Source organism: Anarhichas minor, unplaced genomic scaffold, assembly GCF_050575085.1.
Source record: "Anarhichas minor isolate MPS153535 unplaced genomic scaffold, ASM5057508v1 ptg000136l, whole genome shotgun sequence".
Lineage (NCBI taxonomy): Eukaryota > Metazoa > Chordata > Actinopteri > Perciformes > Anarhichadidae > Anarhichas > Anarhichas minor.
Window position 1 is genome coordinate 9,938,762 of NW_027466582.1, and position 67,786 is coordinate 10,006,547.

General features: G+C 42.5%; 8 protein-coding genes across 9 annotated transcripts in view; all 8 read left to right on the plus strand.

The window, feature by feature from the left end:
* The window catches only part of matn3a (matrilin 3a), a 6,939-nt gene extending 5,637 nt beyond the window's left edge, over nucleotides 1–1,302 (plus strand). Inside the window, exons 4-6 of one of the 2 annotated variants that reach the window (XM_076084713.1) lie at nucleotides 198–299; nucleotides 501–574; nucleotides 667–1,302. In XM_076084713.1, the coding sequence (XP_075940828.1) occupies nucleotides 198–299; nucleotides 501–556 (158 nt within the window). In that variant the 3' untranslated portion in view covers nucleotides 557–574; nucleotides 667–1,302. Of the gene's footprint in view, nucleotides 1–191; nucleotides 300–500; nucleotides 575–666 lie in introns of those variants that run through there. The other variant, XR_012951599.1, reaches the window with a different exon arrangement.
* Nucleotides 1,303–4,467: 3,165 nt separating this feature from the next.
* On the plus strand, nucleotides 4,468–6,690 carry ttc32 (tetratricopeptide repeat domain 32). Its single transcript, XM_076084597.1, has 3 exons — nucleotides 4,468–4,617; nucleotides 4,818–4,984; nucleotides 6,035–6,690. The coding sequence occupies exons 1-3, from the start codon at nucleotides 4,502–4,504 to the stop codon at nucleotides 6,160–6,162; spliced, it is 411 nt and encodes a 136-aa protein (XP_075940712.1). The 5' UTR covers nucleotides 4,468–4,501; the 3' UTR covers nucleotides 6,163–6,690.
* Nucleotides 6,691–7,436: 746 nt separating this feature from the next.
* Nucleotides 7,437–12,056, plus strand: LOC142941839 (zona pellucida sperm-binding protein 2-like). Its single transcript, XM_076083949.1, has 19 exons — nucleotides 7,437–7,497; nucleotides 7,587–7,711; nucleotides 8,163–8,306; nucleotides 8,381–8,455; nucleotides 8,551–8,715; nucleotides 8,792–8,888; nucleotides 8,973–9,190; nucleotides 9,270–9,426; nucleotides 9,506–9,714; nucleotides 9,813–9,930; nucleotides 10,091–10,290; nucleotides 10,354–10,468; nucleotides 10,563–10,732; nucleotides 10,803–10,894; nucleotides 10,976–11,106; nucleotides 11,204–11,393; nucleotides 11,530–11,671; nucleotides 11,769–11,898; nucleotides 11,977–12,056. Exons 1-19 carry the CDS (start codon nucleotides 7,437–7,439, stop codon nucleotides 12,045–12,047), a joined length of 2,610 nt encoding a protein of 869 aa, XP_075940064.1. The 3' UTR covers nucleotides 12,048–12,056.
* Nucleotides 12,057–17,176: 5,120 nt separating this feature from the next.
* LOC142941840 (zona pellucida sperm-binding protein 2-like) lies at nucleotides 17,177–21,630 on the plus strand. The gene is made up of 17 exons (XM_076083950.1): nucleotides 17,177–17,245; nucleotides 17,955–18,029; nucleotides 18,125–18,289; nucleotides 18,366–18,462; nucleotides 18,547–18,764; nucleotides 18,844–19,000; nucleotides 19,080–19,288; nucleotides 19,387–19,504; nucleotides 19,665–19,864; nucleotides 19,928–20,042; nucleotides 20,137–20,306; nucleotides 20,377–20,468; nucleotides 20,550–20,680; nucleotides 20,778–20,967; nucleotides 21,104–21,245; nucleotides 21,343–21,472; nucleotides 21,551–21,630. Exons 1-17 carry the CDS (start codon nucleotides 17,177–17,179, stop codon nucleotides 21,619–21,621), a joined length of 2,349 nt encoding a protein of 782 aa, XP_075940065.1. The 3' UTR covers nucleotides 21,622–21,630.
* Nucleotides 21,631–26,742: 5,112 nt separating this feature from the next.
* LOC142941841 (zona pellucida sperm-binding protein 2-like) lies at nucleotides 26,743–31,197 on the plus strand. The gene is made up of 17 exons (XM_076083951.1): nucleotides 26,743–26,811; nucleotides 27,522–27,596; nucleotides 27,692–27,856; nucleotides 27,933–28,029; nucleotides 28,114–28,331; nucleotides 28,411–28,567; nucleotides 28,647–28,855; nucleotides 28,954–29,071; nucleotides 29,232–29,431; nucleotides 29,495–29,609; nucleotides 29,704–29,873; nucleotides 29,944–30,035; nucleotides 30,117–30,247; nucleotides 30,345–30,534; nucleotides 30,671–30,812; nucleotides 30,910–31,039; nucleotides 31,118–31,197. The coding sequence occupies exons 1-17, from the start codon at nucleotides 26,743–26,745 to the stop codon at nucleotides 31,186–31,188; spliced, it is 2,349 nt and encodes a 782-aa protein (XP_075940066.1). The 3' UTR covers nucleotides 31,189–31,197.
* A 5,076-nt stretch (nucleotides 31,198–36,273) lies between these two features.
* On the plus strand, nucleotides 36,274–40,724 carry LOC142941842 (zona pellucida sperm-binding protein 2-like). The gene is made up of 17 exons (XM_076083952.1): nucleotides 36,274–36,342; nucleotides 37,049–37,123; nucleotides 37,219–37,383; nucleotides 37,460–37,556; nucleotides 37,641–37,858; nucleotides 37,938–38,094; nucleotides 38,174–38,382; nucleotides 38,481–38,598; nucleotides 38,759–38,958; nucleotides 39,022–39,136; nucleotides 39,231–39,400; nucleotides 39,471–39,562; nucleotides 39,644–39,774; nucleotides 39,872–40,061; nucleotides 40,198–40,339; nucleotides 40,437–40,566; nucleotides 40,645–40,724. Exons 1-17 carry the CDS (start codon nucleotides 36,274–36,276, stop codon nucleotides 40,713–40,715), a joined length of 2,349 nt encoding a protein of 782 aa, XP_075940067.1. The 3' UTR covers nucleotides 40,716–40,724.
* Nucleotides 40,725–45,317: 4,593 nt separating this feature from the next.
* On the plus strand, nucleotides 45,318–50,277 carry LOC142942023 (zona pellucida sperm-binding protein 2-like). The gene is made up of 21 exons (XM_076084179.1): nucleotides 45,318–45,337; nucleotides 45,420–45,496; nucleotides 45,582–45,677; nucleotides 45,777–45,901; nucleotides 46,393–46,536; nucleotides 46,611–46,685; nucleotides 46,781–46,945; nucleotides 47,022–47,118; nucleotides 47,203–47,420; nucleotides 47,500–47,656; nucleotides 47,736–47,944; nucleotides 48,043–48,160; nucleotides 48,321–48,520; nucleotides 48,584–48,698; nucleotides 48,793–48,962; nucleotides 49,033–49,124; nucleotides 49,206–49,336; nucleotides 49,434–49,623; nucleotides 49,760–49,901; nucleotides 49,999–50,128; nucleotides 50,207–50,277. Exons 1-21 carry the CDS (start codon nucleotides 45,318–45,320, stop codon nucleotides 50,275–50,277), a joined length of 2,742 nt encoding a protein of 913 aa, XP_075940294.1.
* Nucleotides 50,278–54,693: 4,416 nt separating this feature from the next.
* LOC142942074 (zona pellucida sperm-binding protein 2-like) lies at nucleotides 54,694–59,923 on the plus strand. Its single transcript, XM_076084246.1, has 21 exons — nucleotides 54,694–54,713; nucleotides 54,796–54,872; nucleotides 54,958–55,053; nucleotides 55,156–55,280; nucleotides 55,766–55,909; nucleotides 55,984–56,058; nucleotides 56,159–56,323; nucleotides 56,400–56,496; nucleotides 56,581–56,798; nucleotides 56,878–57,034; nucleotides 57,114–57,322; nucleotides 57,421–57,538; nucleotides 57,699–57,898; nucleotides 57,962–58,076; nucleotides 58,165–58,334; nucleotides 58,405–58,496; nucleotides 58,578–58,708; nucleotides 58,806–58,995; nucleotides 59,132–59,273; nucleotides 59,371–59,500; nucleotides 59,579–59,923. Exons 1-21 carry the CDS (start codon nucleotides 54,694–54,696, stop codon nucleotides 59,659–59,661), a joined length of 2,754 nt encoding a protein of 917 aa, XP_075940361.1. The 3' UTR covers nucleotides 59,662–59,923.
* Nucleotides 59,924–67,786: the final 7,863 nt, after the last annotated feature.

Here is a 67,786-nt window from a genome sequence, read left to right on the forward strand (position 1 = left end):
TATTCACTATTATGGCATTACTGTTTTGGCAAAGGTAATGGTAAATTAATACTGTGGAATAATTTGGGAAGTGTACTTTCAAGCATGAACTGCAGCCCAGTTGAAAAAAAAGTAGAGTGTGGGTGGTGTTTTGTGTGCTTTTTCACTCTCTACACGATCTGTTGCACTGATGTGAAATGTACTTTCTCCAGGAGAAGAGGTGAAGGCGGTGGTGGTGGTGGAGGATCCCTGTAAATGTGAAGCCAGACTGGCTTTCCAGAAGCGGACGCAGGCTGCCATCCAGCAGCTCACAGCCAAGCATATCCTTCCTGTTGATTCAGATCAAAGACTTTATGTTAGAAACATTCTCAACAGCACATTTCTGTGAAACGAAAGTTGATTATATCTACCTGCTGGCATTGTAATTGTAATATAATTTAGCAGTGTGTTTTGTGTGTGTTTTGATCATTTAATCGTACCTGTAAATGCGTTTGCAAACGAGTTTTCTTGACCGATCTCACTAGTCGTCGTGTCTGGGAGAATAGAGCGTCTGGAGAACATGCTGGCCCGTGCCTAGAGCTGGACGCAGTGGCAGGTATTGACAGCTTTTTTTTCTGGGAGAGATTTGTGGTAAAAAGCCTCCTACCCTCCACACAGTCTGACCTCTTGTTTATTTACTTTCTGCAGAGACAGCTCACTGGCTTACTTCCTGGACATGTGTTTCCTGTCATCCATCCTCCCATAACTACTGTATGGATTTCAACCACAGATCGTGTCAAGCTGTGATTCATGAACCAATATTCCTCAAGTTACCGACTGTAGTGCACTGTTGAGTTACAATGTCTACAGTTGGATGTGGACATTAAATGCAATGTTTTGAAGCTGCAGTTAAAGCTACTTAGACAGTTTTCTCTAAACACTTACATGAAAGTAGTGTGACATATAATAAACGAAGATAACAAGTATTATTTCCATTGTTTCTCCTGTACTCTATGAAGTATGCTTTGCATCGTTTTTGTACAAAGTTGCATATTGTATATAGTAGTTTTTATGAAAACATCAAATTGGATTTAATTAGTTACATATTTGAATAGATTCTTTTTTTTTTTACAACCAGTAAATTCTTTCCTACATTAGATACTTTTGCATATTTTCTTTATTGTATAATCTGTTAAAACACTTAAAGTATTGTTACAATTTGTATTATGTTTCATGCATAATGAATGTTAATCCTTTGTGTCTGTGAATCAGACGACATATAATGTTTGCTAAGAATCATAGATGTAACCAAGCAGACAAATCAGACAATTAAAAAACTTTAAAGGAGGTTGTTGTGCACAGTGTTGTCTTTTTGAGTTCTAAACTGGAGGTGATATTGAAAACTTCATGAATATTATGGCTTAACATAATATTTCGAGGCTTAACAGTGAAGCTGATAATAGTGAAATAAAATAAGGCTGGATTACATCCCAGTAAATTATAGCCAGCATGGGAATGGCGGGGTCCGCCACTAGCAGTGGCAGAATACATGGAATGGCTATTGCTTAAAAAGTGCCTACGTTTGATGAAAGTTTGAAGGATTATAACTTGAATCTTACTTTTATTATTTTTAAAAGGCAAATGATACATTTCTCTACTTACAAGCATTGTGGATTTTCATGTGAGGACAAAAACATTATTTTGACTTATGATGAGTTCTAATAATTCAAGTCAAATTCCTTTAAATGCCCTTTAAAAAAATGTTATTGATGGATTAATTGTATCTTCATGAAACCTTAATGGAGATAAAGTGTCAGTCTGTACTGCGCTATAAAGTAGTTGGCTGAATCAACACATCACTCTAAAATGCATTTCTGTGGATACGAAAGAGCCATTATATCAGTATATGTTGTATAACTGTACATTTCAGTGCCATATGTATTTCTATGTCAATATAGAAAGGTAAACATGGACAAGCTCTCACATTTCTATTAACTATGTGTTATAATATACTCTGGCTCCACAAAAACAGTCAAAGCGCTCTGAGAGCTGAGGTCAAGGAAAGACCGCTCCCTAACCCTAAAGAAACAGACATTCAGTCACTAAACATTCAAAATGAATCTGGAATAAAGTCTACAATCGTCCCGTGACTGAGTAGAGCTATTGATTCAACTAACCTGAGTTGATAAATTATTTTGGACAATAACATTTCTCTTACACCACCATCTGTTTGTGTACCCTGTTATCACCATCATGTGTTTTCTTACACCTTCGGTGTTGCCAAAACAACAGACAGAGGTCATCATGTAACCTCTGGAAGGAAGCCGACAACAGAGCTTCTCTGTCTGCTCTGTCCGTGTGAGGTAAAGAGTCAACACGCCAACGTTTACCTCTGGTCTGGTTTGGATCCTCTCCCTCCTTCCTTTAACCAGACAGCCGTTTTGTGTTTGTCCGCTATTTTAGTGGTTTTCATGGCTACCACACACATGAGCGGTCAGGGAGGTGAGCCCACCGGCGTTTCGGGGAAGAAGATGAATGGGACTCACATACCGACGAGACGTGGAAAAGACATGTAGAACTTGGTGCAAAGTTGAGAGATGGACTGAGGATGTTTAAAATAACCACATGTGGTTTTTCAGAGAAAAAATTCGTGGCATTAACATTAGTTATTCCTTCACTGTAGGATAGTCTGTATTAAAGGAATAGTTGGACATTTTGGGAAATACACTTACTGGCTTTCTTGCCAAGGGTTAGATAAGAAGATTCATACCACTCTAATATCATACCATACCACTCTACATATGAAGTTACTAAGGATGGAATACATATGATATTATGACACTAATGCTAAGGTAGAACAGGGCTATTATATTATCAAAAAGTATAATAGTATAAGAAAATTAACAAAAGGAATTAAACAAAATAACTGTGTTTACTAAAGCAGATAAATATGTGGGAGCAAACGTTGAACTGTATGTACTTATAATTATAATTATAATAATGTACTTAATATTGATTTTTTGTTTTTTTGCTGTTTCATTTTGTTTCACTTGCAAATAGAGAGACAATATTTTTTAATACATCTATATACAGAGAAATTTGAGAGCCTGAAAAAAATGTAAACATTCTAAATAATCTGTTTCAGAAAAGCTTTTTTTATTGAGCATGTACTGAGTATTGAGTCCATTCCTGGACTTGGAAATATACTGTAATCACCAACTCCACCTGTTGAAGAAAATGTGCTTGCAAGATCAGAAAAAAAAGCTGGTGAGTGGACCTTGTCAAATACGTTTTATATGGATCTTTACCATCATTTTTTTTTGTTTTGTTCTTTTGCTGCCATATTCTACCAGCCACAAATGAAGTAAGGAGGTAATCCAAGGCTTTGCTTCAGCTGTACAGGCTGCCCTTGTCAAATTAAGACTTTCTATAGATTCACGATGTCTCGCTTCATGTGATGAAATGGCCTACAGTTAACCTACATTTCCACAGGTTGCATGTTATTGCCATTTTCTCAGGAGTGTCAACAGTGCCTGCATTGTCTTCCTCTGGGTCAAACTCGTCTCCGTTTGATCTGTTTCAACTCGTCCACACAGTCTGGAGATTAATGGGCCGCAAAAGGAAAGTGCACGGCTACTGAGCGACCTTTGCTTCCTTAAGGTGGCCTTTTTTACCAGGGCAGTTGACATCCTCACCTGGGAGATGGTCTGAGAATTTCTCACCAGTTTGCTTATGTGTTCCTTCCTTGCTGTGTATTTACTGCAGCGAGTGTCCACACTGTAATGAGACTGGTGTGACAGATGTTTGTTTCTGTTAGGGTCACATCCCTGGCTTTAAAATGTAAAACACCACCATTGCTGCACTGTTAGAATAATACTGTTTCAGTTAGCCGGAGACTGGAATCTGTGTTAAAATTGCATGCATATATAATTTGAACTAGTTTTAATTGCACCTACATAACTTTCACTGAAGACTTCATTGACTGTTTTAAGGAGATCTGAGTCAAGAGTGCCACCTGCTGTTACCTGCTGATTTCAGATTGTATGGTCCCGTTGGCCTGGATTTCAATCACTACATATCCTTTCGGGTTATTTTATGAGAAATAATATTTATCCATCTCTTTTTGTGCACAATAGGTCAAACAATATACGACTAATGGGAGGTGTCACATATTGATTGCATATAATCACTAGTTATTGAGTTAAAATTTAAAATTAAAATTAAAAAATAATTATGGAGAAAGATGAATCTGTCACAATATTACAAAAAAACAGCAGGGAAAGGGACATTTTTGTTAATATTTCAAAATGAACATGAGCATATAAATATAGAGTATTGATAATATGAAATATACTATAAATTAGTAAAATCAAATTTATGAATCATATGAGATGCAAAGGGAAATACAGTATTTCTTATTAAATTTTACTCTATTCATTGCAAGCCACGCCCACTTGCGACCCGCTGAAACTGATTGGATGTTGTATTTTGTGACGTCATATCCGCAGTCGGAACAGCACGACAAAAAAAACACCTTTAACCTATGGAGGAAGACAATCCCCAAATCCTTGAATATGCTCACTCTGAGTTTAAAACACAGAATTTCAAACGGGCAGAAGAACTTTACACAAAGTTTATCTCGTCATGCGCACAGTTCAGGTATTGTTTGTTCCGTTCTGGAGAAGTAAAACGAGCTAACAGTCAAACTAGTGTTGCACCATATTCTGTTATCTGTTAATGTGGTTGACCCGGTTTTTTGCTAACTGTTGCTGACTTCAATTTGATTACACTCTATTCGCTGTCCTTTCAATGCATCAATTGTTAAATAATCCATGTTTAACGGTGTCATATTTCCACAGGGACTGTGAAGCTAGTAGTTTGGCCAGTGCTTATAACAGCCGCGGACAGATAAAGTACCTCCGGGTGGATTTTAATGAAGCAGTAGAGGACTTCACTTCCGCAATAGAGACTGACAGCCGGTATGAAATACCTTTCTACAACAGAGGACTCATCCGCTATAGACTAGGTAAGGCTCATAATAATGAAGCACGCTTTTTGTTGTTAGACAACAGCTGTGCTGCTATCATCGAGCTTGACAGAGCAACATTTGTGACTTCCGGTCTGTTTCAAAATAAATGTCAAATTTAGGATTTGTTATATTGTGTCCTTATCGTGTCCAAATTGAATTAAGAATGTATTGAAGGAGGAATCTATATCCATGGGTGCAAAGACTCACACAATCCATACCAGATTGTATACAAAAAGCAAAAAAAAAAAGAAAGTAAGAAGCAAAATGCAGATGTTTCCATACAGTTACCAGATGTCAACCCAATAGAACACCTATGGGAAATGTTTGACCAACATGTTTAACAACGTTCTCCACCTTAACCATCATCACACCATATGGGGGAACATGTTTTTAGAAGATGGTTTTCATTGGCCCAACACCTTATCAAAACACGGCCTGTTGTTTTTTCAAATTTATGGTGGCAAACATGTTTAACTTCCTCAGAAATTAGGATTTAGTAATGTTATTAAGAACAACAGTAAACTCTGGTTACACTGCTTTACCACTGTTTGAAAGGCCAGGAAAAAAATCTGTGAAACTATCAGACAGACTCTTATTCGACTGCCTTTGACACATTAGATACTGAGATTAGTAAGACAATCAATGAAGAAAACACAACACTGGCTCAGTGAGATATAGAGCTAAGCTTCCTCCATCAAATATGCCTTTCCACAAGATTCCTGTTGTCCCTTTCTGCTCAATACTTCTGCATTTTCAATAAAATTCATCATGGTGTCAGTGATTTTTTTTCTTAAACAGTCAACAAGCTGTCCTTTGATACAGATCAGACATAAGATTCATTCTGAAAATCAATAGTCATATTCACAACAATAGGTGGGTTGATGTGTCCTTTCCTTTTTGATACTCTAGATGGCGCTGTGTACTCGCTGATAGCGCTCGTGCTCATGCTGCCCACTAAATAAAAGTGATGTCTCTTAACAAGCCAGTTAGGCAGTCCATTACAAATCATGAACTTATGATGTATGTACATTTTTTACTATCTTACAGGTTTTTTCGACGATGCCAGGAGTGACTTCCAGCAAGCAATAAAGCTCAATCCAGATTTTGAAGATGCCAAAGTGAGCCTGGAACAGACACGTCTGGACCAGCAGCACAAGATAGAAAGGGGATACTGACAGCTTCATGAACTATAGAGTACATATTTTATATATCCTTAAATCTGTCAGCTAAAGAAAATGTACATTGTTGTCAACTGTACATGTATCGTTATTTGATCTGGATAGGAATAGATTGATTTTTTTGTTAAAGATATCAGCATGAATATAAACATAAAGCAACCTGTACAAGCAATGACACCACTATAAATCAAACCGTTTGCTGCAAAAACATTTGTAGTTTGACCACATTAAGAGCAAATGATAATTCCTTTTCTGATTTAACTCGAGATTCTTCCAGTTGGAAAAAATGTAATGGCCTCATAAATTAAAGCATATTATTGTTTAATTCTGTGAGTGGACCGCGCTTGCGCAGACTTATCGACCCAGAAGCACCAGGTGAAAAGATGAGCTTGGGTTTTACTGTCGGTAATAAATGTTATTGCCCCATCTTGAACACACTGGGAGGAGGTTTGTGACTATAAACAAACCTAAATCAAGTGTTTGCATGCAATAAAGATTATAAGTCTCTCAGCTGCAAAGGAAAAACATGTTTTGTGTCTTAAATTTGTTAAAAAATGTATGGTTTTAAGGAAAGATACTCGGCCTCTTTTGACACTGGATCTCTCGAATAATTAAAATTATATATTTTTGATGCCAAACTCAAATGTATATATGTTTGTAATCAGTGAACAATAGATCATTTTTTAGCACACTACCGATTATTGTGTATGCATATATTAAGATTTTCCAGTCTTCATAAAACACACATCAAGCTGTCTCACTTCATGTGAGCTGGGTGGAGAATCACCAATTGGTCTCACCTGTGTATTGTAATTTGCTGATGTATAAAACAGCTGGTGCTGGAGCAGTAAGGTAGTCAGTCACTTCTCTTCTGAGTTGGTTTGTTGTCTGATGTGCTGGGCGTGCAGTGCCAAGCGCTGACAGTGATTTGATTCCTCTAGTTCTTTTGTTAGGTTGCGCTCAGACTGCAACATGTGGAGGCTTGGGAACATGTAGGTTAATTTTGATTCTTTGTTTCAAAGACTGCTAGCTGCGCACTTAATGTATCTAAACTATGTGTTTTACTTGTTCAAGTTTGTTATGGAACTTGATGGCTGCAGTAATCCTCTTGGGTCAAGCAAGGCCAAATATGAAGCTCAATTCTCAGTCACGTAAGCCTGAATTCAAACTAAATTACTTTACCACTGTTATTGTTAAAGAACGTTTACTCTTCCTCACAAGCCTTTTCTTTAACAGGCAGTGGTTTACGGTCAGACTGTGTGGGTAATCTAATGAGGCTTTCATTGGACAAGGCCCTAGCAGTGGGGAACGAGCTTGAGGTTGAAGCCGTCGGTGAGTATAAAATCTGCTAATGAACATGATTGGTGCATCACTAGGAGAGTAAAGTCCTGTCATGGTTGTCTTTCTTTCCCCCCCCCCAGATGGCACCCAGCACATTGCGTTAACACCCAGATTGGCTGCTCAGTGTGGATACAGCATGGAGTCTGACCCGTGGGGTAACACCAGAATCTACTCGTCTCTGCTGGGCTGCTACGTGGACAACAAAGTGTGTTTGAGCTCAATTTATTAGATGACATTTATTATAATTCGCCAGTGAGAAAAACATCATGGTGTAGTTCACATATCCCTTAAATTCTCGAGACTTATTTTTGAGGCACACAGTAGTTCCTATTTCGTAGTCTCTTTTCTGGTAAAACTCTGAATCGAACCTCCCGTGTTCCTCTACATGCATTGTATAGGATACAAAGTGTTTAATGTGATGTAAAAATGTCAGGGCTGCATTCATCTGCCAATTATCTCTCTTAAATTAATTGTTTGGTCTGTACATTTTACAAAATTAAGCTTTATAATATCCCAACACTAGGCAATTTAACAATGCTAAAATGGACACAAGCGGCTGGAAATGTTTTGACCTTTTTCATTAATTACTTTCATGATTTCAGCTCTTGACTCCACTAATGCCAAAATTCTTCTCATTTCATGCATTGCATTTGTAGGACGATCAGACCTTTAATGTTGGCTTAAGGCTCCGAATGTACGGCCACACTCAATCAGACGTGGTTACCCATGATGTGATGCAGACTTGCAGCTACACTCAGTGGGCATCAAGAGAGATTCTCTGTGACAGGAACTACATGGAAGTAGGTTGCTTTACATTAATGGTTCTACCAACTAGTGTCTTAACAAACTATTAAACCACCATTTCTTGTTTTAGGTGTCAAACCACATTACTACTCCTGAAGCGAAGGGACAAGCTCAAGATGTTAAAGATATCAACACCATTTCTGATGTACGTGTTAAAATTCCACTGTTGTGGTGGACTTGCTGTTCAACCTGCAACATTTGTTATCTCAAACGGAGGAAATGACTCATTCTTCCCTTCAGGCCTCTGGGGCAGCACATGGTATTTGGAAGCTGACATTCTACACCCCAGAACCAGTGTCCATGGTGCTTAGTGAGGCTGAACAAGCCGGCTATGGTGCCATGTTGACCTCGACCCGTCTGGTTATGCGATCCCCGTACAATACAGCAGAGACTTATTCGGAGGAGGTAAGCAACAGTCTTCTGCAGTGTTTTGCATTTTACTTGACATTAAAAGCATGATGTTAAACATGACATCTTTTAGGTGGGTGGAGTCCCCATGGAGGTTTTCAGGGTGAGCGCCTACTATCAGGCACCACATGGTCTGAATGTGGTGAACCTGGCAGCTGCTTGTCCCACAGGTAAGTCTCGAGCAATCAGTGGCTGGACACAGTTAACATTTAGTTGTCACACAGTTGCGTCAACAGTTGCTTTATCATTTACAGGTGGCGTCCTCTTCATCAACAATGTAATCTCTTGGCACGTACCTCGCCGTGTGACACTGCTGTTGGATGGCAACTTTGAAGTCCTAGAAATGCACATGGGCATCAACGGGAGGAGGCTTGATGGAGCTCAGATGGCCGCACGGGGTTACACACTGTCCACCACACGCCATCACATCGTCATTGAGATCCCAGTGGGCTCGCCTGATGGTCACTTCAAGGTTGGGAAGTCTTCTACATTAGAAATGCAAGAGTCACTAGTCTTTGCATGTTTTATTAAAATGTCATGAATAATTGCAGAGCCATGCCCCAGATTACCAGTACCACATCACCTACATTGTGGAGCCCATGCTTGAGGTACTGTGGAGGACCACTGACACCCAAGATGATACCAGATACAAGGTTTTGTTCCCCATTACCACCCCTCTTATGCCTCAACCTCCCCACTTCCACGAAAGTAAGTCACATTCTCCAGTAGACAACAGAATCTCAGGCTCGAGAAGAAGGCTACAAACCTGTCTCTTTCTGTTCCTCAGATACTGTTCCAGAGGCCCGGGTGTTCAGCGTTATCTTGAGCACCTTTCTTCATGATGTGGTGCTGAGGAACATCACCTTCTCCACCGGGGTTCTCACTGTTGAGGAGAGCAATGCCAGAGGCTTCACCGTCCAGGAGCACAACCACCCCAATGGAACCAAGAGCTTCTCTCTTTCAGTACCCTTCGATTCGGCTGTAGTCCTGAAACATGTATGTGAAATTATAAATGCAAAAAGCCACTCCGTGCCAGCTTATTTGCTCTGCATGCCAGTGTTTCAAAGACATAACTGAGCTGTTTCTATCTGCAGAATCCTGACCGCTTGGTTACAACCTACTTCCTCCCTCTGATCTTTGGGTTTATCATCCTGCCTGAAGAAACTCAATTTGCGCACCCAGTCGAGTTGCAGGCATCTCATCAGGATGTTGGTGAGCTCTCATGCTTTTGCTTTTCACGGTATCTAGTTAATTGCTTTGACCCAACGGGGAATAGGAGAATGTTTCAACTAATATTGGGTGTCTTCCCTTAACACCAAAGGGAGAGAAAGTTGCTCACTCAAATGGTTAATAAATGTTTCTCTGCTTTTAGAGCTACCCACCATCACTGGCACCTGTGACCAGAATCAGTTTTACATCGGTGTAAAATACGGAAATCAAGGCCACAATTTCAAGGCCATGGTTGGCCCTCGAGAGCTGACAGCTGAGATGGCTGAGGAATACAATTTCCAAGGAAACGGCACACACTTTACCCTCATACTGCCATACACTGCCAAGGACACAGCGTTCGAGGTATGTCGAACAATAAAATCTCATAAATTTGCTGCACTGGATAACTTACCTTTTGTCTTACAGCTGATAACCTCGGATTCAGTCAGAACCCGAGTTGACTTGCTTCTGTTGGATCCCATCAACAACTGGGTGCTTTCTGATCTCTACCTGTCCTGCACCTTCCTCTTTACAACAACCAGTAAGACATAAAAAAAAAAAAAAAATGCAGTATTTCTGCTGATTGGGATTGTAGGATATATCTTTTTTTTCAACCTTACCACCTCTATCCTCAGTGTGCTACCCCAATGGAACCATGACTGCTATGGCTGTGAAGGTGGAATCTGTGCCCAATCTCAGCCCAAGTAGGCTGACCCTAAAGGACCAGTCCTGCAAACCGGCGTTCAGTGACGATCGCTCTGCATATTTCTCTTTCAGTGTCGATTCCTGTGGAACCACTAGAACAGTAAGTGTTGGTTCACCTTAAATCTACAAATTATTTTCTTAAACATTCTAATGCCTCACTTTTATTTTAGTTCTTTGACCACTACATGCTGTATGAAAATGAGATTGGCCTGTATTACAACAAAAGAGTAGCCTCCACATCGCCAGTCGATCCTGAGTACAGGTAAAGGGACTCGTCCAATCTTTTATCCGGACATACCGTCTAGTGAGAGGTCAACACCTACAGTGTATTTTTCTCCTATAGACAGACCGTTTCCTGCTACTACGTGGTCAATGAGACTCGGACTGTCGCATTCAGCTCTAAACCAAGACGCTATGAACCCACAGCAGAGATCGGCTCAGGGCAGCTGATGGTGCAAATGAGGCTAGCCCAAGGTAAGGTTGACTTCATTAAACGCCTATCTTGTTTTTGCAAGACTGTACACCGTCTGGCCGGTCCATGCCTTTTACTAATGTGACTCTACTCTTCCAGATTCATCATACAATCTCTTCTACCAAGCAGAAGATTATCCAGTTGTGAAATATCTGAGGCAGCCTCTGTATTTTGAGGTGGAGCTGATTGAGTCTACTGACCCAAATTTGGAGCTCATTGTGGAGAAGTGTTGGGCTACACTTTATGACGACCGGACGTCTCTGCCTCTCTGGGATATCATTGTGGACGGGTAAATGGCAGCATAAAACTTTGTGCACCTTCAGCTTTTCTCTTTATTGAAAGCAATTTGTGACAATCCCTAAAACATAATCCAAATGTCATGGGTTTAACAAAAAGCATTCAGAAGCTTGTTTTATTCCCTCCAGTTGTGAGAATCCTGATGATAGCCATGTGACCATTTTCCATCCTGTTGTGAGCGACGCCAGGGTTTTAGTCCCATCCCACATCAAACGCTTCTCTATAAAGATGTTCACCTTCACTAAAGACGAGGCGGTTCTGAAAGATGAGGTAAAGTGGGACGGTTGTAACCAAATGAAGTGTGTATTGGCCACATTGCATGGTACAGCTGCATGTAGCCCTGTGTAATAAACCCTTCTGTCTGCAGATCTATATCCACTGTGATGCAGCGATTTGTGACGAAAACAGCCAATTGGATGGTTTGTGCAGAGGCCAGTGTGTGCAACCTACACCCCAGATTTACTCCAGACCGCAAGAGATGAAAGGAGTAAGACGGGGTAAGTGTAATCTGGAAAAACATTTTGTCGACTAAATCTACGTGCAGTTGGTGAGCTATACTCTTCTTGTCTTTCTAGGGCAAAGAGGAACAGACTCTACTCAGCAAAGGCAAATCTCCTCTGGGCCTATTGTGTTAACATCTGAATAAACAAATTGCCTTTAAACTTTTGTGCAGTCTTTTCTTTGCTCAATTTGTATCAAAGCTTTGGGAAGTCCTCTTTTGTCTTTAGGTTAGCTTTAGGTTACTAAAGGGGCTGTCAAATTTTTAAAACTATAAAGCGGCAAATGTCTAGGTAAAGATAGTTGAGTAATGTCTAACAAAGCACTCTATTGCTGCGAATGCCCTGCTTCCCTTGGGGCAAGTCACGAAGACCTTCAGTTTTTCGTAGCAAATGCTAACGATCAGGCCGTAGTTCCTCCTGTCGCTACTCCTACGAAAAGTACATCCAAGCAGAATTGACGTCTGCCCGCCACCATCGCTCATGCTTTCGCTTCCACTGATGTTAGCACCACGGCTAAAAGAGCAAGACCCCTTCCGTACGCCGATCTTCAGGAAGAAGATCCGGTCCTGGCTGCTCTCTCAAACATCCAGTCATCCCTTAGCGAGATTGCTGTCTCCAGGTTCCGGAAAAGCCTTTCCGACTGCTTTCCCAAACTTTGATCCCAGGGTAATCTACTGCAACAGCTGCAAATCTCCGGCTTCTGCAATTTATCCTCCGCTAAGGAATCAAATTATTGCAGGTAACCATGTTAATTTAATAAAAATTCTGCTATGTTCAACAGATATGTCTGACAGACTTGTTGACTGTAGCGAGGTCTTGAAAGAAAGTGAACCCAGACTGTCAATGAATCTGACGATGGCAGTTTAACGAGGCATTTGGAGTAGTCATGAAGTTCACCCAGATCGTAGGTTCGAACTGGACACTTTCGCCATCATTTCAGACCTGGCAATGTCTTACGGCGGCACTCTTCTAGTACCACAAATCTTTCTCTGCAAAGGCGGCTCTGTACATTCAAAGAATGAATAGTCGGTTGCTGAAATTTAGGATTTGTTCTGTCCAAATTGAATTAAAAATGTATTCAAGGAGGAATCTATATCTATGGGTGCAAAGACTCTCAATTCATACCAGATTTTATACAAAAAGCTGAAAATAAGAAGCAAAATGCAGATATTTCCATACAGTTACCAGATGTCAACCCAATGGAACACCTATGGGAAATGTTTGACCATGTTTAACAACGTTCTCCACCTTAACCATCATCGCACCAAATGGGGGAATATGTTTTTAGAAGATGGTTTTCATTGGCCCAACACCTTATCAAAACACTGCCTGTTTTTTTTTCAAATTTATGGTGGCAAACATGTTTAACTTCCTCAGAAATGAGGATTTAGTCAAATAAGAACAGTGAACTCTGGTTACACTGCTTTATCACTGTTTGAAAGGCCAGGAAAAAAATCGGTGAAACTATCACAGACTCTTATTAGACTTATCAAAGTGTTACGTATAATTCTATGTCCTGCTGTGAATGTATGGGTGGGTATTCTGTCTTTGAGTTCTAGGTGCAGCTCCCTGATGAGTGATTGAGGGCACCTGGATGAAGGTGTGAGTTTCACCTACATAAGCGCCTCCTTGCTTTGCCCTCGCTCTCTCTCATCTGCCTGGCCCCAGACCCTGGTCTTCAGTTCGAGTTGCACATTACGCTTGTTCTGTGTCCTGTAATAAACTGTTACCTTTGGGTTTTTAATCTAACTTGGTGTTTCCCTCCTTATGTTGCGACTCCCGAGCCGGTCGTAACACACACTAGATACTGAGATTAGTAAGACAATCAATGAAGAAAGCTCAGTGAAATATAGAATTAAGCTTCCTTCATCAAATATGCCTTTCCACAAGCTTCCTGTCATCCCTTTCTGCTCAATACTTCTGCATTTTCAATAAAATTCATCATGGTGTCAGAGATTTTTTCTTAACAGTCAACAAGATGTCCTTTCGTACAGATCAGATGCAAGATTCAATCTGAAAATCAATAGTCATATTCACGACAATAGGTGGGTTGATGTGTCCTTTCCTTTTTGATACTCTAGATCAGGGATTCCCAAAGTGTGGTGCTGCCTCTAGGGGGTGCGCGAGAGGAAAAATGTAATGGTGGTCTAATGGTGTAATAATTAATATTAAATATAATTTAAAAAAATGTAAGTGGGATTTTTCACAAAATAAAAACATGAATTATAAAAATTCCCTTTGTAAGATTCAAATTTAAAATGTAAAACTTACAATTTAATAAATAAATGCACTTCAGCTCCTGCCGCCAGTCTTTTACGTACACACTAGCTAGCCTAGCTTGTGCAGCTAACGTCAGCTAACAGCTAACTTCATTCATTCAGCAACATTAATGCAAATATGCTAAACTGGCTGAAATCGGGGAAACTGTCAGGTGGGACATCTGAAGCTATCAGTTATAAAAGAGGAGAGGGACAGAGAGAGAGAGTGAGGAATCGGAGGCGAGAGAAACGAGGTGCGTTGGGGAGAGACCGGGAGAATAAATCGAACGGGAGTCAGAGAAAGATGAGACGGAGGAGACCGAAAAGGAGGAAGGGATAGCACAGACAAATCGGGAGCACATAGGTCCATCGCGGAGTCACGGTGAAATATGATGAAAATGATCTGGGTCTAGGCTTCACTTGGATTGGCAATGCAGATTGCCCAAAGCCACAGTGCGTGGTGTGCAGTGAGGTTCTGGCTAACAGCTGTCTGAAGCCCTCTTATTTACGTCGCCACCTGAACACCAAGCATGCCAGTGCAAGTCAAAAGCCCCTTACATTTTTTATATCCAAATTGGAGGAGTTACAAAACAGCCAAAAACAACTGCAGTCTCATCCATGTGTTGGGTCTACAAAAAACGCACTACGGGCTTCATATCTGGTCAGTTACAGAATAGCAAGAAAGGGGCTATCTCACACAATCGCCGAAGACGTGTGCTTGCCAGCTGCCAAAGAGATGGTGGAATGTATGATTGGAGAGAGAGAAGCAAAAAAGTAGGACATGATCCCGGTGTCCAACAACACTGTGTCGTGCCGCATCGATGCTTTCTCCGAAGACATCCTGGCTACATTAGTTGGTCGCGTGAAGAAGAGTGAGTTTTACTCTCTGCAAGTAGACGAGTCTACAGATGTGGCCAATCTGGCCAATCTTCTGGTGTACGTCCGTTACCTTTTCGAAGACACGGTGCAGGAAGATTTTTTGTCTTTTTTGTGTTTTTTATCTTGTAAACAAACGCCACGCGCGAGCAAACTGTTCTCTCATTGGTCCGATTTTTATGCGGCTATAAATAGGCTCTGTTGCTTTTTTTTTTGAAGGTGTGGGGGATTGGGGGTGCGTGAACCCGGTCGGGATGTAGAAGGGGGTGCGTGGCCTAAAAGGTTCGGGAACCGCTGCTCGAGATGGCGCTGTGTACTCGCTGATAGCGCTCGTGCTCATGCTGCCCACTAAATAAAAGTGATGACTCTTAACAAGCCAGTTAGGCAGTCCATTACAAATCATGAACTTATGATGTATGTACATTTTTTACTATCTTACAGGTTTTTTCGACGATGCCAAGAGTGACTTCCAGCAAGCAATAAAGCTCAATCCAGATTTTGAAGATGCCAAAGTGAGCCTGGAACAGACACGTCTGGACCAGCAGCACAAGATAGAAAGGGGATACTGACAGCTTCATAAACTATAGAGTACATATTTTATATATCCTTAAATCTGTCAGCTAAAGAAAACACACATTGTTGTCAAATGTACATGTCGTCAATTTACTTATATTTATGTACAGCTGTCATATAACAAGTTATCGTTATTTGATCTGGATAGGAATGGATTGATTTTTTTTTTTTAAGATATCAGCATGAATATAAACATAAAGCAACCTGTACAAGCAATGACACCGCTATAAATCAAACCGTTTGCTGCAAAAACATTTGTAGTTTGACCACATTAAGAGCAAATGATAATTCCTTTTCTGATCGAACTCGAGATTCTTCCAGTTGGAAAAAATGTAATGGCCTCATAAATTAAAGCATATTATTGTATAATTCTGTGAGTGGACCGCGCTTGCGCAGACTTATCGACCCAGAAGCACCAGGTGAAAAGATGAGCTTGGGTTTTACTGTCGGTAATAAATGTTATTGCCCCATCTTGAACACACTGGGAGGAGGTTTGTGACTATAAACAAACCTAAATCAAGTGTTTGCATGCAATAAAGATTATAAGTCTCTCAGCTGCAAAGGAAAAACATGTTTTGTGTCTTAAATTTATTTCTAAATTTATGGTTTTAAGGAAAGATAGTCGGCCTCTTTTGACACTGGATCTCTCGAATAATTAAAATTATATATTTTTGATGCCAAACTCAAATGTATATATGTTTGTAATCAGTGAACAATAGATCATTTTTTAGCACACTACCGATTATTGTGTATGCATATATTAAGATTTTCCAGTCTTCATAAAACACACATCAAGCTGTCTCACTTCATGTGAGCTGGGTGGAGAATCACCAATTGGTCTCACCTGTGTATTGTAATTTGCTGATGTATAAAACAGCTGGTGCTGGAGCAGTAAGGTAGTCAGTCACTTCTCTTCTGAGTTGGTTTGTGGTCTGGTGTGCTGGGTGTGCTGGGTGTGCTGGGTGTGCTGGGTGTGCTGGGTGTGCTGGGTGTGCAGTGCCATGTGCTGACAGTGATTTGATTCCTCTAGTTCTTTTGTTAGGCTGCGCTCAGACTGCAACATGTGGAGGCTTGGGAACATGTAGGTTAATTTTGATTCTTTGTTTCAAAGACTGCTAGCTGCGCACTTAATGTATCTAAACTATGTGTTTTACTTGTTCAAGTTTGTTATGGAACTTGATGGCTGTCTTGGGTCAAGCAAGGCCAAATATGAAGCTCAATTCTCAGTCACGTAAGCCTGAATTCAAACTAAATTACTTTACCACTGTTATTGTTAAAGAACGTTTACTCTTCCTCACAAGCCTTTTCTTTAACAGGCAGTGGTTTACGGTCAGACTGTGTGGGTAATCTAATGAGGCTTTCATTGGACAAGGCCCTAGCAGTGGGGAACGAGCTTGAGGTTGAAGCCGTCGGTGAGTATAAAATCTGCTAATGAACATGATTGGTGCATCACTAGGTGAGTAAAGTCCTGTCATGGTTGTCTTTCTTTCTCCCCCCCCCCCCCCCCCCCAGTTGGCACCCAGCACATTGTGTTAACACCCAGATTGGCTGCTCAGTGTGGATACAGCATGGAGTCTGACCCGTGGGGTAACACCAGAATCTACTCGTCTCTGCTGGGCTGCTACGTGGACAACAAAGTGCGTTTGAGATCACTTTATTAGATGACATTTATTATAATTCGCCAGTGAGAAAAACATCATGGTGTAGTTCACATATCCCTTACATTTAAAGACTTATTTTTGAGGCACACAGTAGTTCCTATTTTGTAGTCTCTTTTCTGGAAAAACTCTGAATCGAACCTCCCGTGTTTAACTGCAATGGTCAGTATTCCCCCCCCCCCCCCCCCCCTTCCTCTACATGCATTGTATAGGATACAAAGTGTTTAATGTGATGTAAAAATGTCAGGGCTGCATTCATCTGCCAATTATCTCTCTTAAATTAATTGTTTGGTCTGTACATTTTACAAAATTAAGCTTTATAATATCCCAACACTAGGCAATTTAACAATGCTAAAATGGACACAAGCGGCTGGAAATGTTTTGACCTTTTTCATTAATTACTTTCATGATTTCAGCTCTTGACTCCACTAATGCCAAAATTCTTCTCATTTCATGCATTGCATTTGTAGGACGATCAGACCTTTAATGTTGGCTTAAGGCTCCGAATGTACGGCCACACTCAATCAGACGTGGTTACCCATGATGTGATGCAGACTTGCAGCTACACTCAGTGGGCATCAAGAGAGATTCTCTGTGACAGGAACTACATGGAAGTAGGTTGCTTTACATTAATGGTTCTACCAACTAGTGTCTTAACAAACTATTAAACCACCATTTCTTGTTTTAGGTGTCAAACCACATTACTACTCCTGAAGCGAAGGGACAAGCTCAAGATGTTAAAGATATCAACACCATTTCTGATGTACGTGTTAAAATTCCACTGTTGTGGTGGACTTGCTGTTCAACCTGCAACATTTGTTATCTCAAACGGAGGAAATGACTCATTCTTCCCTTCAGGCCTCTGGGGCAGCACATGGTATTTGGAAGCTGACATTCTACACCCCAGAACCAGTGTCCATGGTGCTTAGTGAGGCTGAACAAGCCGGCTATGGTGCCATGTTGACCTCGACCCGTCTGGTTATGCGATCCCCGTACAATACAGCAGAGACTTATTCGGAGGAGGTAAGCAACAGTCTTCTGCAGTGTTTTGCATTTTACTTGACATTAAAAGCATGATGTTAAACATGACATCTTTTAGGTGGGTGGAGTCCCCATGGAGGTTTTCAGGGTGAGCGCCTACTATCAGGCACCACATGGTCTGAATGTGGTGAACCTGGCAGCTGCTTGTCCCACAGGTAAGTCTCGAGCAATCAGTGGCTGGACACAGTTAACATTTAGTTGTCACACAGTTGCGTCAACAGTTGCTTTATCATTTACAGGTGGCGTCCTCTTCATCAACAATGTAATCTCTTGGCACGTACCTCGCCGTGTGACACTGCTGTTGGATGGCAACTTTGAAGTCCTAGAAATGCACATGGGCATCAACGGGAGGAGGCTTGATGGAGCTCAGATGGCCGCACGGGGTTACACACTGTCCACCACACGCCATCACATCGTCATTGAGATCCCAGTGGGCTCGCCTGATGGTCACTTCAAGGTTGGGAAGTCTTCTACATTAGAAATGCAAGAGTCACTAGTCTTTGCATGTTTTATTAAAATGTCATGAATAATTGCAGAGCCATGCCCCAGATTACCAGTACCACATCACCTACATTGTGGAGCCCATGCTTGAGGTACTGTGGAGGACCACTGACACCCAAGATGATACCAGATACAAGGTTTTGTTCCCCATTACCACCCCTCTTATGCCTCAACCTCCCCACTTCCACGAAAGTAAGTCACATTCTCCAGTAGACAACAGAATCTCAGGCTCGAGAAGAAGGCTACAAACCTGTCTCTTTCTGTTCCTCAGATACTGTTCCAGAGGCCCGGGTGTTCAGCGTTATCTTGAGCACCTTTCTTCATGATGTGGTGCTGAGGAACATCACCTTCTCCACCGGGGTTCTCACTGTTGAGGAGAGCAATGCCAGAGGCTTCACCGTCCAGGAGCACAACCACCCCAATGGAACCAAGAGCTTCTCTCTTTCAGTACCCTTCGATTCGGCTGTAGTCCTGAAACATGTATGTGAAATTATAAATGCAAAAAGCCACTCCGTGCCAGCTTATTTGCTCTGCATGCCAGTGTTTCAAAGACATAACTGAGCTGTTTCTATCTGCAGAATCCTGACCGCTTGGTTACAACCTACTTCCTCCCTCTGATCTTTGGGTTTATCATCCTGCCTGAAGAAACTCAATTTGCGCACCCAGTCGAGTTGCAGGCATCTCATCAGGATGTTGGTGAGCTCTCATGCTTTTGCTTTTCACGGTATCTAGTTAATTGCTTTGACCCAACGGGGAATAGGAGAATGTTTCAACTAATATTGGGTGTCTTCCCTTAACACCAAAGGGAGAGAAAGTTGCTCACTCAAATGGTTAATAAATGTTTCTCTGCTTTTAGAGCTACCCACCATCACTGGCACCTGTGACCAGAATCAGTTTTACATCGGTGTAAAATACGGAAATCAAGGCCACAATTTCAAGGCCATGGTTGGCCCTCGAGAGCTGACAGCTGAGATGGCTGAGGAATACAATTTCCAAGGAAACGGCACACACTTTACCCTCATACTGCCATACACTGCCAAGGACACAGCGTTCGAGGTATGTCGAACAATAAAATCTCATAAATTTGCTGCACTGGATAACTTACCTTTTGTCTTACAGCTGATAACCTCGGATTCAGTCAGAACCCGAGTTGACTTGCTTCTGTTGGATCCCATCAACAACTGGGTGCTTTCTGATCTCTACCTGTCCTGCACCTTCCTCTTTACAACAACCAGTAAGACATAAAAAAAAAAAAAAAATGCAGTATTTCTGCTGATTGGGATTGTAGGATATATCTTTTTTTTCAACCTTACCACCTCTATCCTCAGTGTGCTACCCCAATGGAACCATGACTGCTATGGCTGTGAAGGTGGAATCTGTGCCCAATCTCAGCCCAAGTAGGCTGACCCTAAAGGACCAGTCCTGCAAACCGGCGTTCAGTGACGATCGCTCTGCATATTTCTCTTTCAGTGTCGATTCCTGTGGAACCACTAGAACAGTAAGTGTTGGTTCACCTTAAATCTACAAATTATTTTCTTAAACATTCTAATGCCTCACTTTTATTTTAGTTCTTTGACCACTACATGCTGTATGAAAATGAGATTGGCCTGTATTACAACAAAAGAGTAGCCTCCACATCGCCAGTCGATCCTGAGTACAGGTAAAGGGACTCGTCCAATCTTTTATCCGGACATACCGTCTAGTGAGAGGTCAACACCTACAGTGTATTTTTCTCCTATAGACAGACCGTTTCCTGCTACTACGTGGTCAATGAGACTCGGACTGTCGCATTCAGCTCTAAACCAAGACGCTATGAACCCACAGCAGAGATCGGCTCAGGGCAGCTGATGGTGCAAATGAGGCTAGCCCAAGGTAAGGTTGACTTCATTAAACGCCTATCTTGTTTTTGCAAGACTGTACACCGTCTGGCCGGTCCATGCCTTTTACTAATGTGACTCTACTCTTCCAGATTCATCATACAATCTCTTCTACCAAGCAGAAGATTATCCAGTTGTGAAATATCTGAGGCAGCCTCTGTATTTTGAGGTGGAGCTGATTGAGTCTACTGACCCAAATTTGGAGCTCATTGTGGAGAAGTGTTGGGCTACACTTTATGACGACCGGACGTCTCTGCCTCTCTGGGATATCATTGTGGACGGGTAAATGGCAGCATAAAACTTTGTGCACCTTCAGCTTTTCTCTTTATTGAAAGCAATTTGTGACAATCCCTAAAACATAATCCAAATGTCATGGGTTTAACAAAAAGCATTCAGAAGCTTGTTTTATTCCCTCCAGTTGTGAGAATCCTGATGATAGCCATGTGACCATTTTCCATCCTGTTGTGAGCGACGCCAGGGTTTTAGTCCCATCCCACATCAAACGCTTCTCTATAAAGATGTTCACCTTCACTAAAGACGAGGCGGTTCTGAAAGATGAGGTAAAGTGGGACGGTTGTAACCAAATGAAGTGTGTATTGGCCACATTGCATGGTACAGCTGCATGTAGCCCTGTGTAATAAACCCTTCTGTCTGCAGATCTATATCCACTGTGATGCAGCGATTTGTGACGAAAACAGCCAATTGGATGGTTTGTGCAGAGGCCAGTGTGTGCAACCTACACCCCAGATTTACTCCAGACCGCAAGAGATGAAAGGAGTAAGACGGGGTAAGTGTAATCTGGAAAAACATTTTGTCGACTAAATCTACGTGCAGTTGGTGAGCTATACTCTTCTTGTCTTTCTAGGGCAAAGAGGAACAGACTCTACTCAGCAAAGGCAAATCTCCTCTGGGCCTATTGTGTTAACATCTGAATAAACAAATTGCCTTTAAACTTTTGTGCAGTCTTTTCTTTGCTCAATTTGTATCAAAGCTTTGGGAAGTCCTCTTTTGTCTTTAGGTTAGCTTTAGGTTACTAAAGGGGCTGTCAAATTTTTAAAACTATAAAGCGGCAAATGTCTAGGTAAAGATAGTTGAGTAATGTCTAACAAAGCACTCTATTGCTGCGAATGCCCTGCTTCCCTTGGGGCAAGTCACGAAGACCTTCAGTTTTTCGTAGCAAATGCTAACGATCAGGCCGTAGTTCCTCCTGTCGCTACTCCTACGAAAAGTACATCCAAGCAGAATTGACGTCTGCCCGCCACCATCGCTCATGCTTTCGCTTCCACTGATGTTAGCACCACGGCTAAAAGAGCAAGACCCCTTCCGTACGCCGATCTTCAGGAAGAAGATCCGGTCCTGGCTGCTCTCTCAAACATCCAGTCATCCCTTAGCGAGATTGCTGTCTCCAGGTTCCGGAAAAGCCTTTCCGACTGCTTTCCCAAACTTTGATCCCAGGGTAATCTACTGCAACAGCTGCAAATCTCCGGCTTCTGCAATTTATCCTCCGCTAAGGAATCAAATTATTGCAGGTAACCATGTTAATTTAATAAAAATTCTGCTATGTTCAACAGATATGTCTGACAGACTTGTTGACTGTAGCGAGGTCTTGAAAGAAAGTGAACCCAGACTGTCAATGAATCTGACGATGGCAGTTTAACGAGGCATTTGGAGTAGTCATGAAGTTCACCCAGATCGTAGGTTCGAACTGGACACTTTCGCCATCATTTCAGACCTGGCAATGTCTTACGGCGGCACTCTTCTAGTACCACAAATCTTTCTCTGCAAAGGCGGCTCTGTACATTCAAAGAATGAATAGTCGGTTGCTGAAATTTAGGATTTGTTCTGTCCAAATTGAATTAAAAATGTATTCAAGGAGGAATCTATATCTATGGGTGCAAAGACTCTCAATTCATACCAGATTTTATACAAAAAGCTGAAAATAAGAAGCAAAATGCAGATATTTCCATACAGTTACCAGATGTCAACCCAATGGAACACCTATGGGAAATGTTTGACCATGTTTAACAACGTTCTCCACCTTAACCATCATCGCACCAAATGGGGGAATATGTTTTTAGAAGATGGTTTTCATTGGCCCAACACCTTATCAAAACACTGCCTGTTTTTTTTTCAAATTTATGGTGGCAAACATGTTTAACTTCCTCAGAAATGAGGATTTAGTCAAATAAGAACAGTGAACTCTGGTTACACTGCTTTATCACTGTTTGAAAGGCCAGGAAAAAAATCGGTGAAACTATCACAGACTCTTATTAGACTTATCAAAGTGTTACGTATAATTCTATGTCCTGCTGTGAATGTATGGGTGGGTATTCTGTCTTTGAGTTCTAGGTGCAGCTCCCTGATGAGTGATTGAGGGCACCTGGATGAAGGTGTGAGTTTCACCTACATAAGCGCCTCCTTGCTTTGCCCTCGCTCTCTCTCATCTGCCTGGCCCCAGACCCTGGTCTTCAGTTCGAGTTGCACATTACGCTTGTTCTGTGTCCTGTAATAAACTGTTACCTTTGGGTTTTTAATCTAACTTGGTGTTTCCCTCCTTATGTTGCGACTCCCGAGCCGGTCGTAACACACACTAGATACTGAGATTAGTAAGACAATCAATGAAGAAAGCTCAGTGAAATATAGAATTAAGCTTCCTTCATCAAATATGCCTTTCCACAAGCTTCCTGTCATCCCTTTCTGCTCAATACTTCTGCATTTTCAATAAAATTCATCATGGTGTCAGAGATTTTTTCTTAACAGTCAACAAGATGTCCTTTCGTACAGATCAGATGCAAGATTCAATCTGAAAATCAATAGTCATATTCACGACAATAGGTGGGTTGATGTGTCCTTTCCTTTTTGATACTCTAGATCAGGGATTCCCAAAGTGTGGTGCTGCCTCTAGGGGGTGCGCGAGAGGAAAAATGTAATGGTGGTCTAATGGTGTAATAATTAATATTAAATATAATTTAAAAAAATGTAAGTGGGATTTTTCACAAAATAAAAACATGAATTATAAAAATTCCCTTTGTAAGATTCAAATTTAAAATGTAAAACTTACAATTTAATAAATAAATGCACTTCAGCTCCTGCCGCCAGTCTTTTACGTACACACTAGCTAGCCTAGCTTGTGCAGCTAACGTCAGCTAACAGCTAACTTCATTCATTCAGCAACATTAATGCAAATATGCTAAACTGGCTGAAATCGGGGAAACTGTCAGGTGGGACATCTGAAGCTATCAGTTATAAAAGAGGAGAGGGACAGAGAGAGAGAGTGAGGAATCGGAGGCGAGAGAAACGAGGTGCGTTGGGGAGAGACCGGGAGAATAAATCGAACGGGAGTCAGAGAAAGATGAGACGGAGGAGACCGAAAAGGAGGAAGGGATAGCACAGACAAATCGGGAGCACATAGGTCCATCGCGGAGTCACGGTGAAATATGATGAAAATGATCTGGGTCTAGGCTTCACTTGGATTGGCAATGCAGATTGCCCAAAGCCACAGTGCGTGGTGTGCAGTGAGGTTCTGGCTAACAGCTGTCTGAAGCCCTCTTATTTACGTCGCCACCTGAACACCAAGCATGCCAGTGCAAGTCAAAAGCCCCTTACATTTTTTATATCCAAATTGGAGGAGTTACAAAACAGCCAAAAACAACTGCAGTCTCATCCATGTGTTGGGTCTACAAAAAACGCACTACGGGCTTCATATCTGGTCAGTTACAGAATAGCAAGAAAGGGGCTATCTCACACAATCGCCGAAGACGTGTGCTTGCCAGCTGCCAAAGAGATGGTGGAATGTATGATTGGAGAGAGAGAAGCAAAAAAGTAGGACATGATCCCGGTGTCCAACAACACTGTGTCGTGCCGCATCGATGCTTTCTCCGAAGACATCCTGGCTACATTAGTTGGTCGCGTGAAGAAGAGTGAGTTTTACTCTCTGCAAGTAGACGAGTCTACAGATGTGGCCAATCTGGCCAATCTTCTGGTGTACGTCCGTTACCTTTTCGAAGACACGGTGCAGGAAGATTTTTTGTCTTTTTTGTGTTTTTTATCTTGTAAACAAACGCCACGCGCGAGCAAACTGTTCTCTCATTGGTCCGATTTTTATGCGGCTATAAATAGGCTCTGTTGCTTTTTTTTTTGAAGGTGTGGGGGATTGGGGGTGCGTGAACCCGGTCGGGATGTAGAAGGGGGTGCGTGGCCTAAAAGGTTCGGGAACCGCTGCTCGAGATGGCGCTGTGTACTCGCTGATAGCGCTCGTGCTCATGCTGCCCACTAAATAAAAGTGATGACTCTTAACAAGCCAGTTAGGCAGTCCATTACAAATCATGAACTTATGATGTATGTACATTTTTTACTATCTTACAGGTTTTTTCGACGATGCCAAGAGTGACTTCCAGCAAGCAATAAAGCTCAATCCAGATTTTGAAGATGCCAAAGTGAGCCTGGAACAGACACGTCTGGACCAGCAGCACAAGATAGAAAGGGGATACTGACAGCTTCATAAACTATAGAGTACATATTTTATATATCCTTAAATCTGTCAGCTAAAGAAAACACACATTGTTGTCAAATGTACATGTCGTCAATTTACTTATATTTATGTACAGCTGTCATATAACAAGTTATCGTTATTTGATCTGGATAGGAATGGATTGATTTTTTTTTTTTAAGATATCAGCATGAATATAAACATAAAGCAACCTGTACAAGCAATGACACCGCTATAAATCAAACCGTTTGCTGCAAAAACATTTGTAGTTTGACCACATTAAGAGCAAATGATAATTCCTTTTCTGATCGAACTCGAGATTCTTCCAGTTGGAAAAAATGTAATGGCCTCATAAATTAAAGCATATTATTGTATAATTCTGTGAGTGGACCGCGCTTGCGCAGACTTATCGACCCAGAAGCACCAGGTGAAAAGATGAGCTTGGGTTTTACTGTCGGTAATAAATGTTATTGCCCCATCTTGAACACACTGGGAGGAGGTTTGTGACTATAAACAAACCTAAATCAAGTGTTTGCATGCAATAAAGATTATAAGTCTCTCAGCTGCAAAGAAAAAACATGTTTTGTGTCTTAAATTTATTTCTAAATTTATGGTTTTAAGGAAAGATAGTCGGCCTCTTTTGACACTGGATCTCTCGAATAATTAAAATTATATATTTTTGATGCCAAACTCAAATGTATATATGTTTGTAATCAGTGAACAATAGATCATTTTTTAGCACACTACCGATTATTGTGTATGCATATATTAAGATTTTCCAGTCTTCATAAAACACACATCAAGCTGTCTCACTTCATGTGAGCTGGGTGGAGAATCACCAATTGGTCTCACCTGTGTATTGTAATTTGCTGATGTATAAAACAGCTGGTGCTGGAGCAGTAAGGTAGTCAGTCACTTCTCTTCTGAGTTGGTTTGTGGTCTGGTGTGCTGGGTGTGCTGGGTGTGCTGGGTGTGCTGGGTGTGCTGGGTGTGCAGTGCCATGTGCTGACAGTGATTTGATTCCTCTAGTTCTTTTGTTAGGCTGCGCTCAGACTGCAACATGTGGAGGCTTGGGAACATGTAGGTTAATTTTGATTCTTTGTTTCAAAGACTGCTAGCTGCGCACTTAATGTATCTAAACTATGTGTTTTACTTGTTCAAGTTTGTTATGGAACTTGATGGCTGTCTTGGGTCAAGCAAGGCCAAATATGAAGCTCAATTCTCAGTCACGTAAGCCTGAATTCAAACTAAATTACTTTACCACTGTTATTGTTAAAGAACGTTTACTCTTCCTCACAAGCCTTTTCTTTAACAGGCAGTGGTTTACGGTCAGACTGTGTGGGTAATCTAATGAGGCTTTCATTGGACAAGGCCCTAGCAGTGGGGAACGAGCTTGAGGTTGAAGCCGTCGGTGAGTATAAAATCTGCTAATGAACATGATTGGTGCATCACTAGGTGAGTAAAGTCCTGTCATGGTTGTCTTTCTTTCTCCCCCCCCCCCCCCCCCCCCAGTTGGCACCCAGCACATTGTGTTAACACCCAGATTGGCTGCTCAGTGTGGATACAGCATGGAGTCTGACCCGTGGGGTAACACCAGAATCTACTCGTCTCTGCTGGGCTGCTACGTGGACAACAAAGTGCGTTTGAGATCACTTTATTAGATGACATTTATTATAATTCGCCAGTGAGAAAAACATCATGGTGTAGTTCACATATCCCTTACATTTAAAGACTTATTTTTGAGGCACACAGTAGTTCCTATTTTGTAGTCTCTTTTCTGGAAAAACTCTGAATCGAACCTCCCGTGTTTAACTGCAATGGTCAGTATTCCCCCCCCCCCCCCCCCCCCTTCCTCTACATGCATTGTATAGGATACAAAGTGTTTAATGTGATGTAAAAATGTCAGGGCTGCATTCATCTGCCAATTATCTCTCTTAAATTAATTGTTTGGTCTGTACATTTTACAAAATTAAGCTTTATAATATCCCAACACTAGGCAATTTAACAATGCTAAAATGGACACAAGCGGCTGGAAATGTTTTGACCTTTTTCATTAATTACTTTCATGATTTCAGCTCTTGACTCCACTAATGCCAAAATTCTTCTCATTTCATGCATTGCATTTGTAGGACGATCAGACCTTTAATGTTGGCTTAAGGCTCCGAATGTACGGCCACACTCAATCAGACGTGGTTACCCATGATGTGATGCAGACTTGCAGCTACACTCAGTGGGCATCAAGAGAGATTCTCTGTGACAGGAACTACATGGAAGTAGGTTGCTTTACATTAATGGTTCTACCAACTAGTGTCTTAACAAACTATTAAACCACCATTTCTTGTTTTAGGTGTCAAACCACATTACTACTCCTGAAGCGAAGGGACAAGCTCAAGATGTTAAAGATATCAACACCATTTCTGATGTACGTGTTAAAATTCCACTGTTGTGGTGGACTTGCTGTTCAACCTGCAACATTTGTTATCTCAAACGGAGGAAATGACTCATTCTTCCCTTCAGGCCTCTGGGGCAGCACATGGTATTTGGAAGCTGACATTCTACACCCCAGAACCAGTGTCCATGGTGCTTAGTGAGGCTGAACAAGCCGGCTATGGTGCCATGTTGACCTCGACCCGTCTGGTTATGCGATCCCCGTACAATACAGCAGAGACTTATTCGGAGGAGGTAAGCAACAGTCTTCTGCAGTGTTTTGCATTTTACTTGACATTAAAAGCATGATGTTAAACATGACATCTTTTAGGTGGGTGGAGTCCCCATGGAGGTTTTCAGGGTGAGCGCCTACTATCAGGCACCACATGGTCTGAATGTGGTGAACCTGGCAGCTGCTTGTCCCACAGGTAAGTCTCGAGCAATCAGTGGCTGGACACAGTTAACATTTAGTTGTCACACAGTTGCGTCAACAGTTGCTTTATCATTTACAGGTGGCGTCCTCTTCATCAACAATGTAATCTCTTGGCACGTACCTCGCCGTGTGACACTGCTGTTGGATGGCAACTTTGAAGTCCTAGAAATGCACATGGGCATCAACGGGAGGAGGCTTGATGGAGCTCAGATGGCCGCACGGGGTTACACACTGTCCACCACACGCCATCACATCGTCATTGAGATCCCAGTGGGCTCGCCTGATGGTCACTTCAAGGTTGGGAAGTCTTCTACATTAGAAATGCAAGAGTCACTAGTCTTTGCATGTTTTATTAAAATGTCATGAATAATTGCAGAGCCATGCCCCAGATTACCAGTACCACATCACCTACATTGTGGAGCCCATGCTTGAGGTACTGTGGAGGACCACTGACACCCAAGATGATACCAGATACAAGGTTTTGTTCCCCATTACCACCCCTCTTATGCCTCAACCTCCCCACTTCCACGAAAGTAAGTCACATTCTCCAGTAGACAACAGAATCTCAGGCTCGAGAAGAAGGCTACAAACCTGTCTCTTTCTGTTCCTCAGATACTGTTCCAGAGGCCCGGGTGTTCAGCGTTATCTTGAGCACCTTTCTTCATGATGTGGTGCTGAGGAACATCACCTTCTCCACCGGGGTTCTCACTGTTGAGGAGAGCAATGCCAGAGGCTTCACCGTCCAGGAGCACAACCACCCCAATGGAACCAAGAGCTTCTCTCTTTCAGTACCCTTCGATTCGGCTGTAGTCCTGAAACATGTATGTGAAATTATAAATGCAAAAAGCCACTCCGTGCCAGCTTATTTGCTCTGCATGCCAGTGTTTCAAAGACATAACTGAGCTGTTTCTATCTGCAGAATCCTGACCGCTTGGTTACAACCTACTTCCTCCCTCTGATCTTTGGGTTTATCATCCTGCCTGAAGAAACTCAATTTGCGCACCCAGTCGAGTTGCAGGCATCTCATCAGGATGTTGGTGAGCTCTCATGCTTTTGCTTTTCACGGTATCTAGTTAATTGCTTTGACCCAACGGGGAATAGGAGAATGTTTCAACTAATATTGGGTGTCTTCCCTTAACACCAAAGGGAGAGAAAGTTGCTCACTCAAATGGTTAATAAATGTTTCTCTGCTTTTAGAGCTACCCACCATCACTGGCACCTGTGACCAGAATCAGTTTTACATCGGTGTAAAATACGGAAATCAAGGCCACAATTTCAAGGCCATGGTTGGCCCTCGAGAGCTGACAGCTGAGATGGCTGAGGAATACAATTTCCAAGGAAACGGCACACACTTTACCCTCATACTGCCATACACTGCCAAGGACACAGCGTTCGAGGTATGTCGAACAATAAAATCTCATAAATTTGCTGCACTGGATAACTTACCTTTTGTCTTACAGCTGATAACCTCGGATTCAGTCAGAACCCGAGTTGACTTGCTTCTGTTGGATCCCATCAACAACTGGGTGCTTTCTGATCTCTACCTGTCCTGCACCTTCCTCTTTACAACAACCAGTAAGACATAAAAAAAAAAAAAAAATGCAGTATTTCTGCTGATTGGGATTGTAGGATATATCTTTTTTTTCAACCTTACCACCTCTATCCTCAGTGTGCTACCCCAATGGAACCATGACTGCTATGGCTGTGAAGGTGGAATCTGTGCCCAATCTCAGCCCAAGTAGGCTGACCCTAAAGGACCAGTCCTGCAAACCGGCGTTCAGTGACGATCGCTCTGCATATTTCTCTTTCAGTGTCGATTCCTGTGGAACCACTAGAACAGTAAGTGTTGGTTCACCTTAAATCTACAAATTATTTTCTTAAACATTCTAATGCCTCACTTTTATTTTAGTTCTTTGACCACTACATGCTGTATGAAAATGAGATTGGCCTGTATTACAACAAAAGAGTAGCCTCCACATCGCCAGTCGATCCTGAGTACAGGTAAAGGGACTCGTCCAATCTTTTATCCGGACATACCGTCTAGTGAGAGGTCAACACCTACAGTGTATTTTTCTCCTATAGACAGACCGTTTCCTGCTACTACGTGGTCAATGAGACTCGGACTGTCGCATTCAGCTCTAAACCAAGACGCTATGAACCCACAGCAGAGATCGGCTCAGGGCAGCTGATGGTGCAAATGAGGCTAGCCCAAGGTAAGGTTGACTTCATTAAACGCCTATCTTGTTTTTGCAAGACTGTACACCGTCTGGCCGGTCCATGCCTTTTACTAATGTGACTCTACTCTTCCAGATTCATCATACAATCTCTTCTACCAAGCAGAAGATTATCCAGTTGTGAAATATCTGAGGCAGCCTCTGTATTTTGAGGTGGAGCTGATTGAGTCTACTGACCCAAATTTGGAGCTCATTGTGGAGAAGTGTTGGGCTACACTTTATGACGACCGGACGTCTCTGCCTCTCTGGGATATCATTGTGGACGGGTAAATGGCAGCATAAAACTTTGTGCACCTTCAGCTTTTCTCTTTATTGAAAGCAATTTGTGACAATCCCTAAAACATAATCCAAATGTCATGGGTTTAACAAAAAGCATTCAGAAGCTTGTTTTATTCCCTCCAGTTGTGAGAATCCTGATGATAGCCATGTGACCATTTTCCATCCTGTTGTGAGCGACGCCAGGGTTTTAGTCCCATCCCACATCAAACGCTTCTCTATAAAGATGTTCACCTTCACTAAAGACGAGGCGGTTCTGAAAGATGAGGTAAAGTGGGACGGTTGTAACCAAATGAAGTGTGTATTGGCCACATTGCATGGTACAGCTGCATGTAGCCCTGTGTAATAAACCCTTCTGTCTGCAGATCTATATCCACTGTGATGCAGCGATTTGTGACGAAAACAGCCAATTGGATGGTTTGTGCAGAGGCCAGTGTGTGCAACCTACACCCCAGATTTACTCCAGACCGCAAGAGATGAAAGGAGTAAGACGGGGTAAGTGTAATCTGGAAAAACATTTTGTCGACTAAATCTACGTGCAGTTGGTGAGCTATACTCTTCTTGTCTTTCTAGGGCAAAGAGGAACAGACTCTACTCAGCAAAGGCAAATCTCCTCTGGGCCTATTGTGTTAACATCTGAATAAACAAATTGCCTTTAAACTTTTGTGCAGTCTTTTCTTTGCTCAATTTGTATCAAAGCTTTGGGAAGTCCTCTTTTGTCTTTAGGTTAGCTTTAGGTTACTAAAGGGGCTGTCAAATTTTTAAAACTATAAAGCGGCAAATGTCTAGGTAATGTCTAACAAAGCACTCTATTGCTGCGAATGCCCTGCTTCCCTTGGGGCAAGTCACGAAGACCTTCAGTTTTTCGTAGCAAATGCTAACGATCAGGCCGTAGTTCCTCCTGTCGCTACTCCTACGAAAAGTACATCCAAGCAGAATTGACGTCTGCCCGCCACCATCGCTCATGCTTTCGCTTCCACTGATGTTAGCACCACGGCTAAAAGAGCAAGACCCCTTCCGTACGCCGATCTTCAGGAAGAAGATCCGGTCCTGGCTGCTCTCTCAAACATCCAGTCATCCCTTAGCGAGATTGCTGTCTCCAGGTTCCGGAAAAGCCTTTCCGACTGCTTTCCCAAACTTTGATCCCAGGGTAATCTACTGCAACAGCTGCAAATCTCCGGCTTCTGCAATTTATCCTCCGCTAAGGAATCAAATTATTGCAGGTAACCATGTTAATTTAATAAAAATTCTGCTATGTTCAACAGATATGTCTGACAGACTTGTTGACTGTAGCGAGGTCTTGAAAGAAAGTGAACCCAGACTGTCAATGAATCTGACGATGGCAGTTTAACGAGGCATTTGGAGTAGTCATGAAGTTCACCCAGATCGTAGGTTCGAACTGGACACTTTCGCCATCATTTCAGACCTGGCAATGTCTTACGGCGGCACTCTTCTAGTACCACAAATCTTTCTCTGCAAAGGCGGCTCTGTACATTCAAAGAATGAATAGTCGGTTGCTGAAATTTAGGATTTGTTCTGTCCAAATTGAATTAAAAATGTATTCAAGGAGGAATCTATATCTATGGGTGCAAAGACTCTCAATTCATACCAGATTTTATACGAAAAGCTGAAAATAAGAAGCAAAATGCAGATATTTCCATACAGTTACCAGATGTCAACCCAATGAAACACCTATGGGAAATGTTTGACCATGTTTAACAACGTTCTCCACCTTAACCATCATCGCACCAAATGGGGGAATATGTTTTTAGAAGATGGTTTTCATTGGCCCAACACCTTATCAAAACACTGCCTGTTTTTTTTTCAAATTTATGGTGGCAAACATGTTTAACTTCCTCAGAAATGAGGATTTAGTCAAATAAGAACAGTGAACTCTGGTTACACTGCTTTATCACTGTTTGAAAGGCCAGGAAAAAAATCGGTGAAACTATCACAGACTCTTATTAGACTTATCAAAGTGTTACGTATAATTCTATGTCCTGCTGTGAATGTATGGGTGGGTATTCTGTCTTTGAGTTCTAGGTGCAGCTCCCTGATGAGTGATTGAGGGCACCTGGATGAAGGTGTGAGTTTCACCTACATAAGCGCCTCCTTGCTTTGCCCTCGCTCTCTCTCATCTGCCTGGCCCCAGACCCTGGTCTTCAGTTCGAGTTGCACATTACGCTTGTTCTGTGTCCTGTAATAAACTGTTTGGGTTTTTAATCTAACTTGGTGTTTCCCTCCTTATGTTGCGACTCCCGAGCCGGTCGTAACACACACTAGATACTGAGATTAGTAAGACAATCAATGAAGAAAGCTCAGTGAAATATAGAATTAAGCTTCCTTCATCAAATATGCCTTTCCACAAGCTTCCTGTCATCCCTTTCTGCTCAATACTTCTGCATTTTCAATAAAATTCATCATGGTGTCAGAGAGTTTTTCTTAACAGTCAACAAGATGTCCTTTCGTACAGATCAGATGCAAGATTCAATCTGAAAATCAATAGTCATATTCACGACAATAGGTGGGTTGATGTGTCCTTTCCTTTTTGATACTCTAGATCAGGGATTCCCAAAGTGTGGTGCTGCCTCTAGGGGGTGCGCGAGAGGAAAAATGTAATGGTGGTCTAATGGTGTAATAATTAATATTAAATATAATTTAAAAAAATGTAAGTGGGATTTTTCACAAAATAAAAACATGAATTATAAAAATTCCCTTTGTAAGATTCAAATTTAAAATGTAAAACTTACAATTTAATAAATAAATGCACTTCAGCTCCTGCCGCCAGTCTTTTACGTACACACTAGCTAGCCTAGCTTGTGCAGCTAACGTCAGCTAACAGCTAACTTCATTCATTCAGCAACATTAATGCAAATATGCTAAACTGGCTGAAATCGGGGAAACTGTCAGGTGGGACATCTGAAGCTATCAGTTATAAAAGAGGAGAGGGACAGAGAGAGAGAGTGAGGAATCGGAGGCGAGAGAAACGAGGTGCGTTGGGGAGAGACCGGGAGAATAAATCGAACGGGAGTCAGAGAAAGATGAGACGGAGGAGACCGAAAAGGAGGAAGGGATAGCACAGACAAATCGGGAGCACATAGGTCCATCGCGGAGTCACGGTGAAATATGATGAAAATGATCTGGGTCTAGGCTTCACTTGGATTGGCAATGCAGATTGCCCAAAGCCACAGTGCGTGGTGTGCAGTGAGGTTCTGGCTAACAGCTGTCTGAAGCCCTCTTATTTACGTCGCCACCTGAACACCAAGCATGCCAGTGCAAGTCAAAAGCCCCTTACATTTTTTATATCCAAATTGGAGGAGTTACAAAACAGCCAAAAACAACTGCAGTCTCATCCATGTGTTGGGTCTACAAAAAACGCACTACGGGCTTCATATCTGGTCAGTTACAGAATAGCAAGAAAGGGGCTACCTCACACAATCGCCGAAGACGTGTGCTTGCCAGCTGCCAAAGAGATGGTGGAATGTATGATTGGAGAGAGAGAAGCAAAAAAGTAGGACATGATCCCGGTGTCCAACAACACTGTGTCGTGCCGCATCGATGCTTTCTCCGAAGACATCCTGGCTACATTAGTTGGTCGCGTGAAGAAGAGTGAGTTTTACTCTCTGCAAGTAGACGAGTCTACAGATGTGGCCAATCTGGCCAATCTTCTGGTGTACGTCCGTTACCTTTTCGAAGACACGGTGCAGGAAGATTTTTTGTCTTTTTTGTGTTTTTTATCTTGTAAACAAACGCCACGCGCGAGCAAACTGTTCTCTCATTGGTCCGATTTTTATGCGGCTATAAATAGGCTCTGTTGCTTTTTTTTTTGAAGGTGTGGGGGATTGGGGGTGCGTGAACCCGGTCGGGATGTAGAAGGGGGTGCGTGGCCTAAAAGGTTCGGGAACCGCTGCTCGAGATGGCGCTGTGTACTCGCTGATAGCGCTCGTGCTCATGCTGCCCACTAAATAAAAGTGATGACTCTTAACAAGCCAGTTAGGCAGTCCATTACAAATCATGAACTTATGATGTATGTACATTTTTTACTATCTTACAGGTTTTTTCGACGATGCCAAGAGTGACTTCCAGCAAGCAATAAAGCTCAATCCAGATTTTGAAGATGCCAAAGTGAGCCTGGAACAGACACGTCTGGACCAGCAGCACAAGATAGAAAGGGGATACTGACAGCTTCATAAACTATAGAGTACATATTTTATATATCCTTAAATCTGTCAGCTAAAGAAAACACACATTGTTGTCAAATGTACATGTCGTCAATTTACTTATATTTATGTACAGCTGTCATATAACAAGTTATCGTTATTTGATCTGGATAGGAATGGATTGATTTTTTTTTTTTAAGATATCAGCATGAATATAAACATAAAGCAACCTGTACAAGCAATGACACCGCTATAAATCAAACCGTTTGCTGCAAAAACATTTGTAGTTTGACCACATTAAGAGCAAATGATAATTCCTTTTCTGATCGAACTCGAGATTCTTCCAGTTGGAAAAAATGTAATGGCCTCATAAATTAAAGCATATTATTGTATAATTCTGTGAGTGGACCGCGCTTGCGCAGACTTATCGACCCAGAAGCACCAGGTGAAAAGATGAGCTTGGGTTTTACTGTCGGTAATAAATGTTATTGCCCCATCTTGAACACACTGGGAGGAGGTTTGTGACTATAAACAAACCTAAATCAAGTGTTTGCATGCAATAAAGATTATAAGTCTCTCAGCTGCAAAGGAAAAACATGTTTTGTGTCTTAAATTTATTTCTAAATTTATGGTTTTAAGGAAAGATAGTCGGCCTCTTTTGACACTGGATCTCTCGAATAATTAAAATTATATATTTTTGATGCCAAACTCAAATGTATATATGTTTGTAATCAGTGAACAATAGATCATTTTTTAGCACACTACCGATTATTGTGTATGCATATATTAAGATTTTCCAGTCTTCATAAAACACACATCAAGCTGTCTCACTTCATGTGAGCTGGGTGGAGAATCACCAATTGGTCTCACCTGTGTATTGTAATTTGCTGATGTATAAAACAGCTGGTGCTGGAGCAGTAAGGTAGTCAGTCACTTCTCTTCTGAGTTGGTTTGTGGTCTGGTCTGGTGTGCTGGGTGTGCTGGGTGTGCTGGGTGTGCAGTGCCATGTGCTGACAGTGATTTGATTCCTCTAGTTCTTTTGTTAGGCTGCGCTCAGACTGCAACATGTGGAGGCTTGGGAACATGTAGGTTAATTTTGATTCTTTGTTTCAAAGACTGCTAGCTGCGCACTTAATGTATCTAAACTATGTGTTTTACTTGTTCAAGTTTGTTATGGAACTTGATGGCTGTCTTGGGTCAAGCAAGGCCAAATATGAAGCTCAATTCTCAGTCACGTAAGCCTGAATTCAAACTAAATTACTTTACCACTGTTATTGTTAAAGAACGTTTACTCTTCCTCACAAGCCTTTTCTTTAACAGGCAGTGGTTTACGGTCAGACTGTGTGGGTAATCTAATGAGGCTTTCATTGGACAAGGCCCTAGCAGTGGGGAACGAGCTTGAGGTTGAAGCCGTCGGTGAGTATAAAATCTGCTAATGAACATGATTGGTGCATCACTAGGTGAGTAAAGTCCTGTCATGGTTGTCTTTCTTTCTCCCCCCCCCCCCCCCCAGTTGGCACCCAGCACATTGTGTTAACACCCAGATTGGCTGCTCAGTGTGGATACAGCATGGAGTCTGACCCGTGGGGTAACACCAGAATCTACTCGTCTCTGCTGGGCTGCTACGTGGACAACAAAGTGCGTTTGAGATCACTTTATTAGATGACATTTATTATAATTCGCCAGTGAGAAAAACATCATGGTGTAGTTCACATATCCCTTACATTTAAAGACTTATTTTTGAGGCACACAGTAGTTCCTATTTTGTAGTCTCTTTTCTGGAAAAACTCTGAATCGAACCTCCCGTGTTTAACTGCAATGGTCAGTATTCCCCCCCCCCCCCCCCTTCCTCTACATGCATTGTATAGGATACAAAGTGTTTAATGTGATGTAAAAATGTCAGGGCTGCATTCATCTGCCAATTATCTCTCTTAAATTAATTGTTTGGTCTGTACATTTTACAAAATTAAGCTTTATAATATCCCAACACTAGGCAATTTAACAATGCTAAAATGGACACAAGCGGCTGGAAATGTTTTGACCTTTTTCATTAATTACTTTCATGATTTCAGCTCTTGACTCCACTAATGCCAAAATTCTTCTCATTTCATGCATTGCATTTGTAGGACGATCAGACCTTTAATGTTGGCTTAAGGCTCCGAATGTACGGCCACACTCAATCAGACGTGGTTACCCATGATGTGATGCAGACTTGCAGCTACACTCAGTGGGCATCAAGAGAGATTCTCTGTGACAGGAACTACATGGAAGTAGGTTGCTTTACATTAATGGTTCTACCAACTAGTGTCTTAACAAACTATTAAACCACCATTTCTTGTTTTAGGTGTCAAACCACATTACTACTCCTGAAGCGAAGGGACAAGCTCAAGATGTTAAAGATATCAACACCATTTCTGATGTACGTGTTAAAATTCCACTGTTGTGGTGGACTTGCTGTTCAACCTGCAACATTTGTTATCTCAAACGGAGGAAATGACTCATTCTTCCCTTCAGGCCTCTGGGGCAGCACATGGTATTTGGAAGCTGACATTCTACACCCCAGAACCAGTGTCCATGGTGCTTAGTGAGGCTGAACAAGCCGGCTATGGTGCCATGTTGACCTCGACCCGTCTGGTTATGCGATCCCCGTACAATACAGCAGAGACTTATTCGGAGGAGGTAAGCAACAGTCTTCTGCAGTGTTTTGCATTTTACTTGACATTAAAAGCATGATGTTAAACATGACATCTTTTAGGTGGGTGGAGTCCCCATGGAGGTTTTCAGGGTGAGCGCCTACTATCAGGCACCACATGGTCTGAATGTGGTGAACCTGGCAGCTGCTTGTCCCACAGGTAAGTCTCGAGCAATCAGTGGCTGGACACAGTTAACATTTAGTTGTCACACAGTTGCGTCAACAGTTGCTTTATCATTTACAGGTGGCGTCCTCTTCATCAACAATGTAATCTCTTGGCACGTACCTCGCCGTGTGACACTGCTGTTGGATGGCAACTTTGAAGTCCTAGAAATGCACATGGGCATCAACGGGAGGAGGCTTGATGGAGCTCAGATGGCCGCACGGGGTTACACACTGTCCACCACACGCCATCACATCGTCATTGAGATCCCAGTGGGCTCGCCTGATGGTCACTTCAAGGTTGGGAAGTCTTCTACATTAGAAATGCAAGAGTCACTAGTCTTTGCATGTTTTATTAAAATGTCATGAATAATTGCAGAGCCATGCCCCAGATTACCAGTACCACATCACCTACATTGTGGAGCCCATGCTTGAGGTACTGTGGAGGACCACTGACACCCAAGATGATACCAGATACAAGGTTTTGTTCCCCATTACCACCCCTCTTATGCCTCAACCTCCCCACTTCCACGAAAGTAAGTCACATTCTCCAGTAGACAACAGAATCTCAGGCTCGAGAAGAAGGCTACAAACCTGTCTCTTTCTGTTCCTCAGATACTGTTCCAGAGGCCCGGGTGTTCAGCGTTATCTTGAGCACCTTTCTTCATGATGTGGTGCTGAGGAACATCACCTTCTCCACCGGGGTTCTCACTGTTGAGGAGAGCAATGCCAGAGGCTTCACCGTCCAGGAGCACAACCACCCCAATGGAACCAAGAGCTTCTCTCTTTCAGTACCCTTCGATTCGGCTGTAGTCCTGAAACATGTATGTGAAATTATAAATGCAAAAAGCCACTCCGTGCCAGCTTATTTGCTCTGCATGCCAGTGTTTCAAAGACATAACTGAGCTGTTTCTATCTGCAGAATCCTGACCGCTTGGTTACAACCTACTTCCTCCCTCTGATCTTTGGGTTTATCATCCTGCCTGAAGAAACTCAATTTGCGCACCCAGTCGAGTTGCAGGCATCTCATCAGGATGTTGGTGAGCTCTCATGCTTTTGCTTTTCACGGTATCTAGTTAATTGCTTTGACCCAACGGGGAATAGGAGAATGTTTCAACTAATATTGGGTGTCTTCCCTTAACACCAAAGGGAGAGAAAGTTGCTCACTCAAATGGTTAATAAATGTTTCTCTGCTTTTAGAGCTACCCACCATCACTGGCACCTGTGACCAGAATCAGTTTTACATCGGTGTAAAATACGGAAATCAAGGCCACAATTTCAAGGCCATGGTTGGCCCTCGAGAGCTGACAGCTGAGATGGCTGAGGAATACAATTTCCAAGGAAACGGCACACACTTTACCCTCATACTGCCATACACTGCCAAGGACACAGCGTTCGAGGTATGTCGAACAATAAAATCTCATAAATTTGCTGCACTGGATAACTTACCTTTTGTCTTACAGCTGATAACCTCGGATTCAGTCAGAATCCGAGTTGACTTGCTTCTGTTGGATCCCATCAACAACTGGGTGCTTTCTGATCTCTACCTGTCCTGCACCTTCCTCTTTACAACAACCAGTAAGACATAAAAAATAAAAAAAAATGCAGTATTTCTGCTGATTGGGATTGTAGGATATATCTTTTTTTTCAACCTTACCACCTCTATCCTCAGTGTGCTACCCCAATGGAACCATGACTGCTATGGCTGTGAAGGTGGAATCTGTGCCCAATCTCAGCCCAAGTAGGCTGACCCTAAAGGACCAGTCCTGCAAACCGGCGTTCAGTGACGATCGCTCTGCATATTTCTCTTTCAGTGTCGATTCCTGTGGAACCACTAGAACAGTAAGTGTTGGTTCACCTTAAATCTACAAATTATTTTCTTAAACATTCTAATGCCTCACTTTTATTTTAGTTCTTTGACCACTACATGCTGTATGAAAATGAGATTGGCCTGTATTACAACAAAAGAGTAGCCTCCACATCGCCAGTCGATCCTGAGTACAGGTAAAGGGACTCGTCCAATCTTTTATCCGGACATACCGTCTAGTGAGAGGTCAACACCTTCAGTGTATTTTTCTCCTATAGACAGACCGTTTCCTGCTACTACGTGGTCAATGAGACTCGGACTGTCGCATTCAGCTCTAAACCAAGACGCTATGAACCCACAGCAGAGATCGGCTCAGGGCAGCTGATGGTGCAAATGAGGCTAGCCCAAGGTAAGGTTGACTTCATTAAACGCCTATCTTGTTTTTGCAAGACTGTACACCGTCTGGCCGGTCCATGCCTTTTACTAATGTGACTCTACTCTTCCAGATTCATCATACAATCTCTTCTACCAAGCAGAAGATTATCCAGTTGTGAAATATCTGAGGCAGCCTCTGTATTTTGAGGTGGAGCTGATTGAGTCTACTGACCCAAATTTGGAGCTCATTGTGGAGAAGTGTTGGGCTACACTTTATGACGACCGGACGTCTCTGCCTCTCTGGGATATCATTGTGGACGGGTAAATGGCAGCATAAAACTTTGTGCACCTTCAGCTTTTCTCTTTATTGAAAGCAATTTGTGACAATCCCTAAAACATAATCCAAATGTCATGGGTTTAACAAAAAGCATTCAGAAGCTTGTTTTATTCCCTCCAGTTGTGAGAATCCTGATGATAGCCATGTGACCATTTTCCATCCTGTTGTGAGCGACGCCAGGGTTTTAGTCCCATCCCACATCAAACGCTTCTCTATAAAGATGTTCACCTTCACTAAAGACGAGGCGGTTCTGAAAGATGAGGTAAAGTGGGACTGTTGTAACCAAATGAAGTGTGTATTGGCCACATTGCATGGTACAGCTGCATGTAGCCCTGTGTAATAAACCCTTCTGTCTGCAGATCTATATCCACTGTGATGCAGCGATTTGTGACGAAAACAGCCAATTGGATGGTTTGTGCAGAGGCCAGTGTGTGCAACCTACACCCCAGATTTACTCCAGACCGCAAGAGATGAAAGGAGTAAGACGGGGTAAGTGTAATCTGGAAAAACATTTTGTCGACTAAATCTACGTGCAGTTGGTGAGCTATACTCTTCTTGTCTTTCTAGGGCAAAGAGGAACAGACTCTACTCAGCAAAGGCAAATCTCCTCTGGGCCTATTGTGTTAACATCTGAATAAACAAATTGCCTTTAAACTTTTGTGCAGTCTTTTCTTTGCTCAATTTGTATCAAAGCTTTGGGAAGTCCTCTTTTGTCTTTAGGTTAGCTTTAGGTTACTAAAGGGGCTGTCAAATTTTTAAAACTATAAAGCGGCAAATGTCTAGGTAAAGATAGTTGAGTAATGTCTAACAAAGCACTCTATTGCTGCGAATGCCCTGCTTCCGTTGGGGCAAGTCACGAAGACCTTCAGTTTTTCGTAGCAAATGCTAACGATCAGGCCGTAGTTCCTCCTGTCGCTACTCCTACGAAAAGTACATCCAAGCAGAATTGACGTCTGCCCGCCACCATCGCTCATGCTTTCGCTTCCACTGATGTTAGCACCACGGCTAAAAGAGCAAGACCCCTTCCGTACGCCGATCTTCAGGAAGAAGATCCGGTCCTGGCTGCTCTCTCAAACATCCAGTCATCCCTTAGCGAGATTGCTGTCTCCAGGTTCCGGAAAAGCCTTTCCGACTGCTTTCCCAAACTTTGATCCCAGGGTAATCTACTGCAACAGCTGCAAATCTCCGGCTTCTGCAATTTATCCTCCGCTAAGGAATCAAATTATTGCAGGTAACCATGTTAATTTAATAAAAATTCTGCTATGTTCAACAGATATGTCTGACAGACTTGTTGACTGTAGCGAGGTCTTGAAAGAAAGTGAACCCAGACTGTCAATGAATCTGACGATGGCAGTTTAACGAGGCATTTGGAGTAGTCATGAAGTTCACCCAGATCGTAGGTTCGAACTGGACACTTTCGCCATCATTTCAGACCTGGCAATGTCTTACGGCGGCACTCTTCTAGTACCACAAATCTTTCTCTGCAAAGGCGGCTCTGTACATTCAAAGAATGAATAGTCGGTTGCTGAAATTTAGGATTTGTTCTGTCCAAATTGAATTAAAAATGTATTCAAGGAGGAATCTATATCTATGGGTGCAAAGACTCTCAATTCATACCAGATTTTATACAAAAAGCTGAAAATAAGAAGCAAAATGCAGATATTTCCATACAGTTACCAGATGTCAACCCAATGGAACACCTATGGGAAATGTTTGACCATGTTTAACAACGTTCTCCACCTTAACCATCATCGCACCAAATGGGGGAATATGTTTTTAGAAGATGGTTTTCATTGGCCCAACACCTTATCAAAACACTGCCTGTTTTTTTTTCAAATTTATGGTGGCAAACATGTTTAACTTCCTCAGAAATGAGGATTTAGTCAAATAAGAACAGTGAACTCTGGTTACACTGCTTTATCACTGTTTGAAAGGCCAGGAAAAAAATCGGTGAAACTATCACAGACTCTTATTAGACTTATCAAAGTGTTACGTATAATTCTATGTCCTGCTGTGAATGTATGGGTGGGTATTCTGTCTTTGAGTTCTAGGTGCAGCTCCCTGATGAGTGATTGAGGGCACCTGGATGAAGGTGTGAGTTTCACCTACATAAGCGCCTCCTTGCTTTGCCCTCGCTCTCTCTCATCTGCCTGGCCCCAGACCCTGGTCTTCAGTTCGAGTTGCACATTACGCTTGTTCTGTGTCCTGTAATAAACTGTTACCTTTGGGTTTTTAATCTAACTTGGTGTTTCCCTCCTTATGTTGCGACTCCCGAGCCGGTCGTAACACACACTAGATACTGAGATTAGTAAGACAATCAATGAAGAAAGCTCAGTGAAATATAGAATTAAGCTTCCTTCATCAAATATGCCTTTCCACAAGCTTCCTGTCATCCCTTTCTGCTCAATACTTCTGCATTTTCAATAAAATTCATCATGGTGTCAGAGATTTTTTCTTAACAGTCAACAAGATGTCCTTTCGTACAGATCAGATGCAAGATTCAATCTGAAAATCAATAGTCATATTCACGACAATAGGTGGGTTGATGTGTCCTTTCCTTTTTGATACTCTAGATCAGGGATTCCCAAAGTGTGGTGCTGCCTCTAGGGGGTGCGCGAGAGGAAAAATGTAATGGTGGTCTAATGGTGTAATAATTAATATTAAATATAATTTAAAAAAATGTAAGTGGGATTTTTCACAAAATAAAAACATGAATTATAAAAATTCCCTTTGTAAGATTCAAATTTAAAATGTAAAACTTACAATTTAATAAATAAATGCACTTCAGCTCCTGCCGCCAGTCTTTTACGTACACACTAGCTAGCCTAGCTTGTGCAGCTAACGTCAGCTAACAGCTAACTTCATTCATTCAGCAACATTAATGCAAATATGCTAAACTGGCTGAAATCGGGGAAACTGTCAGGTGGGACATCTGAAGCTATCAGTTATAAAAGAGGAGAGGGACAGAGAGAGAGAGTGAGGAATCGGAGGCGAGAGAAACGAGGTGCGTTGGGGAGAGACCGGGAGAATAAATCGAACGGGAGTCAGAGAAAGATGAGACGGAGGAGACCGAAAAGGAGGAAGGGATAGCACAGACAAATCGGGAGCACATAGGTCCATCGCGGAGTCACGGTGAAATATGATGAAAATGATCTGGGTCTAGGCTTCACTTGGATTGGCAATGCAGATTGCCCAAAGCCACAGTGCGTGGTGTGCAGTGAGGTTCTGGCTAACAGCTGTCTGAAGCCCTCTTATTTACGTCGCCACCTGAACACCAAGCATGCCAGTGCAAGTCAAAAGCCCCTTACATTTTTTATATCCAAATTGGAGGAGTTACAAAACAGCCAAAAACAACTGCAGTCTCATCCATGTGTTGGGTCTACAAAAAACGCACTACGGGCTTCATATCTGGTCAGTTACAGAATAGCAAGAAAGGGGCTACCTCACACAATCGCCGAAGACGTGTGCTTGCCAGCTGCCAAAGAGATGGTGGAATGTATGATTGGAGAGAGAGAAGCAAAAAAGTAGGACATGATCCCGGTGTCCAACAACACTGTGTCGTGCCGCATCGATGCTTTCTCCGAAGACATCCTGGCTACATTAGTTGGTCGCGTGAAGAAGAGTGAGTTTTACTCTCTGCAAGTAGACGAGTCTACAGATGTGGCCAATCTGGCCAATCTTCTGGTGTACGTCCGTTACCTTTTCGAAGACACGGTGCAGGAAGATTTTTTGTCTTTTTTGTGTTTTTTATCTTGTAAACAAACGCCACGCGCGAGCAAACTGTTCTCTCATTGGTCCGATTTTTATGCGGCTATAAATAGGCTCTGTTGCTTTTTTTTTTGAAGGTGTGGGGGATTGGGGGTGCGTGAACCCGGTCGGGATGTAGAAGGGGGTGCGTGGCCTAAAAGGTTCGGGAACCGCTGCTCGAGATGGCGCTGTGTACTCGCTGATAGCGCTCGTGCTCATGCTGCCCACTAAATAAAAGTGATGACTCTTAACAAGCCAGTTAGGCAGTCCATTACAAATCATGAACTTATGATGTATGTACATTTTTTACTATCTTACAGGTTTTTTCGACGATGCCAAGAGTGACTTCCAGCAAGCAATAAAGCTCAATCCAGATTTTGAAGATGCCAAAGTGAGCCTGGAACAGACACGTCTGGACCAGCAGCACAAGATAGAAAGGGGATACTGACAGCTTCATAAACTATAGAGTACATATTTTATATATCCTTAAATCTGTCAGCTAAAGAAAACACACATTGTTGTCAAATGTACATGTCGTCAATTTACTTATATTTATGTACAGCTGTCATATAACAAGTTATCGTTATTTGATCTGGATAGGAATGGATTGATTTTTTTTTTTTAAGATATCAGCATGAATATAAACATAAAGCAACCTGTACAAGCAATGACACCGCTATAAATCAAACCGTTTGCTGCAAAAACATTTGTAGTTTGACCACATTAAGAGCAAATGATAATTCCTTTTCTGATCGAACTCGAGATTCTTCCAGTTGGAAAAAATGTAATGGCCTCATAAATTAAAGCATATTATTGTATAATTCTGTGAGTGGACCGCGCTTGCGCAGACTTATCGACCCAGAAGCACCAGGTGAAAAGATGAGCTTGGGTTTTACTGTCGGTAATAAATGTTATTGCCCCATCTTGAACACACTGGGAGGAGGTTTGTGACTATAAACAAACCTAAATCAAGTGTTTGCATGCAATAAAGATTATAAGTCTCTCAGCTGCAAAGGAAAAACATGTTTTGTGTCTTAAATTTATTTCTAAATTTATGGTTTTAAGGAAAGATAGTCGGCCTCTTTTGACACTGGATCTCTCGAATAATTAAAATTATATATTTTTGATGCCAAACTCAAATGTATATATGTTTGTAATCAGCGAACAATAGATCATTTTTTAGCACACTACCGATTATTGTGTATGCATATATTAAGATTTTCCAGTCTTCATAAAACACACATCAAGCTGTCTCACTTCATGTGAGCTGGGTGGAGAATCACCAATTGGTCTCACCTGTGTATTGTAATTTGCTGATGTATAAAACAGCTGGTGCTGGAGCAGTAAGGTAGTCAGTCGCTTCTCTTCTGAGTTGGTTTGTGGTCTGGTCTGGTCTGGTCTGGTGTGGTGTGGTGTGCTGGGTGTGCAGTGCCATGTGCTGACAGTGATTTGATTCCTCTAGTTCTTTTGTTAGGCTGCGCTCAGACTGCAACATGTGGAGGCTTGGGAACATGTAGGTTAATTTTGATTCTTTGTTTCAAAGACTGCTAGCTGCGCACTTAATGTATCTAAACTATGTGTTTTACTTGTTCAAGTTTGTTATGGAACTTGATGGCTGCAGTAATCCTCTTGGGTCAAGCAAGGCCAAATATGAAGCTCAATTCTCAGTCACGTAAGCCTGAATTCAAACTAAATTACTTTACCACTGTTATTGTTAAAGAACGTTTACTCTTCCTCACAAGCCTTTTCTTTAACAGGCAGTGGTTTACGGTCAGACTGTGTGGGTAATCTAATGAGGCTTTCATTGGACAAGGCCCTAGCAGTGGGGAACGAGCTTGAGGTTGAAGCCGTCGGTGAGTATAAAATCTGCTAATGAACATGATTGGTGCATCACTAGGTGAGTAAAGTCCTGTCATGGTTGTCTTTCTTTCTCCCCCCCCCCCCCCCCCCAGTTGGCACCCAGCACATTGTGTTAACACCCAGATTGGCTGCTCAGTGTGGATACAGCATGGAGTCTGACCCGTGGGGTAACACCAGAATCTACTCGTCTCTGCTGGGCTGCTACGTGGACAACAAAGTGCGTTTGAGCTCAATTTATTAGATGACATTTATTATAATTCGCCAGTGAGAAAAACATCATGGTGTAGTTCACATATCCCTTACATTTAAAGACTTATTTTTGAGGCACACAGTAGTTCCTATTTTGTAGTCTCTTTTCTGGAAAAACTCTGAATCGAACCTCCCGTGTTTAACTGCAATGGTCAGTATTCCCCCCCCCCCCCCCCCCCTTCCTCTACATGCATTGTATAGGATACAAAGTGTTTAATGTGACGTAAAAATGTCAGGGCTGCATTCATCTGCCAATTATCTCTCTTAAATTAATTGTTTGGTCTGTACATTTTACAAAATTAAGCTTTATAATATCCCAACACTAGGCAATTTAACAATGCTAAAATGGACACAAGCGGCTGGAAATGTTTTGACCTTTTTCATTAATTACTTTCATGATTTCAGCTCTTGACTCCACTAATGCCAAAATTCTTCTCATTTCATGCATTGCATTTGTAGGACGATCAGACCTTTAATGTTGGCTTAAGGCTCCGAATGTACGGCCACACTCAATCAGATGTGGTTACCCATGATGTGATGCAGACTTGCAGCTACACTCAGTGGGCATCAAGAGAGATTCTCTGTGACAGGAACTACATGGAAGTAGGTTGCTTTACATTAATGGTTCTACCAACTAGTGTCTTAACAAACTATTAAACCACCATTTCTTGTTTTAGGTGTCAAACCACATTACTACTCCTGAAGCAAAGGGACAAGCTCAAGATGTTAAAGATATCAACACCATTCCTGATGTACGTGTTAAAATTCCACTGTTGTGGTGGACTTGCTGTTCAACCTGCAACATTTGTTATCTCAAACGGAGGAAATGACTCATTCTTCCCTTCAGGCCTCTGGGGCAGCACATGGTATCTGGAAGCTGACATTCTACACCCCAGAACCAGTGTCCATGGTGCTTAGTGAGGCTGAACAAGCCGGCTATGGTGCCATGTTGACCTCGACCCGTCTGGTTATGCGATCCCCGTACAATACAGCAGAGACTTATTCGGAGGAGGTAAGCGACAGTCTTCTGCAGTGTTTTGCATTTTACTTGACATTAAAAGCATGATGTTAAACATGACATCTTTTAGGTGGGTGGAGTCCCCATGGAGGTTTTCAGGGTGAGCACCTACTATCAGGCACCACATGGTCTGAATGTGGTGAACCTGGCAGCTGCTTGTCCCACAGGTAAGTCTCGAGCAATCAGTGGCTGGACACAGTTAACATTTAGTTGTCACACAGTTGCGTCAACAGTTGCTTTATCATTTACAGGTGGCGTCCTCTTCATCAACAATGTAATCTCTTGGCACGTACCTCGCCGTGTGACACTGCTGTTGGATGGCAACTTTGAAGTCCTAGAAATGCACATGGGCATCAACGGGAGGAGGCTTGATGGAGCTCAGATGGCCGCACGGGGTTACACACTGTCCACCACACGCCATCACATCGTCATTGAGATCCCAGTGGGCTCGCCTGATGGTCACTTCAAGGTTGGGAAGTCTTCTACATTAGAAATGCAAGAGTCACTAGTCTTTGCATGTTTTATTAAAATGTCATGAATAATTGCAGAGCCATGCCCCAGATTACCAGTACCACATCACCTACATTGTGGAGCCCATGCTTGAGGTACTGTGGAGGACCACTGACACCCAAGATGATACCAGATACAAGGTTTTGTTCCCCATTACCACCCCTCTTATGCCTCAACCTCCCCACTTCCACGAAAGTAAGTCACATTCTCCAGTAGACAACAGAATCTCGGGCTCGAGAAGAAGGCTACAAACCTGTCTCTTTCTGTTCCTCAGATACTGTTCCAGAGGCCCGGGTGTTCAGCGTTATCTTGAGCACCTTTCTTCATGATGTGGTGCTGAGGAACATCACCTTCTCCACCGGGGTTCTCACTGTTGAGGAGAGCAATGCCAGAGGCTTCACCGTCCAGGAGCACAACCACCCCAATGGAACCAAGAGCTTCTCTCTTTCAGTACCCTTCGATTCGGCTGTAGTCCTGAAACATGTATGTGAAATTATAAATGCAAAAAGCCACTCCGTGCCAGCTTATTTGCTCTGCATGCCAGTGTTTCAAAGACATAACTGAGCTGTTTCTATCTGCAGAATCCTGACCGCTTGGTTACAACCTACTTCCTCCCTCTGATCTTTGGGTTTATCATCCTGCCTGAAGAAACTCAATTTGCGCACCCAGTCGAGTTGCAGGCATCTCATCAGGATGTTGGTGAGCTCTCATGCTTTTGCTTTTCACGGTATCTAGTTAATTGCTTTGACCCAACGGGGAATAGGAGAATGTTTCAACTAATATTGGGTGTCTTCCCTTAACACCAAAGGGAGAGAAAGTTGCTCACTCAAATGGTTAATAAATGTTTCTCTGCTTTTAGAGCTACCCACCATCACTGGCACCTGTGACCAGAATCAGTTTTACATCGGTGTAAAATACGGAAATCAAGGCCACAATTTCAAGGCCATGGTTGGCCCTCGAGAGCTGACAGCTGAGATGGCTGAGGAATACAATTTCCAAGGAAACGGCACACACTTTACCCTCATACTGCCATACACTGCCAAGGACACAGCGTTCGAGGTATGTCGAACAATAAAATCTCATAAATTTGCTGCACTGGATAACTTACCTTTTGTCTTACAGCTGATAACCTCGGATTCAGTCAGAACCCGAGTTGACTTGCTTCTGTTGGATCCCATCAACAACTGGGTGCTTTCTGATCTCTACCTGTCCTGCACCTTCCTCTTTACAACAACCAGTAAGACATAAAAAAAAAAAAAAAATGCAGTATTTCTGCTGATTGGGATTGTAGGATATATCTTTTTTTTCAACCTTACCACCTCTATCCTCAGTGTGCTACCCCAATGGAACCATGACTGCTATGGCTGTGAAGGTGGAATCTGTGCCCAATCTCAGCCCAAGTAGGCTGACCCTAAAGGACCAGTCCTGCAAACCGGCGTTCAGTGACGATCGCTCTGCATATTTCTCTTTCAGTGTCGATTCCTGTGGAACCACTAGAACAGTAAGTGTTGGTTCACCTTAAATCTACAAATTATTTTCTTAAACATTCTAATGCCTCACTTTTATTTTAGTTCTTTGACCACTACATGCTGTATGAAAATGAGATTGGCCTGTATTACAACAAAAGAGTAGCCTCCACATCGCCAGTCGATCCTGAGTACAGGTAAAGGGACTCGTCCAATCTTTTATCCGGACATACCGTCTAGTGAGAGGTCAACACCTACAGTGTATTTTTCTCCTATAGACAGACCGTTTCCTGCTACTACGTGGTCAATGAGACTCGGACTGTCGCATTCAGCTCTAAACCAAGACGCTATGAACCCACAGCAGAGATCGGCTCAGGGCAGCTGATGGTGCAAATGAGGCTAGCCCAAGGTAAGGTTGACTTCATTAAACGCCTATCTTGTTTTTGCAAGACTGTACACCGTCTGGCCGGTCCATGCCTTTTACTAATGTGACTCTACTCTTCCAGATTCATCATACAATCTCTTCTACCAAGCAGAAGATTATCCAGTTGTGAAATATCTGAGGCAGCCTCTGTATTTTGAGGTGGAGCTGATTGAGTCTACTGACCCAAATTTGGAGCTCATTGTGGAGAAGTGTTGGGCTACACTTTATGACGACCGGACGTCTCTGCCTCTCTGGGATATCATTGTGGACGGGTAAATGGCAGCATAAAACTTTGTGCACCTTCAGCTTTTCTCTTTATTGAAAGCAATTTGTGACAATCCCTAAAACATAATCCAAATGTCATGGGTTTAACAAAAAGCATTCAGAAGCTTGTTTTATTCCCTCCAGTTGTGAGAATCCTGATGATAGCCATGTGACCATTTTCCATCCTGTTGTGAGCGACGCCAGGGTTTTAGTCCCATCCCACATCAAACGCTTCTCTATAAAGATGTTCACCTTCACTAAAGACGAGGCGGTTCTGAAAGATGAGGTAAAGTGGGACTGTTGTAACCAAATGAAGTGTGTATTGGCCACATTGCATGGTACAGCTGCATGTAGCCCTGTGTAATAAACCCTTCTGTCTGCAGATCTATATCCACTGTGATGCAGCGATTTGTGACGAAAACAGCCAATTGGATGGTTTGTGCAGAGGCCAGTGTGTGCAACCTACACCCCAGATTTACTCCAGACCGCAAGAGATGAAAGGAGTAAGACGGGGTAAGTGTAATCTGGAAAAACATTTTGTCGACTAAATCTACGTGCAGTTGGTGAGCTATACTGTTCTTGTCTTTCTAGGGCAAAGAGGAACAGACTCTACTCGGCAAAGGCAAATCTCCTCTGGGCCTATTGTGTTAACATCTGAATAAACAAATTGCCTTTAAACTTTTGTGCAGTCTTTTCTTTGCTCAATTTGTATCAAAGCTTTGGGAAGTCCTCTTTTGTCTTTAGGTTAGCTTTAGGTTACTAAAGGGGCTGTCAAATTTTTAAAACTATAAAGCGGCAAATGTCTAGGTAAAGATAGTTGAGTAATGTCTAACAAAGCACTCTATTGCTGCGAATGCCCTGCTTCCCTTGGGGCAAGTCACGAAGACCTTCAGTTTTTCGTAGCAAATGCTAACGATCAGGCCGTAGTTCCTCCTGTCGCTACTCCTACGAAAAGTACATCCAAGCAGAATTGACGTCTGCCCGCCACCATCGCTCATGCTTTCGCTTCCACTGATGTTAGCACCACGGCTAAAAGAGCAAGACCCCTTCCGTACGCCGATCTTCAGGAAGAAGATCCGGTCCTGGCTGCTCTCTCAAACATCCAGTCATCCCTTAGCGAGATTGCTGTCTCCAGGTTCCGGAAAAGCCTTTCCGACTGCTTTCCCAAACTTTGATCCCAGGGTAATCTACTGCAACAGCTGCAAATCTCCAGCTTCTGCAATTTATCCTCCGCTAAGGAATCAAATTATTGCAGGTAACCATGTTAATTTAATAAAAATTCTGCTATGTTCAACAGATATGTCTGACAGACTTGTTGACTGTAGCGAGGTCTTGAAAGAAAGTGAACCCAGACTGTCAATGAATCTGACGATGGCAGTTTAACGAGGCATTTGGAGTAGTCATGAAGTTCACCCAGATCGTAGGTTCGAACTGGACACTTTCGCCATCATTTCAGACCTGGCAATGTCTTACGGCGGCACTCTTCTAGTACCACAAATCTTTCTCTGCAAAGGCGGCTCTGTACATTCAAAGAATGAATAGTCGGTTGCTGAAATTTAGGATTTGTTCTGTCCAAATTGAATTAAAAATGTATTCCAGGAGGAATCTACATCTATGGGTGCAAAGACTCTCTCAATTCATACCAGATTTTATACAAAAAGCTGAAAATAAGAAGCAAAATGCAGATATTTCCATACAGTTACCAGATGTCAACCCAATGGAACACCTATGGGAAATGTTTGACCATGTTTAACAACGTTCTCCACCTTAACCATCATCGCACCAAATGGGGGAATATGTTTTTAGAAGATGGTTTTCATTGGCCCAACACCTTATCAAAACACTGCCTGTTTTTTTTCAAATTTATGGTGGCAAACATGTTTAACTTCCTCAGAAATGAGGATTTAGTCAAATAAGAACAGTGAACTCTGGTTACACTGCTTTATCACTGTTTGAAAGGCCAGGAAAAAAATCGGTGAAACTATCACAGACTCTTATTAGACTTATCAAAGTGTTACGTATAATTCTATGTCCTGCTGTGAATGTATGGGTGGGTATTCTGTCTTTGAGTTCTAGGTGCAGCTCCCTGATGAGTGATTGAGGGCACCTGGATGAAGGTGTGAGTTTCACCTACATAAGCGCCTCCTTGCTTTGCCCTCGCTCTCTCTCATCTGCCTGGCCCCAGACCCTGGTCTTCAGTTCGAGTTGCACATTACGCTTGTTCTGTGTCCTGTAATAAACTGTTACCTTTGGGTTTTTAATCTAACTTGGTGTTTCCCTCCTTATGTTGCGACTCCCGAGCCGGTCGTAACACACACTAGATACTGAGATTAGTAAGACAATCAATGAAGAAAGCTCAGTGAAATATAGAATTAAGCTTCCTTCATCAAATATGACTTTCCACAAGCTTCCTGTCATCCCTTTCTGCTCAATACTTCTGCATTTTCAATAAAATTCATCATGGTGTCAGATTTTTTCTTAACAGTCAACAAGATGTCCTTTCGTACAGATCAGATGCAAGATTCAATCTGAAAATCAATAGTCATATTCACGACAATAGGTGGGTTGATGTGTCCTTTCCTTTTTGATACTCTAGATCAGGGATTCCCAAAGTGTGGTGCTGCCTCTAGGGGGTGCGCGAGAGGAAAAATGTAATGGTGGTCTAATGGTGTAATAATTAATATTAAATATTTAAAAAAATGTAAGTGGGATTTTTCATAAAATAAAAACATGAATTATAAAAATTCCCTTGTAAGATTCAAATTTAAAATTGAAAACTTACAATTTAATAAATAAATGCACTTCAGCTCCTGCCGCCAGTCTTTTACGTACACACTAGCTAGCCTAGCTTGTGCAGCTAACGTCAGCTAACAGCTAACTTCATTCATTCAGCAACATTCATGCAAATATGCTAAACTGGCTGAAATCGGGGAAACTGTCAGGTGGGACATCTGAAGCTATCAGTCATAAAAGAGGAGAGGGACAGAGAGAGTGAGGAATCGGAGGCGAGAGAAACGAGGTGCGTTGGGGAGAGACCGGGAGAATAAATCGAACGGGAGTCAGAGAAAGATGAGACGGAGGAGACCGAAAAGGAGGAAGGGATAGCACAGACAAATCGGGAGCACATAGGTCCATCGCGGAGTCACGGTGAAATATGATGAAAATGATCTGGGTCTAGGCTTCACTTGGATTGGCAATGCAGATTGCCCAAAGCCACAGTGCGTGGTGTGCAGTGAGGTTCTGGCTAACAGCTGTCTGAAGCCCTCTTATTTACGTCGCCACCTGAACACCAAGCATGCCAGTGCAAGTCAAAAGCCCCTTACATTTTTTATATCCAAATTGGAGGAGTTACAAAACAGCCAAAAACAACTGCAGTCTCATCCATGTGTTGGGTCTACAAAAAACGCACTACGGGCTTCATATCTGGTCAGTTACAGAATAGCAAGAAAGGGGCTACCTCACACAATCGCCGAAGACGTGTGCTTGCCAGCTGCCAAAGAGATGGTGGAATGTATGATTGGAGAGAGAGAAGCAAAAAAGTAGGACATGATCCCGGTGTCCAACAACACTGTGTCGTGCCGCATCGATGCTTTCTCCGAAGACATCCTGGCTACATTAGTTGGTCGCGTGAAGAAGAGTGAGTTTTACTCTCTGCAAGTAGACGAGTCTACAGATGTGGCCAATCTGGCCAATCTTCTGGTGTACGTCCGTTACCTTTTCGAAGACACGGTGCAGGAAGATTTTTTGTCTTTTTTGTGTTTTTTATCTTGTAAACAAACGCCACGCGCGAGCAAACTGTTCTCTCATTGGTCCGATTTTTATGCGGCTATAAATAGGCTCTGTTGCTTTTTTTTTTGAAGGTGTGGGGGATTGGGGGTGCGTGAACCCGGTCGGGATGTAGAAGGGGGTGCGTGGCCTAAAAGGTTCGGGAACCGCTGCTCGAGATGGCGCTGTGTACTCGCTGATAGCGCTCGTGCTCATGCTGCCCACTAAATAAAAGTGATGACTCTTAACAAGCCAGTTAGGCAGTCCATTACAAATCATGAACTTATGATGTATGTACATTTTTTACTATCTTACAGGTTTTTTCGACGATGCCAAGAGTGACTTCCAGCAAGCAATAAAGCTCAATCCAGATTTTGAAGATGCCAAAGTGAGCCTGGAACAGACACGTCTGGACCAGCAGCACAAGATAGAAAGGGGATACTGACAGCTTAATAAACTATAGAGTACATATTTTATAAACATAAAGCAACCTGTACAAGCAATGACACCACTATAAATCAAACCGTTTGCTGCAAAAACATTTGTAGTTTGACCACATTAAGAGCAAATGATAATTCCTTTTCTGATCTAACTCGAGATTCTTCCAGTTGGAATAAATGTAATGGCCTCATAAATTAAAGCATATTATTGTATAATTCTGTGAGTGGACCGTGCTTGCGCAGACTTATCGACCCAGAAGCACCAGGTGAAAAGATGAGCTTGGGTTTTACTGTCGGTAATAAATGTTATTGCCCCATCTTGAACACACTGGGAGGAGGTTTGTGACTATAAACAAACCTAAATCAAGTGTTTGCATGCAATAAAGATTATAAGTCTCTCAGCTGCAAAGGAAAAACATGTTTTGTGTCTTAAATTTATTTCTAAATTTATGGTTTTAAGGAAAGATAGTCGGCCTCTTTTGACACTGGATCTCTCGAATAATTAAAATTATATATTTTTGATGCCAAACTCAAATGTCTATATGTTTGTAATCAGCGAACAATAGATCATTTTGTATCACACTACCGATTATTGTGTATGCATATATTAAGATTTTCCAGTCTTCATAAAACACACATCAAGCTCTCTCACTTCATGTGAGCTGGGTGGAGAATCACCAATTGGTCTCACCTGTGTATTGTAATTTGCTGATGTATAAAACAGCTGGTGCTGGAGCAGTAAGGTAGTCAGTCACTTCTTTTCCGAGTTGGTTTGTTGTCTGGTCTGGTCTGGTGTGCTGGGCGTGCAGTGCTAAGCGCTGCCAGTGATTTGATTCCTCTAGTTCTTTTGTTAGGCTGCGCTCAGACTGCAACATGTGGAGGCTTGGGAACATGTAGGTTAATTTTGATTCTTTGTTTCAAAGACTGCTAGCTGCACGCTTAATGTATCTAAACTATGTGTTTTACTTGTTCAAGTTTGTTATGGAACTTGATGGCTGCAGTAATCCTCTTGGGTCAAGCAAGGCCGAATATGAAGCTCAATTCTCAGTCACGTAAGCCAGAATTCAAACTAAATTACTTTACCACTGTTATTGTTAAAGAACGTTTACTCTTCCTCACAAGCCTTTCCTTTAACAGGCAGTGGTTTACGGTCAGACTGTGTGGGTAATCTAATGAGGCTTTCATTGGACAAGGCCCTAGCAGTGGGGAACGAGCTTGAGGTTGAAGCCGTCGGTGAGTATAAAATCTGCAAATGAACATGATTGGTGCATCACTAGGTGAGTAAAGTCCTGTCATGGTTGTCTTTCTTTCCCCCCCCCCCCCCCCCCCCCCCAGATGGCACCCAGCACATTGTGTTAACACCCAGATTGGCTGCTCAGTGTGGATACAGCATGGAGTCTGACCCGTGGGGTAACACCAGAATCTACTCGTCTCTGCTGGGCTGCTACGTGGACAACAAAGTGCGTTTGAGCTCAATTTATTAGATGACATTTATTATAATTCGCCAGTGAGAAAAACATCATGGTGTAGTTCACATATCCCTTAAATTCTCGAGACTAATTTTTGAGGCACACAGTAGTTCCTATTTTGTAGTTGCTTTTCTGAAAAACTTTGAATAGAACCTCCCGTGTTTAACTGCAATTGTCAGTATTTTGTCTCGTTCCCTCTACATGCATTTTATAGGACACAAAGTGTTTGTAATGTGGTGTAAAAATCTCAAGGCTGCATTTATCTGCCCATTATCTCTCTTAAATTAATGTTTGGTCTGTGAATTTTTTTTAAATGAAGCTTTATAATATCTCAACACTAGGCAATTTAACAATGCCAAAATGGACAAAGGTGGCTGGAAATATTTGACTTTTTTCATTAATTACTTAAATAACAAATTGTGTGATTTCAGCTCTTGACTCCACTAATGCCAAAATTCTTCTCATTTCATTTGTAGGACGATCAGACCTTTAATGTTGGCTTAAGGCTCCGAATGTACGGCCACACTCAATCAGACGTGGTTACCCATGATGTGATGCAGACTTGCAGCTACACTCAGTGGGCGTCAAGAGAGATTCTCTGTGACAGGAACTACATGGAAGTAGGTCACTTTACATTAATGGGTCAACCAACCAGTGTCATAACAAACTATTAAACCACCATTTCTTGTTTTAGGTGTCAAACCACATTACTACTCCTGAAGCAAAGAGACAGGCTCAAGATGTTAAAGATATCGACGCCATTCCTGATGTATGTGTTACAAATCCACTGTTGGGGTGGACTTGCTGTTTAACCTGCAACATTTGTTATTGCAAACGGGGGAAATTTCTCATTCTTCCCTTCCCTATAGGTCTCTGGGGCAGCACATGGTATCTGGAAGTTGACATTCTACACCCCAGAACCAGTGTCCATGGTGCTTAGTGAGGCTGAACAAGCCGGCTATGGTGCCATGTTGACCTCGACCCGTCTGGTTATGCGATCCCCGTACAATACAGCAGAGACTTATTCGGAGGAGGTAAGCAACAGTCTTCTCCAGTCTTTTGCATTTTACTTGACATTAAAAGCATGATGTTAAACCCGACGTCTTTTAGGTGGGTGGAGTCCCCATGGAAGTTTTCAGGGTGAGCGCCTACTATCAGGCACCGCATGGTCTGAATGTGGTGAACCTGGCAGCTGCTTGTCCCACAGGTAAGTCTCGAGCAATCGGTGGCTGGACACAGTTAACATTTAGTTGTCACACAGTTGCGTCAACAGTTGCTTTATCATTTACAGGTGGCGTCCTCTTCATCAACAATGTAATCTCTTGGCACGTACCTCGCCGTGTGACACAGCTGTTGGATGGCAACTTTGAAGTCCTCGAAATGCACATGGGCATCAACGGGAAGAGGCTTCATGGATCTCAGATGGCCGCACGGGGTTACACACTGTCCACCACACGCCATCACATCGTCATTGAGATCCCAGTGGGCTCGCCTGATGGTCACTTCAAGGTTGGGAAGTCTTCTACATTAGAAATGCAAGAGTCACTAGTCTTTGCATGTTTTATTAAAATGTCATGAATAATTGCAGAGCCATGCCCCAGATTACCAGTACCACATCACCTACATTGTGGAGCCCATGCTTGAGGTACTGTGGAGGACCACTGACACCCAAGATGATACCAGATACAAGGTTTTGTTCCCCATTACCACCCCTCTTATGCCTCAACCTCCCCACTTCCACGAAAGTAAGTCACATTCTCCAGTAGACAACAGAATCTCAGGCTCGAGAAGAAGGCTACAAACCTGTCTCTTTCTGTTCCTCAGATACTGTTCCAGAGGCCCGGGTGTTCAGCGTTATCTTGAGCACCTTTCTTCATGACGTGGTGCTGAGGAACATCACCTTCTCCACTGGGGTTCTCACTGTTGAGGAGAGCAATGCCAGAGGCTTCACCGTCCAGGAGCACAACCACCCCAATGGAACCAAGAGCTTCTCTCTTTCAGTACCCTTCGATTCGGCTGTAGTCCTGAAACATGTATGTGAAATTATAAATGCAAAAAGCCACTCCGTGCCAGCTTATTTGCTCTGCATGCCAGTGTTTCAAAGACATAACTGAGCTGTTTCTATCTGCAGAATCCTGACCGCTTGGTTACAACCTACTTCCTCCCTCTGATCTTTGGGTTTATCATCCTGCCTGAAGAAACTCAATTTGCGCACCCAGTCGAGTTGCAGGCATCTCATCAGGATGTTGGTGAGCTCTCATGCTTTTGCTTTTCACGGTATCTAGTTAATTGCTTTGACCCAACGGGGAATAGGAGAATGTTTTAACTAATATTGGGTGTCTTCCCTTAACACCAAAGGGAGAGAAAGTTGCTCACTCAAATGGTTAATAAATGTTTCTCTGCTTTTAGAGCTACCCACCATCACTGGCACCTGTGACCAGAATCAGTTTTACATCGGTGTAAAATACGGAAATCAAGGCCACAATTTCAAGGCCATGGTTGGCCCTCGAGAGCTGACAGCTGAGATGGCTGAGGAATACAATTTCCAAGGAAACGGCACACACTTTACCCTCATACTGCCATACACTGCCAAGGACACAGCGTTCGAGGTATGTCGAACAATAAAATCTCATAAATTTGTTGCACTGGATAACTTACCTTTTGTCTTACAGCTGATAACCTCGGATTCAGTCAGAACCCGAGTTGACTTGCTTCTGTTGGATCCCATCAACAACTGGGTGCTTTCTGATCTCTACCTGTCCTGCACCTTCCTCTTTACAACAACCAGTAAGACATAAAAAAAAAATGCAGTGTTTCTGCTGATTGGGATTGTAGGATATTTTTTTTTCTTCAACCTTACCACCTCTATCCTCAGTGTGCTACCCCAATGGAACCATGACTGCTATGGCTGTGAAGGTGGAATCTGTGCCCAATCTCAGCCCAAGTAGGCTGACCCTAAAGGACCAGTCCTGCAAACCGGCGTTCAGTGACGATCGCTCTGCATATTTCTCTTTCAGTGTCGATTCCTGTGGAACCACTAGAACAGTAAGTGTTGGTTCACCTTAAATCTACAAATTAGTTTGTTTAACATTCTAATGCCTCACTTTTATTTTAGTTCTTTGACCACTACATGCTGTACGAAAATGAGATTGGCCTGTATTACAACAAAAGAGTAGCCTCCACATCGCCAGTCGATCCTGAGTACAGGTAAAGGGACTCGTCCAATCTTTTATCCGGACATACCGTCTAGTGAGAGGTCAACACCTTCAGTGTATTTTTCTCCTATAGACAGACCGTTTCCTGCTACTACGTGGTCAATGAGACTCGGACTGTCGCATTCAGCTCTAAACCAAGACGCTATGAACCCACAGCAGAGATCGGCTCAGGGCAGCTGATGGTGCAAATGAGGCTAGCCCAAGGTAAGGTTGACTTCATTAAACGCCTATCTTGTTTTTGCAAGACTGTACACCGTCTGGCCGGTCCATGCCTTTTACTAATGTGACTCTACTCTTCCAGATTCATCATACAATCTCTTCTACCAAGCAGAAGATTATCCAGTTGTGAAATATCTGAGGCAGCCTCTGTATTTTGAGGTGGAGCTGATTGAGTCTACTGACCCAAATTTGGAGCTCATTGTGGAGAAGTGTTGGGCTACACTTTATGACGACCGGACGTCTCTGCCTCTCTGGGATATCATTGTGGACGGGTAAATGGCAGCATAAAACTTTGTGCACCTTCAGCTTTTCTCTTTATTGAAAGCAATTTGTGACAATCCCTAAAACATAATCCAAATGTCATGGGTTTAACAAAAAGCATTCAGAAGCTTGTTTTATTCCCTCCAGTTGTGAGAATCCTGATGATAGCCATGTGACCATTTTCCATCCTGTTGTGAGCGACGCCAGGGTTTTAGTCCCATCCCACATCAAACGCTTCTCTATAAAGATGTTCACCTTCACTAAAGACGAGGCGGTTCTGAAAGATGAGGTAAAGTGGGACTGTTGTAACCAAATGAAGTGTGTATTGGCCACATTGCATGGTACAGCTGCATGTAGCCCTGTGTAATAAACCCTTCTGTCTGCAGATCTATATCCACTGTGATGCAGCGATTTGTGACGAAAACAGCCAATTGGATGGTTTGTGCAGAGGCCAGTGTGTGCAACCTACACCCCAGATTTACTCCAGACCGCAAGAGATGAAAGGAGTAAGACGGGGTAAGTGTAATCTGGAAAAACATTTTGTCGACTAAATCTACGTGCAGTTGGTGATCTATACTCTTCTTGTCTTTCTAGGGCAAAGAGGAACAGACTCTACTCAGCAAAGGCAAATCTCCTCTGGGCCTATTGTGTTAACGTCTGATCAAACTTCTGAATAAATGAATTGTCCTTAAACTTTTGTGCAGTTTTTTTTCTTTGCTCAATTTGTATCAAAGATTTGGAAAGTCCTCTTTTGTCTTAACCCTGCATTATAAGTCAAGACAGCAAGCCTTCTTTTAGGGGAGAGCTGTTTCTTTTTTTTTTTGGCCACAAGCTTTAGGTTACTAAAGGGGCTGTCAAATTTGTAAAACTATAAAGCAGCAAATGTCTAGGTAAGATAGTTGAGTAGTCTAACAAAGCACACTATTGCCGCGAATGCCCTGCTTCCCTTGGGGCAAGTCACGAAGACCTTCAGTTTTTCGTAGCAAATGCCAACGATCAGGCCGTAGTTCCTGTCGCTACTCCTACGAAAAGTACATCCAAGCAGAATTGTCGTCTCCCCACTATCGCTCATGCTTTCGCTTCCACTGACATTGGCACCACGGCTAAAAGAGCAAGACCCCTTCCATACGCCGATCTTCAGGAAGAAGATCCGGTCCTGGCTGCTCTCTCAAACACCCAGTCATCCCTTAGCGAGATTGCTGTCTGTCTCCAGGTTCCGGAAAAGCCTTTCCGACTATTCTCAAACTTCGATCCCAGGGTCATCTACTGCAACAGCTGTAAATCTCCGGCTTCTGTAATATCTCCTCCGCTGAGGAATCAAATTATTGCAGGTAACAATGTTAAATAAAAATTCTGTCAGACTTGACTGTAGAGAGGTCTTGAAAGAAAGTGATCCCAGACCATCAATGAATCAGACGATGGCAGAAAAAATGGACTGGCCTCATAAATTAAAGCATATTATTGTATCATTCTGTGAGTGGACCGCACAGACTTTTTTCACTTTTTTTTTTTGGCTTTTCACCACAGACGGACAACGCATGCACAAAACAAATTTAAAAGGATCTGGATTGCTCTGTCTTCAAAAACATAACTCTGAAATATTCAGGTTGTGCTATCGTTGACATCGTCCATTTCTCCCACTTCTCACGACATTGCTCCATTTGAGCCCTTATTCTATTAGTTAACAGTTCCATATCATACATTTCAGTCACAATTTTCAGCCATGCATCTTGTGATGGTGGTTCTGCCTTGTGCCATCTTGTGATAGCCTTCTTACAAGCTGCTAGCAAGATTTTCAGTAGATACCCGTCTTCTCTTAACAGTGTCTGCTGTCATGTTACCTAAGTAGAGAAACATACATGACTTTGGTATATCATAGGCGCGGTTAGCAGGCTCGGGTTGGTCTTCTCTGCTAGCCACAGCCGCAACAGACCTCCATTTTCCAGGCAGGATCGTCCGGCTAACAGGCTGGTAGCCCCTCCAGGCCACCACTCCTTCCTCACCGGACTGTTGGCGTCTTGCCGTTATGCTGTGGATCATCTCGTTAATACTCCTGGGACGCACATCGCTTCTCCTCTCACGGACAGCCGGCTCTTGGTCACCAGCTAATGCTAGCTTATCGCTAGCGCTCTCCAACCGGACCATGCCGCCGCTGTACTCCACGTCAGATCTTCACAACTTCAACCACCACCTGCGTCCGGACTGCATGGACATTCTCAAAGAACATGGAATACTTCACCGAGGCCATCCTTCACACAGAGGTTCTGGCCGCATGTTCACTTACAACTTCACGTCCCCAAACTCCATCCCATCCCTCTGGTCCTGTCGCACCCGAACTTCCTTGTTACGTCACCACAACAAACACGTGAATCTGTCCAATCTCCGTCCCCTTCCTCAGTCCTCACAGCCTATCACAAAGCAACGTCACCTGAAACTGGCTTTGCTCAACACTCGCTCACTCAACAACAAAAGCCTCATTCTGAATGAATTCATAACGGACAGGAACCTTGATTTCCTCTGCCTCACTGAAACATGGCATAAACCCCTGGACTACTTCTCACTAAACCAGACCACTCCCACCGGATTCACATACATTGACAAACCTCGTCCTGAGGGGCGGGGAGGTGGTGTTGCTGCTGTTTACAGGAAGGACTTAAAACAACCACCATTCCCATTCCTGTCGTTCATTCTTTTGAACACCTTGCCTTCAAACTCTCTGGTCCCACTCCTTTGGTTACTGCTGTAATCTACCGTCCCCCCTAGCCAAATCCCTCCTTTCTCTCTGACTTTTCAGATTTTGTGACTCAGCTATGTGCCATCTCACCTTCCGTTCTCCTCCTAGGTGATTTTAACATCCACATTGATAACACTGACTGTAAATCTATGACAGAATTCCTGGAACTACTACAATGCTTCAACTTCACACAACATATCAACTTCCCCACCCACAGCAGAGGTCACATCCTGGATCTGGTCTGCTCCACTGGTCTCACAATACCGCAACTCTCCAGCCTCAACCTCAACATCTCTGACCACCTGGCTATCACCATGGACATTGACATCCCTATCCCCATCCCAAAAGCTAAGCGCAACATATCCTTCAGAAACCTCAAATCTATCTCCCCCACAACTCTTTCAGCCTCTCTTGCCAGTACCATGTCTGCCTCCCCTGCCCCGCTGTCTGATAATCCCTCCGATCTTGTAAACTACTACAATGACACACTCTCCTCCTGTCTTGATCAGCTGGCTCCCATGAAAACCAAAACTGTCTCATTCACACACTCGGCTCCCTGGTACACTCCCGAACTCCACCAGATGAAATCCGGAAAGCGCCAGCTTGAAAGACTCTGCAAGAAAACCGGTTTAACAGTCCATCTCCAAGCCCTCTCCGACTACCTTCAACAATACAAAGACGCTCTCATCTCAGCCCGGTCCACCTACTACTCACACCTCATACAGTCTGGCTCCTCTAACCCAAAGGCTCTCTTCTCCACAATAAACAAGCTTCTCAAACCCAAGGACAACACCTCCACATCCTTCACAGAGAAGAAATGCAACTCTTTTCTTTCATTTTTCCGAACAAAAATTGACACCATTTACAGCAACCTGAACACCTCCCCCGCCTTTTCCATCTCTCCACCTGCCCCAGGGTTCGTTGCTTGGTCCTCTTCTGTTCATCCTCTACTTGCTCCCTCTTGGTAACATCATCCGTCAACATGGTCTTCACTTTCACTGCTACGCCGATGATGTCCAGCTCTACATCTCCACAAAGGCCATTACCGCTGCAACTCACTCCACTCTCACCAGCTGCCTCACTGACATTAAATCATGGATGCAAACCAACTTCCTCAAACTGAACTGTGATAAATCTGACATGATCATCATCGGTCCCAAATCCCTCACTAAAACCAGTCACAACTTCTGCCTCACCATCGACAACTCCACTCTGTCTCCCTCCCCACACATCCGCAACCTTGGAGTCATGTTCGACAGCAACCTCTCCTTTGAACACCACGTCAAACAAATCACCAGAACTGCCTTTTTCCACTTAAAAAACATAGCCCGTCTCCGCCCATCACTCTCCTCATCTGCTGCTGAAACTCTGATCCACGCCTTCATCACCTCCAGAATTGACTACTGCAACAGCATTCTTCACGGCACATCATCCAAAATCCTAAATAAACTCCAGTACATCCAGAACTCTGCTGCTCGCCTGCTCACCCACACCCGCGACCACATCACCCCTGTTCTCCAGAACCTCCACTGGCTCCCCGTCCCACAACGGATTGAATACAAAATCCTTCTCCTCACTCACAAAGCCCTCCATAATCAGGCCCCCTCCTACCTCACCGACTTGCTTCACCACCACACTCCATCCCGTTGGCTCCGCTCCTCTGATGCCAACCTCCTCTCTCTTCCACTCAGGACCAAGCACCGGACATGGGGTGACAGAGCCTTCTCCATATCTGCCCCCTCCCTCTGGAACTCTCTCCCCAAACATATCCGAGACTGCACTGACCTTTCCACATTCAAATCCCAAATCAAAACCCACCTGTTCAAAACTGCTTTTAATGTATGACCGATATTGTGTATTTTAATTTAAAGTGTCTTTGAGTACTCTGAAAAGCGTTATATAAATAAAATGTATTATTATTATTATTATAGCCCAGAATTTGGACTATAACCATATGGACATTTCCCCAAAACTGTACAATTTCCAGACAGCCAAAATACATGGGAGTGGTTTACATTTACTGCCCCACATTTCCTCCAACATGTTTGGACAATAGACAGACATTTGTTTGTAATTTGGGGAGTAATAAAGAATCTGATTACATTCTTCCAACAATGTTCTCTCCAAATACGCGAGCATGTTGAAGACTGTTGTGTCCTCCAAATATTCAACCATTCATCCTCTGTAATATTCACACCAAGTTCTTGTTCCCATTTCAGTTTTACATAAAAAGTTGTATTTTCAAATTTTTCCATCAGATGTTGATATATAGTCGATATGATTCTATACTTCTATGAGTTGTAAACTCCTATTATGGTTCTAATTATTCCATTTTTATCCAAGTTAATTTTGTGCTTTATTTCTCTGTCGAAAAAGTCCCTTAATTGCAGATATCTGAAGTGGTCCTGGTTATTTAGTGAGTGTTTGTCTTTCAGCTCCTGGAAACTCACAATACTCCCATCTTTAATGACTGTGCATATTGCTGTTATTCCATGTGAAATCCATTGTTTGAAACCAGTGGTGTATAAAGTACCCAAAAGCCATACTTGAGTAAAAGTAAAGATACCTTACTGGAGAATTACTCCAGTAAAAGTAAAAGTCACCTATTAGAATACTACTTGAGTAAAAGTCTTAAAGTATCTGATATTTATTGTACTTAAGTATCAAAAGTAATTTTCTGATATTAAATGTACTTAAGTATTGAAAGTAAAAGTACAAGTAAATGCTGTTAATAAAAAAGCAAAGGGTCAGAATTATGAAGTGTATTCTTTTAAGTGCTGTGGCCACCATGACCAAGGACATGGAGTTGTGTTGAAAATAATTGGGTTGGCTGTGATCCATCCAGGAGCAACAATGTTCAACATCATATATTGTACATAAGTATACTTTTGCATCTACTATGAACTTATCATCATAATTCTCCGAAAAGCAATATGACACTATGAAGGAGTTGTAACAGTGTGTTTATAAGTATGCTCATTCCGACTAGAGGATGTAGAGGGCAAATGCATAATATTGTGTGATTAAATATCCACTTGATGCATCAGGTCAGTGTTTTGAGAAAGGACACCTGCCTTGTAAACTCCTATGGGCCTGATTTGAACACAATAGGCAAAGGTTTTGCTCAAGCTGAATCTGCCATTGGGCGACTGCTACCATAACTCCATCTGATCATCCACAAAATGACTCAAATATCAAAACATGATCAATACTAAAGCAGCACCAAAAGTAACAACCCAGTCATTACTTGAAACTGAAAAATGTCCTATTCATCTTCAAAAGAAGTTGGTTTTCAAAATTGCAAGAATTCAGTCTCGCTCTTCTTGGGCTGAAGACTAGTCCTGCGATGCTAAATAGCCTTTCACAGGCCGCTGAGGCAGGTAGAGGTGTGTTCAGCTTCACAGACAGCTTGCGCACAGCTGGGAAGGATTTCCCTAATGCTGCGCTATTGCGGCTCCAAATAACTGTCAACACTTCCTCAGCTCACTAACTCGCGAGCGATCCACGGGTGTTGGTCTTCGTCACCACCGTCGTTTGTTGCGGGAGTAGCAGGTGCTTCCATTTCTGCTTCCATCATGAAATCAGTCATCGTAGAGTGTAGTCGCTCGCTAGCTAGCATCACTGGGAATCAAAACGCCGCGGCTTTGAGAGCACTTGTTTGCAATTGCGCATTAACGTGATTAACCAATGATTTAACTTGCAAGCTAGGACCACTAATTCGCCAAACCTGCTTGCTTGCAGTCTCTGTTCCACCACAGTCCCCGACGTTGGTCTCATGATTCATTTTTTTCTCAAGATAGATTTGATTTTGTAGCAAGTAATGAAGGTTTCAGAGGAAATGTATCGGAGTAAAAGTATCAGTTTTCTTTGAAAAATGTAGTGAAGTAAAAGTAAAAGTCAACAGAAATATAAATAGTAAAGCAAAGTACAGATATCCAAAAAAACGACTTAAGTACAGTAACGAAGTATTTCTACTTCGTTACTATACACCACTGTTTGAACCTCAGATCTAGAGTACCCGGGATAAAATGTCTATCATAGGCTATCCATCGTAGAAGCCTGAGCTCTTCTTCTAATCTGTATTTTCTTATCAGTTTAAACCACATCTCTAATGTAAATCGGGTGACAACATCCATCTGGTCAAGAAAATCCTTTGCTATATTTCTGTCTCCGATAAGGCTTTGAATTTTCCTTCCTTCTACATATCGTTCTAGGTTTTTCCATTTAGCTTCATAATCATTAGTACACCAATAAATTACTGGTCTAATTTGAGCTGCATGGAAATATGCCCTAAGATTTGGTAATGACATGCCCCCTTTATGTTTTCCAATCTGCAATGTTTCGTATTTGACTCTTGGCCTTTGACCATTCCATATAAACCTTGAGATAACTTTATCCCAGGTTCTAAATTGTTTCTCAGGGATCTCGATTGGCAGTGACTGAAAGAGATAGAGGAGTCTTGGAAGTATGCTCATTTTTATAGTATCTATCCGTGAACTGAAATCTAGTGGAAGAACAGCCCACCTCTCCAAATCATTCCTAATGTCCTGATTCACTTTATTATTGTTGGCTTTATATAGATCATCAATACTTTTTGTTATAGTAACCCCAAGATATCTCATTCTTTTAGAACTCCAATTTAAGTTAAGTGTTTATTGTATAGTTTCGGTTGGTTTGTAGTTCAGTGTTAAAATCTCTGTTTTTGACAAGTTCAATTTATATCCAGAGTAAGAGCCAAACGTCTCAAGTTGGTCGATTAATATAGGGAGGCATGTGTCAGGGTCCTCTAAATAGCAGATCACGTCATCTGCAAAAAATCCAATGACATGTTCTTCGTTTCCGACCTTTATCCCTTGAAAGGTCTTTATTCTGCCTAATTGCTTGTGCCAGAGGTTCTATAAAAATTGCAAATAGAGTCGGTAAAAGACAACATCCCTGCCTTGTAGACCGTTCTAATGCTATACTATCAGTCAGACTGCCATTTATTTGTATCCTTGCTGTTGGATTTTGGTAAAGTGTTTTAACACATTGAATAGCTTTTTCATTTAGTCCAAATTTCTCAAGTACCTGATACAGAAATGTCCAGTTTACACTGTCAAATGCCTTTTCTGCGTCGACTTAGGGCTGCATTGATATTTTTATGGTTAATATGTTCAATTATATGTAGGGTTCTCCTTATGTTATCTTGGGTTTGGCGCCCCTTGATGAAGCCCATCTGGTCTTCATCTATAATATCATTCATAAAGTGCTCATACCTTTTTGCAATAATCGAGGTATATCATTTATAGTCTATGTTAAGTATTGATATGGGTCTGTAACCAGAGCAGGTATCACTGTTCTTTCCCTTAGGAATCACTGTTATTACAGCCTCCTTCCAGGATGGTGGGAGTTCACCATGGGCAAGCGTATAGTTAAATAACAGCTCAAGTATTGGTAGAAGTAGTTCACTAAACGTTTTGTACCACTCCACTGGTAAACCATCAGTGCCGGGGGATTTATTTATTTTCAGTCTACCCATAGCTTTCTCTATTTCTATTTTTGTAATGGGTGAAGTCAAAAGGTCATTCTGCTCTTTCCCAATTACTGGTAGGTCCAGTATCTCTAGAAAAGTTCTAATTTGGTCCTTGTCAGCGGATGGAGGTTGGCTATACAAATTTTGGTAATAGTTCCTAAAAATGATTTCAATCTCCTTGGGTTCATAGACTATTTGATTTTTAACCGTATCCCTTATCTTATGGATTGTCCTTTCTGCCTGTTGTTTTTGCAGTCTTTTTGCCAGTAGTTTATTTGCTTTGGGTCCCACCTCATAGTAAGATTGTTTAAGAAATCTTGTTTTCTTTTCTATCTCTGTAGTTAGTAGCTTATCTATGTTGCCTCTAATTTCTGGTAGCAGTGTCGAGTCGCGGGTATTTTTGTGCTGTTGTTCGATTTCAAGCAGTTTTTCCTTTTCCTTCTTGTATGTTTCTTCTTTAGCTCTCTTGATAGCTGCTGTCTTAGCAATAAGTTTCCCTCTCATAACTGCTTTAAGAGCGTCCCACAAGATGGTAGGATTAACCTCTCCATTGTCA

What these genes read in the sequence shown, in the direction of transcription:
- LOC142941842 (XM_076083952.1), top strand. Translation starts at nt 36,274, where the DNA reads ATGGAGTCTGACCCGTGGGGTAACACCAGAATCTACTCGTCTCTGCTG. An exon ending in GGCAGCTGCTTGTCCCACAG is followed by an intron (nt 37,557 to 37,640) that starts GTAAGTCTCGAG and finishes TATCATTTACAG; the next exon opens with GTGGCGTCCTCTTCATCAAC. An exon ending in GCAAATGAGGCTAGCCCAAG is followed by an intron (nt 39,775 to 39,871) that starts GTAAGGTTGACT and finishes CTACTCTTCCAG; the next exon opens with ATTCATCATACAATCTCTTC.
- LOC142941840 (XM_076083950.1), top strand. Translation starts at nt 17,177, where the DNA reads ATGGAGTCTGACCCGTGGGGTAACACCAGAATCTACTCGTCTCTGCTG. An exon ending in CAGAGACTTATTCGGAGGAG is followed by an intron (nt 18,290 to 18,365) that starts GTAAGCAACAGT and finishes GACATCTTTTAG; the next exon opens with GTGGGTGGAGTCCCCATGGA. An exon ending in CGCCTGATGGTCACTTCAAG is followed by an intron (nt 18,765 to 18,843) that starts GTTGGGAAGTCT and finishes GAATAATTGCAG; the next exon opens with AGCCATGCCCCAGATTACCA.
- LOC142942074 (XM_076084246.1), top strand. Translation starts at nt 54,694, where the DNA reads ATGTGGAGGCTTGGGAACAT. An exon ending in CGCCTGATGGTCACTTCAAG is followed by an intron (nt 56,799 to 56,877) that starts GTTGGGAAGTCT and finishes GAATAATTGCAG; the next exon opens with AGCCATGCCCCAGATTACCA. An exon ending in GGCATCTCATCAGGATGTTG is followed by an intron (nt 57,539 to 57,698) that starts GTGAGCTCTCAT and finishes CTCTGCTTTTAG; the next exon opens with AGCTACCCACCATCACTGGC.
- LOC142941841 (XM_076083951.1), top strand. Translation starts at nt 26,743, where the DNA reads ATGGAGTCTGACCCGTGGGGTAACACCAGAATCTACTCGTCTCTGCTG. An exon ending in ACCTCCCCACTTCCACGAAA is followed by an intron (nt 28,568 to 28,646) that starts GTAAGTCACATT and finishes TCTGTTCCTCAG; the next exon opens with ATACTGTTCCAGAGGCCCGG. An exon ending in GGCATCTCATCAGGATGTTG is followed by an intron (nt 29,072 to 29,231) that starts GTGAGCTCTCAT and finishes CTCTGCTTTTAG; the next exon opens with AGCTACCCACCATCACTGGC.
- LOC142941839 (XM_076083949.1), top strand. Translation starts at nt 7,437, where the DNA reads ATGAGGCTTTCATTGGACAAGGCCCTAGCAGTGGGGAACGAGCTTGAG. An exon ending in GCTTGAGGTTGAAGCCGTCG is followed by an intron (nt 7,498 to 7,586) that starts GTGAGTATAAAA and finishes CCCCCCCCCCAG; the next exon opens with ATGGCACCCAGCACATTGCG. An exon ending in CGGCTGTAGTCCTGAAACAT is followed by an intron (nt 9,715 to 9,812) that starts GTATGTGAAATT and finishes TTCTATCTGCAG; the next exon opens with AATCCTGACCGCTTGGTTAC.
- LOC142942023 (XM_076084179.1), top strand. Translation starts at nt 45,318, where the DNA reads ATGTGGAGGCTTGGGAACAT. An exon ending in GCTTGAGGTTGAAGCCGTCG is followed by an intron (nt 45,678 to 45,776) that starts GTGAGTATAAAA and finishes CCCCCCCCCCAG; the next exon opens with TTGGCACCCAGCACATTGTG. An exon ending in CCTGTGGAACCACTAGAACA is followed by an intron (nt 48,963 to 49,032) that starts GTAAGTGTTGGT and finishes CTTTTATTTTAG; the next exon opens with TTCTTTGACCACTACATGCT.
- ttc32 (XM_076084597.1), top strand. Translation starts at nt 4,502, where the DNA reads ATGGAGGAAGACAATCCCCAAATCCTTGAATATGCTCACTCTGAGTTT. An exon ending in TCGTCATGCGCACAGTTCAG is followed by an intron (nt 4,618 to 4,817) that starts GTATTGTTTGTT and finishes ATATTTCCACAG; the next exon opens with GGACTGTGAAGCTAGTAGTT. An exon ending in ACTCATCCGCTATAGACTAG is followed by an intron (nt 4,985 to 6,034) that starts GTAAGGCTCATA and finishes ACTATCTTACAG; the next exon opens with GTTTTTTCGACGATGCCAGG.